At 40.3% G+C, this 72,089-nt stretch overlaps 2 protein-coding genes, 1 long non-coding RNA gene and 1 other non-coding gene across 5 annotated transcripts in view; 3 read left to right on the forward strand and 1 right to left on the reverse strand.

Moving 5' to 3' along the window:
• Positions 1-2,503: 2,503 nt before the first annotated feature.
• On the reverse strand, positions 2,504-18,133 carry LTA4H (leukotriene A4 hydrolase). 2 transcript variants are annotated; one of them, XM_017804528.1, is made up of 19 exons: positions 17,940-18,133; positions 16,858-16,988; positions 14,668-14,788; positions 14,128-14,196; positions 13,311-13,415; positions 10,980-11,032; positions 10,274-10,346; positions 9,833-9,973; positions 9,597-9,620; positions 8,658-8,728; positions 8,434-8,545; positions 7,403-7,547; positions 7,218-7,321; positions 6,756-6,826; positions 6,206-6,260; positions 5,269-5,364; positions 4,668-4,750; positions 3,322-3,426; positions 2,504-3,013 (listed from the first exon to the last, which is right to left on the reverse strand). In XM_017804528.1, exons 1-19 carry the CDS (start codon positions 18,084-18,086, stop codon positions 2,893-2,895), a joined length of 1,827 nt encoding a protein of 608 aa, XP_017660017.1. In that variant the 5' UTR covers positions 18,087-18,133; the 3' UTR covers positions 2,504-2,892. The 2 variants fall into 2 exon arrangements, with proteins under 2 accessions (XP_017660017.1, XP_017660018.1); XM_017804529.1 differs by lacking the exon at positions 17,940-18,133 and adding an exon at positions 17,422-17,904.
• A 19-nt stretch (positions 18,134-18,152) lies between these two features.
• On the forward strand, positions 18,153-35,747 carry LOC108492314. Its single transcript, XR_001873075.1, has 3 exons — positions 18,153-18,402; positions 23,336-23,423; positions 35,534-35,747. It is a non-coding gene; the product is annotated as an uncharacterized LOC108492314 (long non-coding RNA).
• Positions 18,386-18,457, forward strand: TRNAD-GUC. Its single transcript has one exon. It is a non-coding gene; the product is annotated as a tRNA-Asp (tRNA).
• Positions 35,748-60,246: 24,499 nt separating the features above from the next.
• Positions 60,247-72,089, forward strand: part of ELK3 (ELK3, ETS transcription factor) — a 38,259-nt gene continuing 26,416 nt past the window's right edge. The window contains exon 1 of the mRNA XM_017804537.1: positions 60,247-60,701. The gene's annotated coding sequence lies outside the window, so the exon portion shown is untranslated. The remainder of the gene's footprint in view (positions 60,702-72,089) is intronic.

Raw genomic sequence — 72,089 nt, forward strand, 5'->3', positions numbered from 1 at the left:
TTACATCTCTATCCAGAGCAGGATAAAAGCAGGCAGTAGAGGAAGCAAACCTGCTTTGCTTGGTTCCATGATCAAGTTTGAAAACAAATTTTTTAATGTAGGTGAGGAAAAGATCAATTAATTTCCATTGCCCTTTCCCTTATGCTCTGAAAGAAGTTACTAGAACAGGTAGCAACAAATACTAGGCCATAGCTGCACACTATCAAGCCCAGTGCTGCTATGTCATGCTTCCTTTGCAGGCAGATGCAAAGAGGAAAAGATGTGGAGGTACCTGTTATGATGGTGCCAAAATAAAGTTTAGCAATAACCATGTCCACACAGAAGCTGAAAATACCTTCGTCTTTAAAGCCAAAACAAGTAACACCACTCATAGTCCATGCTACATATACTAGTGTTCCCAGACAAAGGGACTACTTGGGGCTTAATTATTGTAGGGAATGTTAGCTTGGGACCCATGGGTGGGAGTCTCTATGTGGGAGACACTGCCCCAGCAGCGCAGGGTAATGAGAATAGTGAAAGCCATGCCTGACACAATTTTCTTTTTTCTGGTTCTGACAGCAAGAAACCAGGATTATCTGGCAGCATGAACTCCAGTTGCCAAAGCACTATATATGATACATAGGTTTTTATAACAAAATGTAAGTTACCCCAAAACTAGTGACATAAAGCTTTTATAAAACACAGGACAGTTTTCATTGCAATCTGATAACTCAAACCTGAGCCTGCTGACACCCAGATACCCCTGCCTCTGACCAAAGCTTTGCCCAAAAGAATCTCCATTCATTCACTAAGGTGATGCTGTAGCAGAAGCCTAATCAGATTTTGGGAGCAAATGAAAGGAACTGCACGAATTTCTAAGCTGAAATATAGAAAAATTCGTTTCAGTGAGGTTCTCCAGTAGAAGTTACCACTCATCAGGGGAGCAGCAAGAGAGTGAATGGTTCATTACATCCTTAACACAAGAAAGTCTGTAAGTTCTACACACATGAGGAAATTACATTATTTTTGTTCCCCAAGGCCAGTATTTTATCGTGTTTAATAAAAGTTGAGTGCCACAACATTCATAGAAAGATTTTAAGCTGATCTTTCAGCCTCAATAACCTAAGAGTTAAATTTTCTATAATTTTTATTTAAACTACTTAAACATATGTGGGATAAAGTTGAAGTGAAGCACTTAGCGTGCCTTAAATGAATAGAAGTCAGCAAGGTATGTTCACGTCTTAATTTATCTTAGAGCTGCCTCCACAAAACAACTAATCTCCTGATGAAGTACACTTCATCTATTTGCGTGCTGGTTTTGGCTCTGGTAAGAGTTAATTTTCTTTGGAGTAGCTGGTATGGAGCTATGTTTTGGATTTGTGCTGGAAACAGTGTTGATAACACAAGGATGATGTTGTTATTGTTGAGAAGTGCTCACACAGAGCCAAGGCCTCTTCCGCTTCTCACCCCACTCCACCAGTGAGGAGGCTGGAGGTGCACACGGAGCTGGGAGGGGACACAGATGGGACAGCTGACCCTACTGACCAAACGGACATTCCATACCCTATGGCATCATGCTCAGCATATAAAGCTGAGGAGGGAAGGAGCAGAAAGAGGGGAAAATGTTCAGAATGATGGTGTTTGTCTTCCCAAGTCACTGTAATGTGTGATGGAGCTCTGCTTTTCTGGAGATGGCTGAACACCTGCCTGCCCATGGGAAACAGTGAATGAATTCCTTGTTTGGTTTTGCTTGTGTGTGCAGCTTTTACTTTACCTATTAAACTGTATTTATCTCAACCCATGAGTTTTCTCATTTTTACTTTTCCAATCCTCTCCCCCATCCCACTGGGGGGAGCGAGTGAGCAGCTGCCTGGTGATTAGTTGCTGGGTAGGGTTAAACTATGACAACTTGAAAGCTTGTAAGGATCAAAACTCAGAACATAAATTAATCAATTGTCAGGTTCTCCCCTCCTCAGTGCTATTATTAAATCCAAGCCTTTTGTCACGACCTATATTTGCTATTCTTCTCCCCTAAATCAGCACTTTTTGGTTTTGTTTGTTGCTTCTTTGCACGGGGTTATCCCTATGTCAACAGATTTAATTTATACAAACATATAATCTCCAGGGAAAGCAGTCCTTACCAAACTCGCTGCAAAACCCAGCCTAGAGATGGCAGCATTCCCCACAGCATCACCTACGCCACCACCTTGAACTGCAGCGCTGTAACAAATCCAGGAAACACGGCTCTCCCATTGTTTTCAAACTTACCTCTAAGTTGTTATATTAGCACAAGGGGTAGAGCCCAGAACCAGTAAAAAATGAAAATATTAAAAATATCAAGCTGGGTAAGGAAAGACTTGGACTTTAGCTCCCCTGCAATAATAAGTTTTGAAAATATATAGTGAGTGGATTGAAAACCATCTTCATAGTCCTTTTGGACTCAAATATTTCTCCCACAACAAAACAATAAATAAAACAAAAGTATTAAATCAAAACTTTTTGCACAGATCAATACACAGGCAAGTAGGGAAACAAAAGATTTATTTTGTAGTCTTTAGATACTTGAAGTTTCAATCACCGTGCTATGGAAAAGAATGCTGTGCACAAAGAGTCATACCATCCACCAATTAATTTATCATGTTTTTGAATTCTATCACTGACAAATGACTGACATCTCAGAACAGTTTCTGCGTGTTCTAAAAATTGCCTGTAACAAAAACATTCTTCCAGTTCCAGAGATGTAGCAATTTTGCTACTTTACTTGGAAGTGCAAAATAGAAAGTACTGAATTTGATTTGGAAAATTAATTTTAAGCTACATCAGTACCAAAGCAGCAGAGCATTTAATGGCATAATCAAGCACGTGTATCAACAGTTTGGGCAATAAGTCTCTTCTTTCGGCAACAAGAAAATTTCACTGGTCCTGCTTCAAGTCTTTGCCCACAAGCATTGAAGTGACTGGGTGCATAGAGGGTCTATGCTCCAGAAATGTCTTGACAGCCAGATCTCGACTCTTGTCAAAACTGTAAAGGTCCCTGTAAAAGAAGGAGGAGGGAGGGGAAGCACCATTACAAAAATCTAGAAAAATAGTACACCAGGGATTTCCTCAAGGTTTTACTTTTCCCTTGAAAGCCTTGCCTTAAGGTGCATACTGGGATTAAGCTTTCTTCTATGAAAAAGTCAGCAAGTGGAAAGCGACTCAGAAGATAAGCGTGGTCACAGTATTCCGAGAATTCTCTCTTATATCACTTAAAGGTGTGCCATAAATGCATTTCTATTATACATTCCATTATACTAGAAATGCCAACAGCATGAGCTCCTACAACTTGGAGATTACTTTTACCTGAACAAGGGTCGAGTAAACTTCATCCTGCCCTGATCTGTTGCCATTTTTAGAGCCAGAGGAATAGCTTCTTCCCACTTGGACCTGATACAGAGACGCAGCCATCTGGAGATGGGGGGGCAAAGAAAAAATTCACACTTTTATTTTCATTTGTGGTGGTTGGTTATATTACGACTCTGTTCCCATAAACACTCTGGGCACTGCTCTGTCATCACGGGAGTGAGATTCTAGCTAAATTCAACATAAAATATTTAGTGTTTGACTAGCATAGTACAAAGGTGAAGTTTTCCATAAAACAGGAAAAAATTGCAGCCAAGTTTCTCCAAAATGGTCCGATTATTTTCTGAAGCTATGTAATTTTTTATATTACAATAGTGTCTAGTTGTATCACTCAGAATTAGAGCTGAACTATACAGCCCTTGTCATATTTGACCAAGTGATTATAGAAAACCCCGAAAAAAAAACAGCAAAAAATCCAAACAAAATATCACAAGCTACTGGCATGTGCTTGTTTTGTTTAAAAAAAGAGAAGAAATTCATCTTGTTACAGGAAGTTGGAACTATATGTTTAAAATACTTAGTTTTTTAAATAAGAAACCAAGAACTCCCCCCAGTTAAGGCAGAACAGTGGTAACTATTTTAAATGTATCCAAGTAGGTAACAGTAGCAAAATATGGAATACTTCAAGATACCTTTTGAGATTACTTATATTCCGATGGGGTACCTTTTTCCAACAAGTGACATGTGTAAACACAATTTGTAAATATAAAATAGAAGAAATTAGGGTGGCATGAGAATCAATTTAGCCAGAAGTACTTACTGCTTGTTTAGAAATTTCCCCTTTGACATTTACTTTTTTTAATGAGACAAATTTTTTATAATAGTAAGCAATAAAATGTGACAAAAAAAATTTCAAGTTGTGTTGAAAAAAAACATTGGTACATCAGCAGAAAAACTGACTAGGTTAAGTCCTGAAGACCAGGTGCTGACTAAATATTGGAAAGATTGTTCACTATTGTTTTATTCAAGACCACCCCCAAAATAAGTTACCAGGTTGTCAGGTTCCTTTGCTAGCATGACAGATTAAAATAAGGCACAGCTAATCCACTGTCCACTTTGAGTTCTTCTACCAGACTGTATTTGCCCAATTCACAGTAACAGAACACGACTCTGGTAAGCATGTTTGCACATGTACTTTTAAAAAAAAAGCCACAACAACAACAAAAAACCCAAATCCAAAGCCTGCACCAGTTCTGTACAAAGGATGTCTAAGACCATTTATGAAGCAGGACAATTCGTTTTATGAAAGCATTTAATATTAGAAAAGTGCCCACACTAGAACCAACCTGAATCTTATTTCAGAATTGTTTATAGCATTGAAGTCATATGCTTCCTGCATGCGTTTGACATGTGACAATGGAAGAGGTGCCTGAAAAAGAAATTGCACAGTCAGAATAAGCCATAGGAACACTTCAAGCCAGATACTTCAAAAATAAACAGGGTAATCAAGAAGACTGATGCTACAAAGAAACTGAAATCTTACAAATATTTTATTTGTTCCTTTCACCTTTCCACAGTATTAGGGAACAGGCAAGGAATAAATGTCAGCTAACTCCCACATCCAGTACTATCAAAACAATCAAAACAAAGTATTTGCATTCCATTTGATTTATAGCTTATTTGCTATAACATCAAATACAGACAAATTCAAGCATCATCTCATAGTTTTCTTTTTACCTTTCAATCCAAAATACTCTATATGTTGCTTGTTAACTGAAGAGCCAGACATAAATCAGGGAGGCAAGGTTGAAGGTTTTAATAACCATGTATGGTGAGAGCAGATTAAGTTAGCAAAACTTAAAAGAACAACTTAATTCCAAAGCACAGTAGGGTTTCTGTGTCTGCTTTTGTGATACCAGAATCAAGTCACCCCAGGTGCACATTTACCTCCAGAAGCAACAGTGCCAGGAACTCAATTAACTGATGAGATGACATTTCCTTCAGGTCTGCTGAGCTGAATGAGCCCAAATCACTGTCTTTTGCCTAAAAGAGAATAGTTACTTAATTTTTAATAGGTATTTAAAAAGTACAATAGGGTGTAATTTTCTGTTTTGGCATCCGCACTTACTGTTGAGGTATTTCACATAAAGAAGATATTGATTTGTATCTGTGCAGGATGTTACAATAAGGGGAAGGGAGGGATTTAAGCTGCTGTCTGATGTTTGTATTCTTCACTTATTTTCTCTCCACTGATCTTTTTATCTCCACTGTCTTTCTGTCAGTTAGGTGAAAAATCAAATACTTTTTTTTTTATAAAAAGTACCATTAAGAAGAAAGTTAAAAGATAACATACAAGTACAGTGAAAAGCCACAGAGCTAACAAAAGGAAGGTATGCTGAATTCTCTATTAGTTGTATGTTGTTTATGGTTAAAATTAGGAGAAAATTATGTGGTATTAGTTACTTATTACAACTTATGTATTTCAGCTTTTGATGGGAAATGCATAACTTCACTATAACGTAGTAGGACTATTGCTGATACAATATAATCAGTGATGCAGAGATATCTTGGCATTTGTTTTTAAATCAAGTCATAATATCAGGGTTTCAAAAAGAATATTCTCAGTTCAGTTACTACATATGTTTAACAAGAAGCTGGCTGTGTGCCTTGTTAAAATACGTACCACACTTCAGCAACATAAGTCATAGCTAATCCACAAACTTTGATGAAAAGCTAGTCTAGGAAATGCAGAATCCTTGGTAGCCCAACTATCACCATAAATACACGCTCTCTCAGCAAACAATAGATTTCAGAAAAGAAGGGCTCACTTTGTACAACAAAGTTTTACAAGATACAGACACCTCAGCATTCTTTAACTACTCACTTCAATCCATCTTTGGCTCAAGGCAACGCAAGCATTTGCTAGTGTCATATCATATCTGTCAAATATTAAAAACAAAGGATCACACTTCAGAAACAGAAAAAGCACCTGTAATATTTTTTACAAGAATAATTAGAAATTATTCTCAAGTGGCTCCACATTTGTTCATTGTATGCTCCAACTCAATACTGCAACACAATTTACAAAAGATATCACTCCCTTGATCCCACAGACTCCTAAAACGATTAATGCTCAGCATATATGCTCATACATATATTATAGCTTAAAGCTGAAAAGAGAAGACTGTTGTAACAATGTGCCAGAAAAAACAATCTTTCCTGGCAACTTTCAAAGCAAAATGAATTTCCACCGGAATAAAAGACTGAAAATGTTAACGGTGATGTTTTTTTCTCCTACATAGTAGTAGGGCATTCTCTAATAAAATGTTTGTAAGAAGACTTTAACCCTGTTTACAAACTGTTTCATGACTGTTTGGAAAAATCATATGCAATCTGAAGAAGGAAAAGATGAACTTCAGAAGAATGTAGCTTACGTAGGCTTCACTGGTGGCATTCCTGGAGCATGAAACCATGAGTTCCAATCAACTTTATCAAGAACATCTACCTACAAAGCAACACAAAATCTTATTAAGTTTTAAATGTGAATTAATGGTTTCGTTGTTCTTTTCTGTTTGGTTGCATTTGTTTTTTGAGAAAAGCATACCCTATGAAATCTAGTTTTAACCTTTTTTTCTTTTTATTAACATCGCTCCATTTACCCTGGAGAATCCTATACAGATTACTTCAAAACAAAATATTCCCTTCTATGGAAAGAAAAAAAAAAAAGGCATCATAATGCAAACCAATCTTTACAAAATGCCAGATTACATAATACTAAGATCTTGAAATAAAGAAAAGAAAAATAAAGAACTGGTCTTTAAAGATGATAAATCATGAGTTATACTGTAATTTCACATTAAAAGGTTTCAAGCAATTAGTTTTAAATACTACTCAACCTTATCCTTGAAGTAGGAGTACAAGAACTTCTTCCAATCCTCTGTTACTATGCTCTTATAAGCAAACTGCTGAACGTAAGCCTTCAAGAAGCCCATGAAGACATCTAACAGTTAAAAAACAAATTGTTTCAGTGTTTGAAATTAAAATGGAAAACAATAAAATATAAGGTCTGACTAACACTTACCTGGTCCTCCAAGAAGTTGTTCAAGGTAAAAAAGCAAAGCAAAGCCTTTCTCATACGGAACAGATGAATAGGCAACATCAGGATCTACTTCATCCAGATTAAGGACAAGGTTAGTTACAGGATTTTTATCTCCAAGAGTATTTATCTGTGTCAAAAATACAAGAAAAGATATTCATCTAGGAAAACTAGCACTCTTTCAAATCACTACTAATTCTCTCTATAAAGTATAAACCATCCAAAACTAAGACAGCCTCATTTCAAAGCATTCTTTTGCATTCTTTTTCCTGAAGTTCTGAATCTGCACAAAACATAGTTTACTAAAATTTTTCTCGTTTATCAGTGCCTGATCGTGTAACAAACAGAAAGATGTTATCATCAATCACCGTGTGCTCCAGCTGTCATAACCACAAGCACCTATTAAACTATCCATATTTATCCCTTTATTAATAAACTATTTAACCACCTGATTTAAATGGTTGATATGAAATAAAAAATATAAGGAGGAAATATTCATAGTAAACCAGGTACACTGCATCACCAAAGAGAATGAGAGGGTCGGAAATATCACAGACTGAAATCTGAAAACTAAGGTTTGACCATGCTACTTAAACACAAAACTAAACAACCCTTTTAGACACAGAAAAAAAAAATCAGTTACTTCCATGAGGCATTGGAAATTTGGATGGTCACGCATGCATATAATTTTGACAAGCTTTTAGCTGCCTACCAGTACGGCAACAGGTAACACTGCAATTTAGCCTTACCCAAAATAAGCAGGGGAGTCTCTAAAGATGTTAATCCTTACAGGACAGCTTAAAATAGTTTAAAAAGCTTTATCTAATCTGTGTATATTAAGCTATTACCTTGGGAAGCAATCATACACCTTGGAATCAAAGCTGTTCATCATCTAATAAGAAAGTATTAGGAAAGCTGACTCAATTAATTTTATTTGTGGGAAACACATGAAAACAGCTTTTTTAATTTAGATATAGGCTTAAGTATAAAGTTGTGATAACTTTAAAAATATTTACCGTATTCTGCAGTTCTCTCCAGCCTCCCAGGGCTTGAAAGTGCCTGAACTGCTCACCAAACAACCGACCACCAATCCTGCGTTCCAAATATACAGTATGACCCTCATTCAGCCTGGAAATACATTGATAAAGTCAGCACCATAGGATGGCAAAACGAATTTGGTTGGTCTCTTTACAGATTAAATTTAAAATATGATATGCATTGCACTGAACATCATACTTACCAAAAATGCTCCCATGTTTTGTTGGTTACCAAGTTTCCTGTCCAGCTATGAGAAATTTCATGAGCAATAACCTAAAACACAGAAAACAGATCTAAAATTTAGACTCCTCTGAAAAAGGAACATCAAATCCCAACAGAAAGAATAAAATCCTGATGGGATCTTATTTACTACATTACATTCCAAAAGTCAGCCACCATTCATAGTTCTGTAGACCTATCCATATAAATTTCAAGTAGAGGACTAACTCCCCTAACAAACCTTCTACAGAAATAACTTTGAATGCCCAGCCTGCAAGCCATAGAGCCACACTGATCAACAAAAATCCTCTGGTAGCTTGGTGTAGGTAACTCATTTATGAAATCACATTTCAGAATACAGAATACCAAGTGATGGGCTAGTACTACTTTCCCACCTAAGCAACTTCTGCAGTGCTGTGATTTTCCAAAATATCAAACAGGAAGTCACCCCTGGAAGGCTAATGATGCACAACACATTAAAAAGTATCCATATTTCTGTATTCTTGGTATAAGAAAATCTTTTTTTTTCTTTAGCAGTATATCAGTCTAGTAGAAAGACATATGAAATAAAAAAAATACTCAGAGCTCTCAACTTTCCAAAAAAAAAAAAATTACTCAAATTGTACTCATTACTTTCACTTTATAGTAAATTGTACATAATATGAGTTCTAGTTCATAGATACACGTATAGAGGAAGACGTTCCCTAGAAACAATTTCAATTAGGCCAATTCAGTTGTTGTTTTTAAACATATCTATACACAGGTGTTGTGGTTTAACAGGACAGGAAAAGAGCTACAGAGCAGCCAACCTCAGTCACCCCCTATACATACAGGCACCATCTGTTCATTATACAAAATACATACATCTCTGGTTTTCTAGAATTTACTTAGAATGAAAAACAAGAACCTATTTTGGACTTACATTTGACAGAGATCGATCACCTGCCTAGAAAAGAAAAGAAAAAGATAGGTTAGTTGTCAGTTCAAGTAAACCTCAAAATCGACCACTTAATGCAGTTTCTAGTACGATCCCTAACTCCAAAGGAGGTAGGAACAGGTCTGTCTAAGAAGATTAATCCAATTTGTACGTTACTATCCACCACTTGATGGGTAAAAGTCAACTTATCCTTAGGCCTTGCTTATCACTGTTATACTTACCAATAATGTTGGAGTTACAAAAGTGAGACAAGGATTCTCCATACCACCATAAGGAAAAGAAGGTGGCAAGACTAACAAATCATACTGTCCCCATACATAAGGTCCTGCTAAATCTTCTGCTGTTTTCAGCATAGCTTCAGCCTGAAACAAGAATCCACATTAGTTTCTAAGATGAATTCTGACTACAAACACTGAACAAACAATAAGCAATGGATCCCATATTTCATCCTCTGTCACCTTGGTGAGTCCCACATGCAAAAAGAGTACAAGACTGTATCAATATGTATTTGCAGTAATAATTTTGTGCTGCAAACATTTTTGGGAGTGGGAGGTAGAGAAAGAAGAGCTACAGATGAACAAAACAGTTAAACTCAGTTTGTTCCTTTTCCATACTATGTGAAATAGTTTACAAAACTTTTGTTGTTGTTTTTGATTACCCACCTCAGAAAACTCATAGGCTGATTTATCCACTAGCTCCTTTTCAGCCCACACCAGTGTCCTTGGGCCAATCTTTCTGTTGAAAGTAAAAATAAATGCCAATAAGACACTATGAACCAGAAATAATTCTATGGGAAACCAACATAGAAAGCATATGTTTAACTTTGCTCTTGAGTAACCCATGTTGCAGAAGAAACTTATTAGTCTTTATCTGTTATTCCTCTCCACTGCTAAAGTAAATCCTTAGAAAACAAAACAAACAACACACATCCACTGTTCAGCGCAAAAGAATAGGATTTTTACTTACAGATTTTTAAATGCTGAAAAGCCCTAATATAAATGCATTATTATGGCCCAGATTAACACAGCCTTGTGCAGATGAGAAATGAAGCTGAAGCTATACTTATCTGCCTTTTGTACATGACAAGGCTTATCTGTTACCCGAGAAAGATCTATTTCCTGTGCTAAATTGTAAACCCTTAAGAGCTTTTTCAGTTCCAAACACTTCAGGCGATTTCTCTACCTTACAGCAAAAGTAAAAGGATTATGCAAGAGCAAATCAATATACATGCAGTTTGATACAAACAGGCTAACTGAACCTTTAAGACCTTTCAAAACTAGAAAAAAGACCAAGAAACAATTTTTTAAAAAAGTTAACTCTGAAGATTTATTACAGTTATTAATATTTATACTGTGCAGATTCACTCACCTGCTTTCTAAAGCTCCAACCACTAAAGCAAACAAGTAGCAAGGTATGGGAACCTAGTGAAGAACATGAGAAAAAAAAAGAAATCTTATTTGTAATGTGAGTTACCAAGACCACTGATTCAGAGAAAAACAAAGATATGTAAATAAAGAAGTTTTCCTCTACAGCTTCCTGCCTTAAAGGCAGGCATTGTTTTTTTAAAGGCACTCTCCAAATGATATTCCATAGGATGTACTTGCTTCAAAGATGCTTCATGCAAAAGCCACAAAACTGTAAGTATGATCTCTGTTTGAAAAAATACGAATATAAAAATGCTGCTGGTTTGCTTCCTGTTCAAAAGAAAGTCAGTTTTCCATATTCATTTCAGTTAAATTAAATTTTGTAGAAGGAGAAGTTAAGAGACACTGTTCAGATAAAGGGCAGCTTTATCACACAGAAGGATGCAGGAAGAGTGTTAATGAAGTAAACAAGAATATTTATGGATATAAAAAATTCAGGAAAAATCAAAATGTATGTATTTGATTTCCATGTTTTTAATCAAAACAAACTCTGAGTATTTGTTATTTTTACGAAAAAACTTCAAACTGGAGTATCTTTATAGAGAAATGTTTTCTCTGAGTGCTCTGGAAAGAAAAGGGCATAATAGAGCCATCCCTGTAAGAGTTCCACTTTATCAGATTAACACTGTTAAATAAGTAAGTAATACTTTACATCATAATTAGTTGGAGACCACATTTCAGAAAATTTTATTCCACCATTATCTCCAAACTATTTAAATATCATTTATTAAAATACCCATATCATCATGTGTGTTTTAATTTTACCTATTAATCCATAGAACATATTCTTGAAAAGAACAAAGTCCACTGACTTATGTAATAGACAAGTTATTAAAAAATTGTCAATATATCCCTATATTTTGATGTCCAATTTGCTATTTCGACATTTTGAAATTCAAATGTCAATGGCTCTTGGGTGGTAAACTCATTTTTACAGAGGCTGGTCCGCACTACACTTCTTACCAGCCTGTCCACACAAGAGCAAAAAAAAAGCAGTTCTATGTAAGCTCAGCACACTTACATATCCAAAAGCTTGATGCATTTGCCTCTTTTATCTCATGAAACACATTTGTCTTTTTTCATTTATATATTTTGCGCTTAATGCAATTTTTTGGTAAAAGGAAAACATGTCTTTTCTAAACAATAATGGTTTTCTATATTAGAAAGCGTCACGCAATTTCAATTTGACTAAATTGTACGGGTTCACCAAACTTATCAACAATGTATTTCTAGATAACATACAGCTCTGGATAACACACAACATAGAAACCTTAAGTACTAGATTGTGAGCGGCAAATGTTTTGGCTCCACAGAGAAGGCAAAACACTGCATTTTGATGAGCTCTCAGATAAGGTAACTATTTTTTCCCTCTCTGCCCTCTTGCCTCCCTCAGGTTTCACAGAGCAACCAAATGAAACCCAAGAGCTGCTGCAGTTCAGAGTAGGCTCCCCTCCTCTCCTCCAGTCACACAATTCCATCCCTCCTTGCAGTCATTAAGTCTCTCAATAGCCCAGATCTTCTGTAAAAACAATTTATATTTCAAACTTATGTTAATTTTATCTGCTTGTTCAGCAAAACGAACTAGAATCACCAAGAGATCCCATAAGCATCAGAACTGTAATCCAAAAACCTGTGAGAAGAAAAATGCTAGAAGAGTAAATTGAGACTGCCGCTTTATGAGCAGTGGAATCATTAAACTAGCTGCACCACTTAATAGCATTTCATCCAGAGAACAGTAACATTTAATTCCCTGAAGATACTTTCCACAGAAGCCAAAGTTTTCACATTAAAAAAAATATACAGGATCTCTGCTGTCAGAATTTGCCTAACTTCAAGCTAAAAATTGGTTCCAATGCTGAGCTTCACTGCTAAGATCTTGGTGAGCTTAAAATTTGCTTAAAATTCGTTCTCTAAAACTTACTCTCATGTTATTTGCATCTGCATTATTTTCCAAGAAGCAGTGCAGACAGAAAGGATTTTGACAGGACTAGCTTTGAGTACACCAAATGTTTTCAATACTTGAATTTTGCTTTTCTGGGAATGCCAAAAAAAGACCAGTAAACACCACCAGCACTTACTGGCTGTCTTCTCAGAACAAAATCTGAGGTATCTGAAATAGGAGAAATCTGGAGATCCATAATACCTCCTGGTATATACCCACCATGAGTAGTCACATGATTTCCTGATGACATCAAAACCATCTCTGAAGTGATTGTGAACTGTATGAGTCAGGAATAAGACCGTGGGCATCCATTTACTCTCCTGGAGCACTTACATTCTGACTGAAACAGTATATCTTCCGACTGCTGTCCTCTGGGTCAGGCATCTCTCCATCACGATTAGCGCTCATGAGAGCCACCAGCTCTTTTGGAACGGATATCTGAAAGGTCACCCAACTATAAGCAATGCAGGCAGCACATAGGATTACACGACAGACTAGAAGCAGTGGTAACAAAGTGATAACAAAGAGTAGCCCAGATTGTTCTGTGGTTAAGTCATCTCCGTCAAGTAGAATATAATGTATGTGGAAAATTTTGTCTTGAAGATCGGTAATATTTAATTAAGCTGAAGGATTACCTCCACCAGAAGTTAAAAGTCTCACTTTCTTCAGACAACTGAATTATAATGTCATATTGCACATCTTGCTGTTTGATTCCTTAAAACAATCAAACTATCAAACTGCAAAGATCCCCTAACTACATAGCAAAAGATATACTTAAAGGAATACATAAGAGTAATTTCAAGAATTTTCATGCTACAGCACTCTTTGTTGTCTTACTTCTTGCCATTCTTAATTTTAGGACTTATTTCTTTCTAACTACTGTATTTCTTTCTTTTGGAAATAGATACGTGTGAATGAAAAGACTTGATATAATATATATATATCAGAAAACATAAAAGCTAGAGAAGTACCACAGGAAAGATAAAAAGTTCTTGACTCTTACATTAAGCTAAAAATCAACATTCTCTGTTTTTATTTTGGGCCACATGCTGGCAGCTACAAAAAAATCCCCCCAAAATGAGTGAATATAAATTCTCCCATTGTTGCAGTTGTCTTTAGTTAAGATACATATTAACTTAGGTTCATCTACCTCTGCATAGTAGGTTAGTTTCACGGCAGGTGTGTCTTGGCATGGAAAGATGGCTCTGCAGTGGGTAGCCTAGAGAGGGAGAAAAAAGTTATAACAGCCTTTCTAATGCAGAGGACTAGAAATAAATCAACTAATGTGTTATTGTGGAAATCCACACAGCTCTTCCAGAGAATTCATTATCCACAAACCAATACTTCTATCACTTACAGCTGACAGTAGTTTTCATAGTTAAGGCTTTTGTAAAAGAAATAATGGTAGGTAAGACTGATCAGCAGCCACATATATTGGTTACAAAGTAGTGTATGTTCTTCAACAACTGGAGAGCGTAAAGCACTTACAGAATTATTAAACTGCAAACATGTAAAAAATCTCATCAGTATCCTGGCATTAAGTGTTTCCCTTTAGGACCTTTGACATGCACAATTAGAAGTTATGGGCTACTGTACCTTCCCTTAGCAGACTTCCTCTCCAGCTCTGTAGAAACTGAGGAAAATAATAGTGGTATGTAAACAAGCTTAAAAAAAAAAAAAAGTACTCAACCTGACACTGGCTGAAGAGAAATGGGTGTTTCTTTCCAGAAGTTTGCTCTGGAGTAAACCACTGGAGAGCTGAAGACTTTGGAGAGCTTTCAAAAGAGATTTCAACAATTGCTTCTTGTCCCCTGTGTAATAAAGAACATAGACTGTTTTGACACAAATCCTGATCACACTGAAATACCTCTGCAAAGACTTCTGGAAAATAGGTCTGCAGCACTGTCTCAAAAGCATCAAAAATGAGAACAAGTAGCATACTAAGCACAACTTTTCCCTTCAAAGTATGATAGTAAAAATTAGATAGCTTATTTCAATTTTTATGTCAAAACACTTCTATTATTGTTTTTACTAACCATAAACTTTTCCTTTCCTCTCTTCAAGGAGAACATGGACTTTTTCTTTGAACTATTTGGGCCAACTACATATATATAGTTCTATCACAACTATCTAACACTGCACATATACATATAAAAAATGCCCAAACAAAAAAGTGCAAAACCTTACATAGGAAAACACAGAATGTGTATTCTGTAAATAAAAAAAATTTAGATTCTGTTACTGATGTTAATGTTCTGTAAGTATGATTCTTAAGCAGAAAAAAAAGTCTGCAAATTTTCAGTAATTACTGAAAATCCCTATTAACAGTAGGGTTAAGAAGAAAAATAAAAAAATGTTCAAATTTTTTTCAGGGTTTCAGAATTCGTGTAAAGTGGAAACTAACGGTTCTGTGAAAGACAGGCATCAACTTGCTCACAAGAGAACACACACAAACCTGACACATTCATACTCTTATTTATTAAAACCATATTTTAACCACACACCAAAAGCACACAGAAGTACTTGCTTCTATTCTCAGAAAGTTCCAGGTTACACATGCAACTTTCTGGAATAAACAATCCAACCATAAATCAGAACAAACTTCAGCTAATCAGAGGAGCTGGACATCAGATAAGCTGACCAGGTACACATATCTGGTTTATAACCAGCATTCCAAAGTACATATTCAAAAAGAAAAGAGAAAATACTTCACATTACCATAAAGACATATTGCTTTCTGAACAGTCAGACTGTCAGCTGTAACTCCTACCCTTTCTTATCGCTCTTTTATTGATACTTACATGGGGGACTATATCTCACACAAAATTATACATTCTTACGATCACAACTCATAACTCTAACTCCCCTTTTTTTCTTACAAGGAAATTTAGCACTAAAAAGAAAAAAAAAAGGCATCTGAAAGTCACACAAAAGAAACAGACCTATGTTTTTGTGTGGACTGTTTGCTCAAGTATGTAATTTGTACAGTTTCATATTAGATCGTAAGTGCTTCCCAGAAGGGACAGCTATTGTACAACATTCCTTTCTCTTTCACATTACATGTGTTTCTAAATTGCATTAATTCAAAGTATAACATGAATAAAAAAATTAGAGACCAGACAGTTTTTAGAGGTAGTAACTAGTTCTGAAGCCCAAAAAGTAAGAAGCAACTTAGTATGTAACTGTATTCAAACAAGGGAACTTTCTCATACAGTCACAGCTTTGGCACCATAGAGGGGTAAGATACTATGGAGTTACAATATATAAAGCAAACTACCAAAAAGCATCTTGTAATTTGGCAACAACCTTTAAATTCATGGAATTTAAGAGGTAGATTATGGTTAGTTAATTCTCGATCATGCTGAGAAAACTCAAGTACCAGTTTTCAGGGACTTAGTGCAGTCAACACATTAAAACTTTTATTATTTGAAAACATACTTCTATCTAATCATAGTGGTAACCCAAAGTTCTACAGAAATGCAGAGTCAACCCTTATGTAAAAGAATGGCAAACAGGGGCTGTAACTCCGTAGGCACTACACTGTAGCAATTCTGAAAAGACAGAATTCAGGTAGTTGAAGCAGAAATAATATTACTGATGAGAAGCACTGGAAAAATTTTGATACATTACACGTTATTTTGCTACTCAGTTTAGCAAGTAATTTTATACATGATATATGATCTGGGAGTAGGTAAAAAGACTCCCAAAGTTTTGGCTAACGAAAATCAAATATCAAATTAATCTACAAGATCATATCAAATGAATGCAACACCCTAATTTAAGTCCCTTTGCAAGCTTTACAGAACAACCCTACAGGCAGACAAGCAGCTTATACAGTGCATTTTGGAAACTACCTAAAGGAACAGACAAAAGTGTATACCTTCTTAGTTCCTTAGGAAATGTGATTTCCAGGGGGGTCCCCTTGAAACTGTGCTTTTCCCCAAAAGCAAATTGTGCGTCCTGTCCATTTACAGTCACTCTAAATACCTGTACATCTCTTGTATCCAAGACCTGCGATGAAGAAAACATTACATACCCGTTAAATAGTGTAATAATAAATGCAATATTTATGAAATCTTAAACACAAGTCTCTCCAAAGGAACAAGTATTTACTAAGTAAAACCAGAAAAACTGCCTAACTGTGTTGACCACTGGGAACAAGCATTTTAAGAGAGCAGCACTGAACTGGGAAAACTGGAGGGGAAAGAGGAAAAAAACCAACTTCTGATCATGGAAGCAGAAACAGGAGTTTACCAAGTGAACTACGAAGGTAGCGGGCTTCACAGTACTGCAATGAAGTGTAAAACGATATAAAAGCCTCTGCCAAGGCTTTCATCGTGGAACAAGCCACTGTAAATCCAGGCTTTCACTCAACAGAAGATGATCTAAATAGTGCAACACTCCCATTTGTAGCTCGAGTGAAGTGTTACTTTTTATTACTTACAGGATTAGGCTTTTTTCTTAAGAAAATAAGTGCCCGCCGCATAAGAATTTTACGGAGTCAGCATGAGAAGAAGGCCATAAACCTCAAACTTCACATACAGAGGAGCTAATGAAGTTCATACTCTTATTTGCAAAAATAACCGAGAAAGCAGCTGGCATAACGAAACACACAGGTGAAAAAGCCCTAATCGTAGTTTTCCACTGATTTATTCCCATCTTTTTGGCAACACCCTATTCGCCGTTTCAACGAGAAAAGACACATTTCTGCTCTTCCTTTGCCCACCGCGCCGGCTCTGGGGGCCAGGCGGGAACCGGGGGCTGCGAGGCGCTGTCAGCCGCCGAGCCCGGGGGTCCGGGGAGGGCCAAGCGGCGGGAGGGAAGGAAGGAAAGAGGGAAGGACCGGGACGCCGGCCGTGGGAGGGGAAGGACGTGGGAGACAGACGAGGGAAGGCGGCACCGGCGCGGGCTGCGCGGGGGTCTCCCCGCACCCCCTGAGCCCCCCCCGCCTCCCGCCGTTACCAGGCAGCGCAGCGCCTCGCGCTCGGCGCGCGCGGTGAGAGCGGCCGTGCCCCGCAGCGCCCGCGCGCCGAAGTCCGCGCGGCAGCGCAGGTGGAGGTGCCGCGTGAGGCAGCACGCGGGCGACGAGAACGAGCTCGGGTCCGCCATCGCTCGCGCGCCGTCTGCCCGCCCCGCGCGCCCGCGAGCAGCACCGCGGCCGCCCCACCCACCGCGGGGAGGGAGCGGGGGCGGCCAGCGCGGCGGCCCCTGGGAGGTGTAGTGCCGCTCTCTGGGCGCCGGGGGGGAGCATCGCGCCGAGAACTACAGCGACCGTGGTGCAGTGCGGAGGGGGTGGGGCGGGCTCGCCGAGCAGCGTGGTTGGCCCGAAAGGACGGCGTCAGCCGACTGCCGGGCTGCGAGCGACCAACACAATGTGGGCACTGCTGCGAAACAACAACTTGTACAGTTCCTCGTTAGTATAGTGGTGAGTATCCCCGCCTGTCACGCGGGAGACCGGGGTTCGATTCCCCGACGGGGAGGTACATCTCTCTTTTTCTCACTGCATATACCCCCCAGGCAGAAACAGATTTTTGGGAAATCAAAGATGTTCTCGCGCTGGTATTGGAAGAGCACCACATCTCTAAAACAGAAAGAACAGAGCAAAAGTTTTGGGGGCGTGGCTGCCCGCTGCCCCTGCACCAGGCTGGGGTGGCTGCAGGGTCCCGGAAGCTCAGGAAAAGTATTTCCATATTTAAATGGATCAAACAGCTGAACAGGAGGATCAAGCCTTTCAAAAACATTCACCCTTTTTCTTAAACCAAAATGGAAAAAAACGAAACCCAGCCTCACCTGACATAGAAACAACGGGAAGAGGGGCAGGTCAAATGGGCACAGCAGAAGAGGGAATGTGGAAGGCCAGAGGCGTTATGACTGCAGCCCATCATTTTAACTCTCGAAACGAGAACTTTGGTGACCAGAAAGCCCCGAGGCTGCACTGGACCCTGACCCAAGCCTGTACATCCAGCCAGCAGGCCAGTGCCATCTGCTGCACTAGCCAAGAGTACATTGCAGAACAGCTGTGAGGCTCCAGCATCCCTGCTTGCCTTTACTTAATATCACTGAAAATGCTTTCTTAGGCACCCTGTTTTTCATAATCTTTCTGCCAAAAGGTACTATTTATTTATTTATTTATTCACAGTTCAGCACAAGAATACTAAAAGAGACCCCCCTGTCTGTGGGAGGTCAGCAGATACCAAACAGTAAATGTGATCACTCAAAATTTCTCTTTTTCCAAGTCAGGAAAGAGCACTATGGCTGACTGCACATAAAAGAGGAGAGGAATTAGGACCTGAGAGAGGAGGCCAGGACACCCAGCTCCAAGGAGTGCAGCCTGGTGTTCAGAGCAGGAGGTTGGTGGGCCTTGCTCTGACCCTGGGTTTGTGCACTCAGACAGTTTTAATAATACGAATTTGATGCCCTGAGTCAGACACTGAAAGCAAATTGTTCTGTACCATGGGTGACCTTGCATCAGCCACACAAACAGAGCAGCAAGCACTCAAGTGAGGACATACACAAGAAAAATTTTCTCTGTGTAATAAGAGCCAAGAGCCAATTTGACAGCAAAGTCTGGCAACAAAGGGCAATTACTCTTGACAAAAACATTGCTGCAAACCATGGGCATGTAATGGCGAATGCAGAAGCTGACCTTTGCCATCCTTAGAAATTGGTTCCTGTGCACGCACAGCCATGGGAGTGGTGCACCAGGAGCTGTGGGTAGCTGCAGGCACGGGAGGGATGTAAGGCTTGAGGTATAGTGCAAGACCAAAGGTGCTTTCTGTGGGCTCACCAGCTGATGGTAAAGCCCATGGGCCTCTGGAGAGCATCCCACTGCTCTAGCTGTACCTGGATGTAAATCTGAGATGGGAGTGTAAGAAGCATATGAAAAAGAGGAGATGTGACATGGAGCATCATCTGCAGTGACACCCAAGAACTTTGCATAAACTGGCAAGACTAGAGCTACATGCAGACAAGCCCAGATAAACTAAGTCAGGAGGGGAAAGGTGTTTCAGTGGGTCTACTGCTGTGTGTATTAGAAAAAATAACCACCAGATATTTCCTTTCGTGATTTCTGAATTTACTGCCATGCCCACTTCCCTTTCTCAAAATCCACATATACATGTCATCAGAAAACCAAGGAAACTTATTTTGTTTAGTAGGCAGTTTATTTCAAAGCAGAGGTCAGATCATAAAATAAGATGCAAGAACCATTTAGTAGTTCATACGTGTTGGCATCCAGTCAAGCAATTTCAGCTGTCATAAAACAATTAGGGATTAGAAAAGCAATTAATTCAAAACAGAAATATGCTGACAGTGTTTTGTAGTCATAAAAAAAGAGTCTTGCAAGCAATTCCACACCTGCTTATTTGTGGTTCTTGTTTTCAGATTTAGCTTTCATAGTGCACAGGCAACTACCCAAGAGGCAAAGTTTTGCTATAGACATACAGTTTCTAAAGTCCTAGGAAGTCATTCTCATTTGTGCCTGGGCAAAGGTGAAAGGATGAGGAACAAGGAGCTCAGGGCATTGAGCAGGGTTTTACAAGGTCAGCCTTTCTCCACCTACACGGTACTTTGTTCTCATCTAAGTCTCATCCAGGTCAGCTCAACCCAACGTCTTTCCCCTCTCCCACAGTACCAAATCCTTCCCACACACCCCTACGGTGCTGTCACACCACACCTGGCAGTGTGGAGCCAGCACAGCTGGAATACCAGCAAGCCCAGACACAGCTGCCTGCACAACTTCAGACTTCCCTGAGAATTCTGGTGTGGTCCAGGATGGATTCCGCATGGATAAAGTCCACAGGAAGCACAAGGTGAGGGATCACTGTCAGCAGGCTTCCTGCAGTCTTTGCAGAAAGGAAGTTTGAATGAGGGCTAGCACTAATGAAATCTGGAGGAGCAAACACTTCTGTATTGATAGCAGAAATCTGACCCTGATTTCTTCTTCAAATGCCTGTAGAATTATTCGCACACAGCTTTAATCTGCATCTCTTTCGATGATTCTAGTCCTTCCACTTGGCTTGCCATCATGTGCGATTTGTTAACTTATCAAAATCTCAGGAACAGCCAGTATCATGGCCGGGAGAGAAAGCTGTGGCCAAACTAGCAAGATAAGATTAGGTTGGAAAGTAAATTGCCAGTTGCAACCTTGCTGAATGCATAGGGTGATATCAAAGCAATGCGGAGGGGAGGTGTGGGCTGGAGGGTCTGCCTGAGCATGTTAATGGCATTTTGCTAAAGCATCTGTTTTAAGCATGTTCAAGCCCTGGGGACTGTGTAACTCCATATATTCTGTCCTCTGTGTGTTGTATTCATAAGTGCATTTTATATGTGATTAACTCTGCCAAACATTTTAATTAACCTTTACAAAGATTTTTGGAAAGCAAAATATTGCTTGCAAATGTTACAATCTGCTTTATGTCATTAGTAATGATGAAACACAAACTTAGGAGAACTGAGTAGCTTGGAAGTTTTATATTTGTGGTTACTCTAAGGGCAAGGAAAAGAAGAGAGGCCCCCCTTCTCAAACTTAAAACTACAGCAATAAATTCGTGTTTTAAGGCTAGTTAAAAATAAGTTTTCAGCGATTTTTTTAGGCAGTTTCAATGGGGAACTAAAAAAGAGCCAGATACTGAAAATCTGCTAATTGTGGTCTCACTTGGAAGTAAACTAATCAATAAGTAGGGAGATCAGGTAGAGCAGATTAAAAAATGTCACTATAAATGCTCATCAATGGGTAATAGCAGGAATAGACAATGGCAAATTGTTCACAAGCTTTTTTGCAGGTCAAGACATCCAATGTAAGCATGATGAACTGACAATTTAGGAGGATACAAGCCCTTTGCTCCACCTTGATTATTCTATGGAGACTCCTAGCCATAAGACTTTTGGCTCATAAGAGAAGAGGGGAATGTGTTTGTCCCTCAGAAGGTGCTGAAGCAATTTACACCAATAGCTGCTGTATGCTGCTGATCCCTACACATGGTGAAACAGCTGATCATATAAATACAAAAAGCAACTTAAAAGAATTTAATCTTTATTTGAGAAGTTTTAGCTTGTCATCATTAGCATCCACTAACTGTTGGACCCAAGGACCCCAACGAGCTCTGCAGTCTTCTCTCTCCACTGGGGAGTCTGGTTGCCAGCAGCCCTGACCAGCTCTGTGATGGTGCCAGCCTTGGGTCAGCTCCTGGGAAAAGAGCTGCATGAGGATGACAGCTGGACCATGGCTGTCCCCAGTTGCTGCCACCATCCCTGCCTTGCTCTCCATGTGCAGGTGCTGTGGTGCTGTGCCCTTGTTGGTGGCAGCATGGCTCCACTGCCCCTGAGGAGCCCCAGTGCTGCAGCTCCCTGGCACACCAACAGTGGCAGAGAGGGATATGGGTCTGGAAACACGGCGTGCCATCGAGGAGCTGGCAAATGAATCCTTTCTTTGAAAATTTCCTATGTCTTTACACAGGTCTGAGTCTTCAGGTGCTGCACATTACTGCAGCTCCACTTGGGTCAGCGGAACAATACTAATATAAACCAGATGGGATGTGACCTACCCGCCAATTAGAAAATACTCAGGCCACCATCAGGCATTTGATCCCAATCCATGCTGTGGTTTTATGACTCCTCCAGACTAGCCTGGCATCTGTCCACATTAGCTTAAAATAAGGGTAAATTAGATGTCTAATTTTTCTCCAGTAGCTCTTAACATCTTAATACTTCAGCATAATGATTTACAAGGAACTGCTCAGTTTTGTACATGAATGACCATTAGTGGATCCAGTTTCATGGGACATACAGGGTGGAAAATATTTTAAAGCAATATATTATTGGTAGTTTATCCTGCATTTATTTTTTAGCAGCTTGAGAACGTCTATTTCTTTCTTTTCCTGAGCAAGACAGCTCCTCAGTCCCATCTTCCCTGTAAGACCCAACAACCACGTCATACAATTGTATTTCTATCTGTCAGATGGTCTGTTAAATATAATTTGCATCATCCTTCTTTACATCTGGAGGGAGCTTGCTTTGTATTTTTTTTCAGTTTCCCCTTTCTTCTGATTGTTAAAACACTTTTGCACAGGCAGTCTTCCTTTTTTTTAACTTCCATGTTGCTAGACATGCACACAGCTTGCACCACCAGAACAATTAGCCTCAGCTTTTAGGTTATGTTTTTTAGACTGTGTTTAAGGTACTATAGAGACCTGGTCTTCTGGGTCACTCATATTATTTCAAAAGTAAAGCAGACAGAAATCACAATACACATACGAAAATGTTAACTTGCAACTTAACTAACTTTAAAATTGCCACTTGAATGGGCCATATTTGTATTTCTACACAGATGAGACACAAGTCCTTTTTGTCATTTCTAGGTGTGCAGTGTGTTTTCTTCTCCAGAGGATGTTATTTAACTGTACTCAGTGATCTGGCAACATCAGGGTGTCATCATGACGGGCTCAGGTAAAAATAATTCCTGCCTCAAAACCAAAAACCTAGATGATGCACAGTTAAATCCTCTGTTAATCTGATGCTAAATATCTATTACACCCCTTACCCTAGTCAGCATTTTGCTTTTTCTCAGATTTTTTTCTTTGTAAATGTTTTGAAATCCCCTGGATGACAACACTTCCTCTTTTTGGTCCTGTTACTCACATTTAGCAGCAGTGTGTTACAGCATACTCCTCTATCTGAGAACCCTAGAGCACACAAAACTTACTATATAGACAGAATTGTTGTATATGCTTTCTATGTACGTATGGCTATTATTAGCTTCATAATCTTCTCAGTCATCGATTTTTAAAAACATCTGCTTCTGGGTGGTTGGGTCCTTTTTCCATGAGGTACCAAACAAACAAGTTCATACTAACCTTTAAGAATCCAAGAATTAACATTGAAACAAAAGAGATAGTATATATGTTTCACAGAAAGCATGTTTTTAAGCACTGCATTTGAATAGGGTGCAGATGCTCATCTTCTGGCAGAATAAAGAATAAACTCCATGATTACAAAAGGAATGTTTGTTTCCGTTGTTTAATATCTAAAGGTTTTCAAGATGAGATTTCATGTTTGTTTCCATAGGATTCAGCTTTGAGAGGTTTTTCACTGGAGGTCAATACAAATTTGCCCCTGGATAAACTCAGGGTATTGTTTTAGGGCTAGGAGTGTTGAGACATACCAGTTGTTGATAATTTTCTTAGTAATTTTACTAGTGGCTCGTTAAGTGCTGTGTTTTGTCTTTAGTATGAGAAGCATATTGATAACACCCTGATGTTTTGGTTATTGCTAAGTAATGTTTATCCTAAGTGTAGGGCTCTTTTGGTTTCCCATGCTCTACTAGTGAGCAGGTGCTCCAGAAGTGCAAAACAGCAGATAAGGAGGCTACAGCTGTCAGCAGAAGCTGCAACTTGACAGGATAAGAATGGTGAATGGCCTCCCTGCATGGACACAGAGAAAGAATCCAATAAGGTGTTAGAAGACCCTAGGCCAAAAATTGCCATTAGACCAAGAAGGGCGTGTGACAAGCTTGTGAGGAGTAGGTGTGTAAGTGATATGGATATAATTGCCCAGGGATTTATTTGCTCAGGGTCCCTCTCTGAAGTCATCCAGCTCAAACCTGGTGCTGTACCACCTTATTAAGTCATTTATTTTATAAATCGGATGGCTGAAACTCTTCTATGAGAAACCTGTGGTTGAGCCTGAAGGAGAAGGAAGTGCACAGGAGAGTGAGTGTGTGTGTGAGCAAGGAGTCAAAAGGGGCATTCATCGGCTGGCTCACTGTGAAGGGGCTCTGGTCCCACCAGTGGAAGTCTCGGGTGGTTGTGCAACTCCTTGAATGGTGCAAGAATGCTGGGGCAGCAACTCCTCATTTAACAGGGGTGCTATTAAATTGCACCTAGATCTGGTGGTGACTTTCACCAACAGATGCAGAGAAAGACATCCATCACCTTCTGCTTCCACACCAGGCCATGGCTTCTGGTCAGTTTAACACACAGTAATTGGGCTGCTTTTAAGCTCTTTGTCAGGCATACATCTGTAGATCAGTTGGTTGGATTTCTCTTAGCTAGCTTTGGGGTTTTTTGCACTTAGATTGGCTTCTTGGAGGGAGATGGTGCAGCGCTTTTGAATATTTGTCCCTCACATCCAAATTCAGAGCAGGAATGCAAACCAGAGCAAGAACACAGGTAGAAACAAAATAATTGTGCAGAAAAATACTATATTACACAAAGACTTCATCAAAAATCAGAAGTCTCATACATCTCAACTACAGATGTCTTTACTCAACAGCGGGAGCAGAGAAGAAATATTTACTAAACAGCAAAGGCTTCTATTACAATTTTGGAAGAAAAACTTAGTCATATGGTTTCCTCTTTTCAGTAAGCATGATAGTATCTATAGTTTTTGACATTGCGGAGGCAATACTTATTTCTTCTGCCTGGTGTACTACAGTCACATCATCTGCAGCATTCTGTGGTTAATGCAGCACCACCCAATGGAAATTTTTGCAAACCACTTGATATTACATTTCTACCCCCTCTTATGCGTAGACTTGGAGTGCCATCTGAAAACTACTCATTAGAGCAATGTTTATATTACTATGCATGCTTATGTAATGTTGCCAGTCTCTCCAAATTTCAAAGACTTTGTGTCTGGCACATAAGCATCTCATATTTTTAAGTCTGGGTTTGCCTCTGTGACTCTTCTGCTAAGTTATGCCTGGCAGCAGCATTGGCTTCAACTTGTAGAGGCTAAGCTGAAAAAATGAGTTATTCTATGCCACTACTTAACACACTCTGCTTTATCACAGTAAGCAATAAAAGAGGTTTACTCAAACAATATCATGGAAGAGAAGAAAAAAAAAAGAGAGAAAAGAAACAAAAGCATTATCAAAAGAATCAAAGAGAAATGATTTCTCCAAAATCACCAAATGATAATGTGAGTCTTCATCACTCCTCAGTGAAGGGCTGTAAGGGTGTGAAGAGGAACTGCTTGTTTGCACTTTGTTGTCCTTTTTATTTCACAAACCCAGGTGTGTCTTTCCTTATCCTCATTTAAGCTACCGGTCAACAGCTGCAACGGCTTGCAATGCTCTTTCTTTAGTTGTCTCTCTATTCCTTTGCCCCAGAGATCTTGGAGCCTTTGCAGGAATACCCACAAAGCCTGCAGTGTTCTGGCCATAAAGGGAAGACTCCCAAAATAGATGTACTAGCACACTTCCCCCTTTGTCTGTAATGGAGATGCCACAAGTCTGAGAACAACTGTAGACGCTTACCACAGGCATAGCCAGCTTTTCACAACACAGGCAGCGATTTCCATACTTCTTGCATAGCTGTTTTTTGTCATGGATATTTCATAAGGCAGAAGTGTCTTCCCATTTCCCCCCAACTTATTGGATAACATGCAGTCGGTTAAACATGCTATCCAGGTGGCAGTCTCTTCACAAAAAACCTATGGAATATCCCATCCATCCAGGTTTCCGCACATGTAGAGTTCTCGGCAGAGGCATCCATCTCCTCTTGGCCCACCATGCATAACCTCAGCCTGATGTTGCTACAGCCCATAGATCAGAGTTGAAAACTTCGGCTGAATGAGAATAACCTTGGGGTACAGGTTATTATTATTATTAACCTTGCTGTTAAGAAATACTGCTTGTAACTGTTGGGACTCCTCTGAGGAGCAGGATCCTCTTGTCCTGAGCATGCACCAGGACACTTGGGCAGATACTGCACAGCCTGGACTGAAGAAATAGCATAGGTGGCTCTCTTTAGCAAAAGCTGATGTCATTTTGGCTCAAATATTCTCACTAAGAGGAAATAATAAGTCTGAAAGACCTCTTTCAGAAAATATGCTCAAATACATTTATTTTGCAAGTGCCTGACCTCTGGCTGAAGTCCCGGGGAGCCCATTTAGCTGTCTGGGATCTGGTTTCAGGCACTTCAGGGTGGCCAAGGGGTCTGTATCCCCTTTGTAGCTCTGGGAATTGGTATGCACCAGGACCAGTGGCAAGACCTTCCTTCACCCATGCCCTCTGTGAGCCAGGAGAGCAGTCAGCAATGAATGATTTGTAGTTTTGCATGCACTCCAGCTCCCCAGACTGGCATCTTTTATCTGTTAGGTGCCTCATTAGCAACAGCTGGGCTGCAGGCAGCACCATGTGGGTCTGGCAGCCACCCTCCAAGGAGCTCACAGACCCACTGAGCATTGGCCATCCCCAACCGAGGTGATTCTCCGAAGCACTGCACAGACCACAGCTGGTCTTGTGCAGGTATAAGAGCTTAAATCTTTCCCAGTATCCCTTCTGTCCTGCTTTTTAGAAAGCAGCATAAAGCCTTCTCAATATCATTCCACCCCCAGAATATAGAAAGCACAATTTCTACTGGGAATAAACAGATTTCTCTTTTCAGTGGTGGGGTTTTTTGTTTGGTTGGTTTTGGTTTGTTCGTGTTTTTTTTTTCCCCGATTCCCCTCATTAACTTACCAGCACCCCCTGGCAGGGAAAATTTTACCAGTCTATGGGCTGCCAGAAGGAGGACAAAAGTCTGCCTAGCCCCTCACAGAAATGAACAAATGAGCAAGCACAGGGAGGGGAGGGGAGGGGAGGGGAGGGGAGGGGAGAGGAGAGGAGCTGGCAGCAAACCTCAAACATGCAAATCCCTGTGCACACAAAGAGATGCTGAAGGTTAAATCACCCACTGGGGACTCATGCCCACCAATGATTGGAAAATGTCACCTGTACCTGTTGGTACAGGTGACATTTTCCAGCCATCAGTCCAGCTCATAGGCAATGCAGTGCTTGCCCTTCTTCCACTGCCAATATCCAGCAGGATTCCCCCCACCTCCCCAGTTTTCCTCCAGTTAATCTCTGGAGTACCCTTGAGTGTCTGAGACAGTCCATTGAGGGAAGTCTTGCTTTTAAATAAATACTTCCCACAAAACCCTAAAAAGGAGGAAGCAATATTGCCAGAAAAATACACAAAGTGATGCAAGAGATTCAGCTGGGTGTATTTACTTCCATTGCTAAAATGTGTAGCTGGACAATAGCCATGGCAGGCTTCATCCCAAGTAATATAACAGGTTGTATATCTCTATGAAGACATTGAAGAAAGTCCAGGGAATGTATTTTTAAACATTTTTTAAAAGAAATTTCTATCAAATCACAAGTGGTCTGGAGAAGATGAACTGGGAATGGTTATTTATTGCTCCTCATAAAGGGAGAGCTAGGAGGCACAGATGAAATTTTTGACAAACAGGAATGAAAAAGAAAGGAGTTTTTCATGCAGATGAGTTAAATGCAGCCATTTAAGCTATGAAATTCATTGTCACAGGATATCATGGACACTGAGACTATAAACATATTCAAAAGAGTTAAACAATTGTGAAGACTAGATCTAACAGTGACTTTAAAACATTTTTAAGTGGATGCAGCTTCCAGCACCTGAAATCTACAAAGTCCAGATTTCCATAACCTAGGAGATTATACCAGGGGGAAAAAATTGCTCCTTACTTCATCTTTCACTGTTCCCTTAAACAGGGAGAAATAGTGAGTGAAGAGGGCCTTTGACTTGCCCTGCTTCTGGAGTCTCTTAATTGACTGTATTCCTAATTAGATATACTGGGTTTGTCCCTGTTTTTATCCCACAAGGTGCTCCTTCAGACTCAGAAGTGTAGTGTCTGGCTGGAAAAACACAGGTCTGCAAAGTGTGGATCTTATTGCAGACACTGACTGGGATTTCAGAGAACATCGTGCACATCTGGGCTCTGTCATGGGCTCTTTGTGTAACTCCTTTTGAAAGCTTTGCTAAATGAGAGTAATTTCCCCTATGTCTATCTTGTGATTTTGACTACAAAGCTTTGTGGGGAAGGCATATGGTCTATAGTCAGGACCTCTGCAACCTCTTTGGATATGACCAATTTGATAAGCAGGAGAACATGGAAAGGAAAGAAACCCCTCTAGCTTCCTCCCCTGATGGGAGGAGGCCATTACCCCCTATTACCATGGGGCCTTCACACTCTGCTACGTCAGCATTGCTCTCCCAACAGTACAGAAGAGGTTGTCACATCTGAGAAATAAGTCTGCGCACCATCAGACTAAAATGAGCTTGTCAGCAGCAGTTAGTATGACAGAGCACCCATCCCTCAGCAAAAATTACAAATATTTTTAATTCACATTGTGACTCACGTTCTCTTCTTCAGTCACTTGTTTATGTTGCTAAGTACATATGAGTTAGAGGAGGAAAACTGAACCTTGATTTTCCAAAGAATTCTTGGGTTTTTAAGCTATTGAATTAATTGGCAAGGCATTGCTGGTTGCAGTCTGACAATTCATGCCCCTGCCCTGGCCACTCTGCTTAGGGATCTAGACCTCTCCCAGTCTTCAGGGAGTGGGGTCAGGCAGTGACAGCAGAAACCAAAAACTTACTGGTTTTGCTTGAGATTTTGTTAGGAAGCCAAGCTTGCACAGACCTAAACTGGTTGATCTAGATATTTTAGCCATTGTTTCCAGTTTATGATGACAGCTTCTGTGTAAAGAGTTATTTAGCTCCATGAAAACTGCAATGAGGATTGCTGGCCAGTTCCATAATGGTGACCAGTTAACAAATCATGGCCATAATTCCCAAAATCTGTTTTGCCAAGCAGATGATACTTGTGTGTCCTAGGAGTAGTGTTGTTCCAGTGGTTAATCTGCTGTGTAGTAGTCTCTTCTCAGGGGGAAGCTGTTGAACATTATGGCACATGAGAGAGAAGAGGGAACACATTTCCAGCTGTGTTTTCCTCATGAAACAAAATCTGCCATGTTAACCCCATCACCATTTTGGGCCCCGCAAACCCAGAGACAGTGGTTTGTCGGACAAGCACGGATGGTATGAAGCAAAGCTGCACCACGTGCAGGTGCAGTGGCAAAGACATCGGCCCAGTTTGTCCCAGCCAAACAAGTCCTTGGCTCATTGTCCACTGACAACAGGCCAAGGAGCAAGGCAAGCAAGGCATTCTGAAGGCCATGTTGAAGCCTTGCTTTGCAGTGTTGAGGCTGAATCTACACAGAAGTTGAACCTCAATATTAAGAGCCTGAAACCAAAACATTCCAGCTATGCCAGGACTTTCGGGATCTGCTCAGTCTCATCCAGTGCCACTCTTGCTGTCTGCTGCAGTAGCTTAGCTTGCTACCCAGGAAAATCCTTTTGTAGGAGTAGACTGGGAACCCTCAAGAAAGAAAGACTGCATCTGCCTTATTAGACAAGAGTTTCTAGATTTACCTCCTCAAAAATCTACTGCTGTGGAGTGGTGACACCTAATGGTAGGGACACAATCCAGGACATGAACACACCAGGGGTGCAAATGAGATAAAAGAACTGTGTCACTCTTCACGAATAGGAAGTCAATGTCAGGATATTTTATCAATTTACACTCCCAACTGTGCATAATTTTGATGCAATATCTCCTTTTCAGCCTTGGCTACCTCAATATAGTGCATTTTTAAGATCTGCTCATGGAGATTGCATTTCAGGCTCTGATATTTTACTAGCCCTTTCCCCTCCTGTGTTATCCTCTGCTCTGCTAACTCTTTTCATTAAATCCTGCAATTTGTAGCTTGTCTCAGAGCAGCTTGTTCAGATTAGACTTGCCTAGGGGCTAGTTTGAATTGCTCACATGACTTCTCATAAGAAACATTACACACATGGTAAATTCATGAGCCAAAGGCGGCTTGTGTGGGGAACACTCTCCATTTCGCTTTGCCCTTTCCAGGTGCTTTTTTCCTTGTCTTTCCACACCTTTCCCACATTCTCCTTTGCCTTCCTCCACTGCCCTTCTATGCCTTTGTATGGAAACAAAGAGAATCTTGATACATCAGTCCAGTCTGAGTCCATAAATATTCAGGATTGGAATATAAAATCCATTTGCAGATAATTGTAATACAATATGCAAACATACCTGAAATGTGGGAAGAGAGCAGAGGGAACCATTCACATATCCACTGCCTTAATAAAAGAAGGATGCATTTTTGCCTCTGGTTCTGGAAAGCACAAAACAAGAATGGTTGTTCCCACTTAAAATTTTGCATTGCTGTCAGTGCAGAGAATAGCAGTTTCCTGCAGCCTTACTCTTAGTATGTGTCTTCCAGAGCTGAGAGTAGTACTTTGATTACTTGGGTACCTTTCCTGCAAAGAGCAGCCCTAGAGGGTCACAAACACCCACTTAGAGATCTGTTACTCTGCTGTGTCAGGAATACAGCCTTCTTCTAATTTGGACTTCTAGCTCTTTGCTGGAAGTTTAGCAGGTGGTCAGTATGCTGGTGCAGGCAGACAGGTTCGTTTGGTTTGGAGTGAGAGCCTATAAAATGAAACCACTCTCAGTGTGCCTGAGAATAGTCACAAGCTACTACACTTCCCATAGCTACTGTGAGATGAAGAAATGATGTTCAGTATAATTAAATGAAAATAAATAACTGGGAAGGCAAGAAAAATCCTACTAGTGCCTTTACTGAGGGGAAAAGTACCTTTATTAAAGGAGGGTAGCTTAAGTTTTTCAAGGAAGATAGTTCAATTTAAGGCTGATACAATTTTAATTAAAAACATACAAACCGTGTTCCCTTGAAATGAGATAAAATTTATTAGTGAATAAGAGTAAACAAAAATTTAATGCAGATAGGCCGGTAGAACACATGCTCTCCTGACATGCTTGGTTGTAAAAGCCAACTGGTACGTTGTGTTGCAATATACTCCAAAATTCCTTTATTATTTATTGTTTATTAGTTATTCTTTATTTGCTACTACACAAAACTATACAGAGAATACCAAATTCTATGCTAATATAAATCATGTTAGAACAAGATCATTTCCATCTCCTGACACCCTGACCAGTCCAGCCTCAACCAAGACTTCCTGATGATAGTCGAATGATGTAGATGTGGTACTTCCTGGCTGTATTTAGTGTTAGATAGTTGAATATTTCATAGAAAAAAGTGATTGAATTTGCAAAGTGGCAGAAAGAATGTTTTAAGAATTTAGGTTTCCAGATTATACACAAAAGCTGTCTGAGAATTCATGAATGCAGTTGGTATCTACGTGGAAAAATGACAGTATTCAATGAGCCATACATCCTGTTCTGAAATATAGGCAAAAATATTCTTAATATTTTTACAGTGCTATTATTAGATGCCCCTTTAATTCATGTTCATGAATATGTGCAAGTTATTTTACTTAGATTTTTATTTACTACATGACTATTGCATAGATTACAGACATACTCCCTGCCACACACACACACACACACACACACTTTCCTCATGGACATCTCTCTGGAGAGACACACAATTAAAATTTCCAATCCAGTACATATTGTTGTGTACATTCAAAAGATTTATGTTCTAGTTACATTTTTATTGATTGTACTGACTTATTTGATGCTGTGTTCTATGTAGAAAAAAAGTATTTTATATTTTGATGTCCTGATGGTGGCAGTAAGAGATTTTACAACAGAGTTTTCAGGAAAGAATGATCCAGAAGTAAACGGCCTCATTATGTCTTCAAGAGGAAAAGCTGTCCAACACATCATAATGTCACTTATTTTGTTCTCTCCATTCAAATGCAACTCAAGTGGTACATTCTCATTTACACAAATCGGATAAATAACCAGAAATCATGAGCTCTTCAAGAAGCACTGATAGAAGTGAGCAACTGCCTCAAACACATACATTTCTCTCCATAAAGTCTTCTTAAGAGGAGAAAGGAAGAAGTGTAAGGGAAGGGGAAAGCTGCAGACAGGGAACCTCTATCCATGCCCTTCAGATGGGACAACACGCCACAGACCAACCATCTCTATGAGCATTTCATTGCCCGTGGCAGAGCATCCATCCTCCTCCTCCTCCTCAGGGGATGGAAGGAGGTTGTATCCATGATGATCAGAGACTGTTGGCTACAGTGGGCAAGCTGTCACCACTCATGTGTAGGAGGCAGGAGCAAACCTACTGTGTTGTAGATAATGCTCTCCCAGTGTTGTCACCTGCTTCACACCTTGCTGCAGACAGGCAGGGTGAAGACAAGCCCTTTTTTACCCTCTCCTCTTGCTGTGTACTCTTGTGCTTGTCTCCTCTTGCTGTGTACTCTGTTCTCTGGCACTGTACCTAACTTTGCTCACTTGATCCCCTGTCCATCAGGGTCATGAGGTGGCTGGAACAACCAAAGCCTGGGCTGGGTCAGCCCCAATGCACAGACTAGGCATTCCCAGCATCACCAGTCCCACTCAGAGATGGAAGAGGAGACACACTGGGTCCTTCACCACCCAGAAGGGGCAGGGTAACTGAGCTGTGCTGATGACCATGGCAGTGTGAGGAGCATAGGTAGCAAGGGGCACCACAGCTGGCCTTGTTTGGGGGGGGAGGCACTGGGGTCTTGACATGCCACAAGCAGACTCAAATACTGTCTTGGTTCTGCAGACCTATGGTGCCAATGTGTCCATGACACAAGACAAAAGAGAAAAAAATTCAGGGAAGAACACAAGCATGCCACAAAGGAACAAATGGGTAGATGCACAGTCCCTGCCTCTGCTGCCCTCTTCTGCATTAGGCTTGCAACTGACACAAAACAGGCTAAACTTGGAGTGATTAATGAGAGACTTAAGCAGCTCAACAAGCCTCACAAATTTTTTGTCCTCAAAAATTAAACAACAGTAATTAAAAGTGGTGATAGGGCTTTAAGAGAGATTAAAGATAAAAGAAAAAAAATCTCTTTCCACTTAACTGCCTTAAAAATTATATTAAAGGAAATGAATGCCTGGCAGTGGAGCAGAATGGATATATTCACTACCCATGTCGAAGAGGTAGACTCTGATGCAGAGATCCTTGGGAAGAGAAGTTGTAAATGCTGATAGCCTGATCCTTATCTTGAACTGCCCTGGTGTAAAGGAGGAACCACTCCACAGGAAGCTCAGGAAGTTAAACCCTCTGAACTCTAAAACTGATTTGCACAAGACCTGAATCATCCTGTCTTGTGGCCAGTACAGAATACTGAGCTGAGTTTGATGAAAGTTGATGTGTCTCTTGTTAAAAAAGTGACCTCACACAAAACTGAGATGCTACTGAAAATTAAAAAAAAAAAAAAGTAAAACCTTAATAACTGGGAACATGCACCAGCTGTTGTTTCACGGACTGAAATCATAAACCTATATTAAGGCTATCAGAAAAAGAATTTGGAGCATTAAAAATTTATGAAACCTTTTGAGTCCCTAGAAAGATCATTACTAGGCAACATATTGCTGTAGTTCCCATCACAAGGCACTGAGACCGTACAAACCCAGCTTCATAGCAGCCCAGCTCTCTCCATTCTCACAGTGCGGAAGAGGGAGCCTTCTGAGCACTTCAGTGCCATAAAGTGCCTTTGTGCAAGAAGATCTTTGCCTCTGCAAGAAGCATCGAGTCAGCAGAGGCCTGCTGAGGCACACGGAGTGGGAGCACTGAGGTGTCCAGTTATCAGCGTTCCTCGGGTTGAACTGTAGGCAGCCTGGTTATTTCTCACACTTGCTAGTCAGTGTAGCTTTGACCTTTCCCTTAATGCGAGTTAGCACTTTCCCCCTCTATTTAGCAGGTTGAATCTGACTCAAAATGCCTCACAGAAATATTTCAAATTAACAGGTTTCATAAAAATTGTTTGACTCTAAAATGGTTTAGTATTTCAGAGCCTCAGCTACTGACTTCATTCAGTGTGACTATCCTCTTTATGATGCATGCAGCTTTCTCATTTACTGCTGGGTGGTTTTGTTGCAAAAACACTCAAGGGGCTCAAAGTGTCCTCAAGGCTTTGCCTTTCTCTTTCAGCCATAACACTGAATGTGACGCCTTCTCTGCAATAGCTTCTGTGGTTTTGAATAGGGAAAATAATACACTGACTCTCAGAGGTATTAAGGGGCTCTGATACTTCTATTTATTAATTGCTTTCAGTTTTCAAGAGAAGGTGCTGTAAATGCAAAATATTAATAGTTATTACTCAACGTAAATAAAAGAGAATTTTTATTTGTCAGGTCTCAGAATAAGTGGGTCAGTCATGTCAAATATGTGCTGTGTTAATAATAGCTGAGTGAAAGGAAAACCAAGACCTAAGCTGTTAGGATTGCTATCAAATCTATACACAAATGTATTGACAGAGGCCAGCATTAGGGCTAAGGCTCTCCTAAAAGTCAGGTGGGATTTACTAGGCTATTGCTCTCTCAACAAGATATATCACCAAAAGGCTGGTTTATTTCTATATCCTTATATCTATTGCCTAATGTTGTGTTGGTTGTTTAAACATTTGTGTGCATTCAGGAGCAGCAATTTCATCTCTCTAACAGAAAAACATTGCAGCTGGCAGTGGCTCTGGGCCAATAATACACAGGATGTTAGAGCAGCCCTGTGTTCAGTGTTTCTCTGCTCCAGCAATCTGGATTATGTTTTTGTGAATTTATTTGATCATAGTGCTCATGAAAATTACAAATTAATATCAGTAAGTAGAAGCTAACATGGTGTCAGTGTATCTTGAGTAGTCTTTGTCACAGCTCTTCTCAGCTCAGTCCTGACCTGCTGCACTCCTTCCTTTCTCCAGGTTACACTCCTTTCAAGTCTGATGCTGGTGGTGCACCACAGAAACTGCAGATGCTAAGACAACTGAAGAACTACACACTTTGTAATTTAAGGCTAGCAAACCCAGTCAAGTTCCTTATAATGAGAGGAATATGAAATAACAATACTTCAGCATTGTAGTAACTGGCCAACAACCAAGAATTTCATTAAAGCCTTGAGCATTTAAGAATACAATTAGCTACATACCTACTTTGCAATGCATTCCTGTGTTAGTTTAACTCTCTTCATTCACACAGCTCTGTTGATTGTTTATACTTCAGGCGAATAGGATTGTAAGAATTGGTTCTTAGATGAAGGGTGGGCTAGTGATTGAAGACTGATACAAGGTGGCAAAGTGACCCTGTTTAAGACTGCAGTACTAATTACACACACACACGCACGCACATATCATAGCAATCTTTAGTTTTCAACCACTTTAAAAAGTGACTCATTTCTGCACTGGGAAAAATATTAGTCCTCATCATGGATTTTGGCAATACTGAAAGAAAAAAAAAAACAACAAAAATTTAACGTCACACAGTATGCTATACACACTGTGCATTCACTAAGATGACATCCTAAATATGCCTCAGGAGGCATGCAGTGAAGCCATTTACACGAGCAAATCATTCCCTCACAGTGTTTAAGTCCAAATGACACTCATGTAACTATCCTAAGGAAAACAGTCATTTGTCTGCTGAAGAGCTGTCCAGTAGGTTAGAGCAAGAGAGATCAACAGAATCAGCTTTCTCCTGCGTTCTCATCATGAGAGCTTGCAGGAAATTAAGTGGAATTTGATGTAAACTGTAACATCATACTGCCATTTAATTGCATGGTAATATGACATATAAAGCACTCCCCCAAAGCTGAACCTGCTAGTTCATTTGATTAATTGAACGTTTAGCGCTTCCTCCCCTCTCTCCCTACCCTCTGTTCTCTCCTCTCCAAAGGAAAAATTGATCATTCATTATTGGCTCCTGCTACAGGATAATTCTCTCTCCTTTCCAATGCCAGTGTCCAAGTGTTCTTAGCTATTACAAAAAAAAAAAAAAAACCAAACCAAAAACATACAAAAAAAACCCCCCAAACGAACAAAAAGAGGATATTTTTATTGGAAATCACAAGCTGAAAAATGTAATGCTTGCAGAGACCAGTACACTACAAATTTTAACATTAGCTTCCATTCCTGTGACAAGCTAAACAAATCTATCATATCTGAGAACCCCAGAGTTGTAGCTCAGGCTCGCCTTCACTCAGCAGGTACAGTACCAGTGAGCTTAATGGACAGGACAGTTGGCTTAATCACATCCACCTTTCCAGCACTTGGGGAGGAAGGCAGTCTGCCAGCATGCTCCCAGTTTGGGGTTGTTGCTACCTTCTCTTGCCTCAGTGCAAGTCAACTCAGCAGTGTGCCTGGGCGGCAGTACTGTCCTGTTCCCTTCTGTGCACTCCTGCTGGCGTCCCTCCAGCCTGTTCTACCCTCCATCATGGGTGCCAAGCTTTGCTGCTTCATCAGGAACAGCTTTAAATGCTTCAACCCACTCCTGAGAAGTCAGCATCTAGATAGGTCTTCTACTAGGACTGGAAATTTGAAAATGAAAATTTTAGCAAAGTCTGGCTCACAATATTTTTTATTAGAAGATTAGACAAGCTAGGAAGAATGAGGATTCATACAGATAGATTTCTGCAGACACTTTCCTCTTAGAAATTATGCCCAAATAAATTTTAAGGTTTATCTCAGATTTCCAGATGTTTGATAGCTCTAATTGATTGTACACCAATATTTCAGAGCTGGGACTATTAGAAGATTTGACCATATTATTAGATTTTGACCTCACTATTAGAAGATCGCCCTTTAACTCTTGTAAGGGTGGTCATATGGGAATCAAGTGGAAAACAGAAAGCATTGCAAAAATTAATTCAGCACCATAATAGTTATCTGAAAATTGTTTAAGAACATAAGCCCTCTAAGCAATGTCTACCACTTTTGTAGCTCAAAATGCTCAGCTAGCAGTAGGCATCTGACCCTGGAGTTGCAAACAAAATATTTCTAAAGTATGATCTGGGATTTTTCCTCAAATTTCTGCCTGCATGGCATTAGAAGTCTCATAAAGTGGCAGAAAGTAGAGGACCCCATGCAGAGGAACCATGGAGTGCTTGTTCCAGGTGACAAGATGGGATAGTTGTGCAAGCTTCACAAAGCATGACACACAAGCTGTATGATTTCATGTGAGAGCACTGGTCCAGTTAGCAAGTAAAGACAGGCTGGTTTGTGAAAAAGACATTGCCATGTTGCTCCAGTGGCAGCTCAAAGTGTGAACAGCAGCATTGTTTCTTCTTTTCCTTGAAAGACCACAACATGTCCTTGCTGAAATGTAAAAATCTGTTGTAATTTAGTTTTGGCCTCTCTTGGGAGCCTTGAAGCAAGACAAATAAGACTACTCTGTCCACACAAGGCAGAGCAAAAACATGCAGATGACAAGTTGGAAGCTTTTCTTCTTGACCTTGGGGAGGAAGCACCAAGCTCCTTTTAGCTTTGCACTGGTTTTCAGTTTTCACAATAGATCATTCACATCACAAAGTCCTCCTGTGGGAACCCCATCAAGCAGCGCCTCATTCCCTGTGGCTCTGGAGATGGGAGAGGAAGCTGTCACCAGTGTCATTGCAGAGGCTGCTGATGGGAGAGCCTGTGACACCAGGTCCAGGAAAGCCTCCCCATGATATGGCAAGAGGAATAGCAGCCTCAGGAAAAAAAGACTGTCTGTCCTCCTCCTTCCCTCACTCATAGGACTAAGCTTTGGAATATGTAATGAGAAATTATGGTATATGCCCAAATGCTAGTAAAGGAATGCTGAGTTGAATAAATTAAATTTGCCTTTGGTTTCCACCTGCAAACCCTGCAGTTGTTCCTGCCTCTTATGTAGCAAGGAGGATGATTTAGTCTAGTCCTGGAGATTTCCTCCTACTGGTAATAACATTGCTGCTCCAAGAGGATGCAAATGTTAAAGCCAGGTGCTGTCACGGACAGAAAGGAATGGCCTGTTCAAGAAGGACTTTCCTATCTGGATACCTGGAGTTGGACTTTGCATATGTTGGTGACTGGTTTGGTGTGGCTGTACTCAGCAATGAGAGAACTGAGCAAGTCAACTTTGTGCTGAAGGAAGTTTTTTCCCAGCGTACAAGTACACCTACAACAAATTGCAGCTACTGGATGAATTGTTAATGCTAAAGATGTTCTGACACTGTGTCCAGAAGTCCAGCTTGCAGATTATTACAGGGTTGCAATTTTCTCAGCAGCTACAAAATGAAGATGAAATTTTAGCTGTCTTGAACATGGGATTATTCAGAAGCATCTGGGAGTCTAAATCAAGATGGCATCAAGTGATGACAGGTATTAGACAGGTATCAAGAATTGGGAGATGAGGCTGAATTTTTATGCTGCATATTCCAGAAAGATTCGGTGATTGCCACCACTCATGCATTGCGTTCAGTCTAAGGTAGCCAAATCCTGCCATTTGTCCTCACCCTAGAGCCTCTTGAAGAAGACCTGTACACCCTGGAGACTTCCTGCAGGGTGGGGCTGGATGGAGGTGACCTGGAAGAGGCCATTGACCAGCATTACAAGTGCTGCATCTGCACCATGCTCTGGCTCACAGAAATCCAGCAGTGAGCAAGATGTGCTGGAGCCTGGATTTGGCTACTGGTAGGCCTCTTGATGGCAAAGCCCTTTCACAGGTAATTGCAAATCAGAAAAGCGAGAGAATTTAGTTGTCTCTGAAGGAGACAGCATTCAATGCTGTCATTCTGTCTAGGTCCCTTTTTCTGTGCAAATTGTGCATTTTTTTTCCAATGGGCAGAGATGATATCTAATTTTGAGTGGCCTATTGCCATCTTTGTTAGCTTGTTGGAATAAAATTTAGACTTCTAGAAGGTAATAGGTAATAAATATCATTATCTTTTTCACAGGAATAAAGTACTTAAAAGTAAGAGGAAGATATACAGAGATTAAACCAAAGGAATGAATGACTGGAAGCAAAAAAATATTAAAAAAACAGTATGTACCAATGCTCAGATGTGTTGGCTCATTTGTCAGAACCAGTGGTTCTCTGATATGAAAATGTCACATTGAAGGGTTTGTAAATCACTTTTTAAAGGGTCTGTTTCTTCCCTGTTATGGTGAACAGAACACAATGTAAACATCACCTCATGTCAAAAGATTAAAATACATGGTCACTTGAAGAGCTCATCATTTCTTTGTATCGTCATCATAGGAGCAATAAAAAGAAGAGAGATACGAGTACAGGTGGATAGAAAAGAAAATGGTTTACACATGTCAAAAAAAGACTGACAAACAATGGGCAAATGCTGAGAAGTGATCAGACCGACAGCTGAGGAGAACTGTCTTCCCACCTGAGATGAAGATCCCACCACAGAGCCAGTGGAGATGCCAACATGGCTGCTACCCTTGACAAATTACCTTAGTGACTCCAGAAATAAAGTTTCAGCTTCCTTCAGCTGACTCACCTACCAGGAGACCACACTGCTGCAGGCACTCACACACACAATTATGATGTGTGTAACAGGAAAAAATGCTTGTTGAAAAGAGCTCTTGCTGAATTTGACACTTCAGCTGGGGCATTTCTTCTGCTGCTGTAAGGAGATGAATTCCTTGTATGCTAGGTTATTATTTTTAATGTTCTTCGGGAGGTGAATTATTCAATATTAGGAAATATAAACTACTGATCAGGTTTGCAGGTTTGAGTCCTCTTCATAGTGATAATATTCTTTGAAATATGCTGTAGGGAGGTGCTCACCCATCGAATGCTGTGTCTAATCTAAAATGGTCTATGCTAACACTTCCTGTAGCTTGAAAACAAAATGAGGAGGGGAAAAAAAACAAGACCAAGGGGAGAAACAAGAAAGAAGGAGAAAACCATAGGAGAGATTTGGTTGTATCGCTAATGAACATTTGAATTGCTATTTTTCCTGATCACTTTTTGAGAAAAAAAAAAAATCTTGCTTATTTTTAATATGTCTTCTTGTCTCAGAAACCTATGCTGAGGATTCAGATAGCTGTTCTGCAGGGCAAATGTTCTATAAAATACAAATGATGATGTCCATGTGGCAGCAGAAGTTAAGCCCAAACCTATTAAAATCAATAAAAAACTCCTGGTGTTTTCGATGGGCTTTGAATCAGCACAAAGTGATGCAGAACTATGGGGCCTCTGCTCCTGGTCCAGGTCTACCACAGGATTCCAAAGTGACCTCACCAACTAATTCACGCTTTATGCCTCAGTTTCCCTGCTTTCTTGAGTGTGCTAAAGTTGCTGCCCAAAGGTATAATCAGGCTTAATGGCTCATAAGGTGATTGAAAGATATTAGAAAGTGCTATGGGACTGAAGGTTTTCCTGCTACCCAGCAAACATTTCCTTTTATGAGTGTTTAAGATATGAGGAGCTGGTGAACACAAGTGTTAATTACAGGTTCCCATGGATTAGGTTTTCTCTTGTGGGTCTACTTTGAACTTCATTCCCATGTTTATTTAGCTGTGAGTATGTGTGTGCATGGCCCTGCATGTAGCAAAGGGCCAGAAGGGCCAAGCCCCTCCCTGAGGAAGCTCTGACAGAGGATCTGTGCAAATGTGCTTCCTCTTCCTTTCACTCCCCAACCTTAAGGTCAGAGGATCTGGAAAATCCTCCTCCACCCTGTGACTTGATCTGATGATTGTAAGAGAACTGCGGTTCCCTGTGCCTTCCGCTCCCCACCCTTCCCTCTCACAGCCCAGTAACCCTTTAAAGCCTTCTCCAGATTGATGCCTAGTGATCCTGAGCACTGGAGAGGGATGTGGGGGAGTTGGCTGCTTGTGTTTTCACTGGCTGAGTGGCTCTGGGTTATCCAGGTGGAAGGCTGTTTCTGTGACCCTCATGGGCCGAGGGCAACATGTGAAAATTATGTCTTAAAGTTTTTCAAGGGCATTGCTTCCTGTTCTCAGTCAGATGAGACAAGCCTGGAAAATGCATCCATTATTAACTCAATTGGGAAGAGTTAACTGCTTTTTTATTTACTTCTTTTTTTCATTCTAAATCTCAGATTTTTGGATTCAGGTTTGCCAAGTCAGGAATTCCTGCCTTTGGCTTCCAGCTCCTCTGTGGCATGAGGGACTCCCACAGTGGCTAGTGTTGGTGGCTGGCACAGACAGGAGCATCAGGGCTGCAAGTTTCAGGCCTCCTATTTTGGGTGGAACACTCCCATCAAGGTACTTTCCCACAGTTGCTGGCACTGCCCTTAAGCAGCTGCTTTGAGGACTATTAGAAAAGCCTTCAGGGGCCCCTGGGTGGAAATCACAGGAAAAGGAACAGCTGGCTGGAGCTGTGACTCCATGCCCACAACATTTGCCCAAGATGGATGCCACACAAAACCATGAGCAACCTCTTCCGAGCACCCCTCAGCTCCAACAAAGCAGCACACTTTTACACCATCTGCCTCTCTGCCAGCAGCATTTCAGCCCAGGGAAGGTGAAAGCCATGGTGCCCCATGCTATACCACCCCTACTTTTGGGAAACCTTGTGCCTTCTTTGGGATGGAGACTTCTTACAAAAAAAAAGCCAAAATAACAATGGCAATTGGAGTTGTTTTCATAAGTCTTCTGGCTCCTGAGCCTCTTAGTCATGGTGGGCTTCTCTCTAGCCGTGTCAAAGCCAGAAAGTGACTTTTTGCGTCCAGTGGAAGGTACCATTTGCACCAAGAAGAGCTGAGGTGCTGAGGCAGGCACGCCAGCTGCACGCAGACAGTGAAAGGGTGAGACCGGGCCACCCGCCACCTGCACTGCATTTCAAGGTGGAGACTGTCTCCCTCAAGGAGTAGCCATAGGCTTGCTGAGGAGAGCAAGACTGACCCACAGCCCAGTGTGCCCCTTCCTGCCACCCAAAGCCGAGTGCTCTTGGGTGCCATGAGGGCTTTGGATGGCAAATACCCCAGCACTTGGCCTTGCCTGACGTTTTTAATGTAGCACCCAGATTCCCAACAGCTGGAAGGCAGTAGCCACAGCAGACCCAGTCCACCACAACCCATTTGGGCCTTCTCACCCTCTTCTCTGGATGAGTGGGCTCACGTCCCTGCCTGTCTGCAGGAAGCGGCCTCGTGGCAGTGGTGATCACAGGCTGCCAGTTTAGGTCACAGGTTCACCTCTGTCGGGCAGCCAGCTGGGGTGGCTCTTCTTGCATGCCTGCCCTTCTGGGAGCTGGGGATGCTGGAAGGGACACTGGAGATGGGATGGCTTGGCGTGTCTCTGATGACAGCCTTTGCAGCTCCTTGGTTCATTTCAGCAAGTGAAGGACCTGTCCCCTCTAGGATGGGACAAGGAAGGTGGTGGTGTCTCACCTGCTGCTCCTACTTGTGGGTGGACAGTCTAACCTGCACCTTCCAGAGATGCTAAATGCACTCCCAAACTCTAACAATACACACACAAACCTAATTATTTTGTATTATTGTAAATGATTTTTAGGGAATCATTTGTTAGCATTTGTGGCTTTTGTACACAGTCTGACATTTCTGGTGCCTTGCATAGACTTCATCTCCTTAAAAAGAGCCAAAGGTGCTCCCCAAAGGGCAAATTCAGTGTGTTTCTCCATTTCTCTGTTCAGTCTAGACCAAGCAAACATTTTAGGTTCTATCAGTGTTTGTGGTCTGCAATTAAAAAAGCTGAGATGGATACAGGTTAGTCTAGTTCTTCTGTAGAGTGATTTATTACGGACAGGCAGGCCAGGGGCAACTGATTAAGTACTTTCTAATATTAGCAATGACCCAGGTGAATTACAGAGATGCCCATGTAGTTATGCCTCTTTGAAAGGGCTTTTAGTAAACATATACATGAATAAAGCATCTTTAGTTTAAAGAATGCAAAGTGTCTTGGGTCTTATTCCTCTCCATTTACTCTTCTATAGTGAAGTGAAAGGTGAAACTATACTGGGCTTCAGCTTGGGGAAAACCACAGGTGCTTATGTCCTGCAACTAACATTTCTGGGTGCCTACATTTGTAGAGGTAATCACAAAATGAGTTATGTGATGGCCACAGACCTGACTATAAATATATTCACAAATATCACCTTTCCTGAAGCGCCTGTCACAATGTAGTTGTGACCTGGTTAGGGTTCCTGTGATGTCTTGAAGTGAAATGGTAAATAAAATAGTGATAATGATGTTTTCTCCTTTCCTTTTACACAGTGTTATTGCTGGGGTGTTTTGGTTTAGTGGGTCTAATCAGCAAACTTCCAGAGTTGCTACTGAATGAAAAGGATTTGGAAGAGAGCATGGTTTGTCATTTGTGAATCCCATCTACTTTAAAACAGGGCATGGGTTTCTTGAAATTTTGTAAGAAACATAACTGTGTTTTTTACAATAGTAATGAATTCTGTGCAGTGCAAAAGGTCATATAAAAAGCAGTAGGAGGACAGGATGCTGGGATAAAACACTGAGCAGATTTACTTCCTAAATTAACATATTTTCTCTTTTTATTTTTTTTTCTACTCTCCCTGGGACTTTGTGGAATAACAGCATTTTGTGCTAGACAAAGGAAATGAAAGAGCATTAAGTGCAGGTATACTGCAAATGTGGTAGGCAAAATACTGGGACATTTCTGAAGAAAAAGAACAAATGAACCCAACAAGGAATGCGGATTGAAGTGGAAACATGCAATTCAGCTTATCAGGAACTTTACATTTTATCTATTGGTAGATGCATTGGGAAGATATTAAGGTATATGTAAAAGTTGTCAAATATGGTTAATAACAATGAAGTAATTTAATTTATGAGAAACTCATGCATCTATCCATGCAAATACAAAGTAGGGTTAGTATGCCTGGTTATAGCTTTCCTGATTCTGAAGAGACTGGACCAAATTCTTCTCTACCACAGTTTCATCACAGTCTTCAGACATTTATTAAGCTCATATTTGCCTGGTATATGTGCCTGAAAATGTGAGCTCCAATAGCACTTCAATCCAACAGAGTATGAAAGTTTGGTTTAGTAAATGGAAGGGTTATAAATTCAAATGTCCAAAATGCGTGCAAGAAGTTTTAAAGACTAGTTTTGCGCACTGCAGCAGCTAATGGTTTGCTTGTACAAGGTGTTTGACATCTATCTATGGCAAGGCATAAATTATGACATAGACTTTGGAAATCTTGCAAAGTTCACGAGAAATGTCCATGCACATTTGTCACTTTGCTTTACTAGCTAGGCCCTTCTGCCTGATCCAAGGTCTCAGGAGGACTCTGCATTCAGCTGCCCCAGGCCCAGAGGATCACTGGGACAGGCTGGCAGTAAGACATCTGCTTGGTTGTAGGAGTAACTTATCTCACCATCCAGCAGTACTTTTAGGCTGATGCAAGAGGGTTAGTGCCATTCCTTGCCTTTCTCTGTCCTTCCACATGCCAAGAAGATGCAAAGAGTGCAGTCCTGGCATCCCTGCCCACTCATCTCTTTGTCTCCTTCTCCATGGGAGTGTTTCTAATTTCTTGCTTTGCTGACACACTTGCTGGGTACACCCATTCACCCTCAGGTTCCTGAGGGATAAAAGGAAGATCAAGTTACCTGTTTTCTATTTCTGGCAAGAGTTTCAGAGCCCTTTCCTGTCCTGAGTCCCCAGGATCCTGAAGGACTCTCCAAGGATAAGCTCTTGCAGAAAAGAGGAAGTAAAGATTCCCATAACAGCAGCATTCCTTCCTCTATCTCTCTGAATCTCTCTGCATGCAAGCTCTGGATTTTCATCTGCAAAATGGAAAAAGATAAGCTTTTCCCCATTTTTGTTTCCCACAGGCACTGAAAGAAGTGGGCTAGGAGGTATAAAGAGGATAAATATAAATATTTAAGGAAATAAAGATTAAAAAAAAAATAAAATAAAAAGCTGCAAGCCACAGAAGACTACAGGGAAAAAAAGGGAAAAAAGTATTAAATGACAAAGAGTAAAGATGAGGAAGGTATGAAAAATTAATCATAAGCCCAAGTATTTGCATAGCTGAGGCTTCCACTTCCACAGTAATGTGTACTTCCTAGACTGACAAAACTGTGCAGGAGCATTTTGTCTTCAGAAAAACTAATTTCACACATAACCTGTTGAAAGGATCACAGAAACTCAGTCTTCTACTAAATGTGCTGGAAAAGCTATAACCAAGTTACAGTTCTAGGGGACAAGGAGAAAAAGCCAATACAGCATGGTGCACTACAGCATGCTTCCACATTCTGCCTGAGATTGCCCCCCAAATACCTCCTACAGGGATAATTTAGAACTTTTGAGGTCTATGACCAGTGCATACAAATTGTATCCTCCTTTGCTTTTTCTTTATCACCTTCCTCCCAACCTTCCTCTTAGTTCTTTGGGTCAAAAGGGCATCACTTCCTGTCTGCTTCCTAAAACCTTCGTCTTTTTTATTTTGAAACAAGAATGAGCTGAAAACTAATTTTATTTTGCAGACAACTGGGTATGAAAACATTTAAAATAAATAGGAACAGAATCTGAGGGCTTTTATAAAGAAAAAAAAATTCAAGCAAAGTGGTTCTCTCAGAACACTTGCAAAAAAAGACACAGATGTAAAAAAATCTGTATGAGAATATAAAATAAAATCCAGACCTATAAATCCTATTTTTTTTGTAAAGCCAGATATTTTGATATATCCTCAAAATATGGAAACAATAGACTTGGAAAAGTGAAAAATAAAGTGCAAATACAGCATCGTAGTCCTGAAAAAACCCAATGGAAAGAACAAAGTGAATGAGGATTTGCAGAAGCCAAAAAAGTGCTGACAGGACTTGAAGAGAGCAAATAAAATGATCCTACCTAGGAAAAGGTAGTCTCTGCATCGTAACTGGAAAAAAAAATTAGAGAAATAACACTTTGAAAGATGATCTGTTATCTTTATCAAGAATTTCCTTGCTAAATTCTGACCCTAAAGCCACAATAAATGTAAAGAGTAAATAATAGTAAATAATTTCTGCGGCCGGTCATCAAGCTACATAAAAGGATGTTTGTTTATTTTCTATAAATCAGCGAGTAAGGCCACTTTGAAGTTTCCAGACAGTAACACTACATACACTCCCTTGCAGTGTGTGTGTTGTGAAAGATTTAAAAAAACGTAAAAGTGAACTGCTAAACATAAAATTCATCCCAATGAATTATTTAAGTTAATCAATTTAACATAAACAGCATAAACTGGGGGTTTTTTCTCACTATTTTGAGGAAGAACAATTCTTATTCTCTCTAGCAAATTAATCCTCATTCTTGGTGAATTTTGATGTTCAAAATACAGGTTCTCTCAAAAATCCCAAGTATGTATGTGAGAGAATACAGGGGTTTGGTTGTTACTTGATTTTCTTCTTCATCATTTTAAGACAGGTAAGATGTTATGCATGCAGGTACGGACTTTAATTCTTCAATGCGTTTGGTTTGCAATACGTAAAATGTCAACTGTCAAAATATCAGAAAGAAAATGTGACAACAGTTTTCATTTTATTTGCAGAAATTTCATCAGTGCCATTGACCAAAAATTAAAAAAAAAAAAAAGTGTTTTAATTAGGAATCAAAGCAAGGTCTTCATGAAACTTCTTAAGCAATCATGACAGCCAAACCCAAACACTTCTAAACTTTTTTCAGTTCATATCTTACAGACCAATAATTTTTAGCAACGCCTAATGTTGCTAAGGTTGGACCAAGTAATGCACTGTAATCTCATATAGTTGCACAATCAGTACAGAGCAACCCTGTACATAAGCATCAGCTAGTGAACACATAGAATATCCGTTGGGTGTATAAGCCCAGAAACTGCTACATTTGAGGGTATAACTCCTGATTTAGGGTATTTGTATATATAGTGTTAAATATAGCTGAACACAGTTTCAATCCTCTCCTCTCCTCGAATGTGCCATTTGCTTTACAGCTCTTCAGAGCAGATATTTTTCATGCTGCATTCAAGGAAGCTGGAGATACTTAATGAAATGTCTTTTATTTCCTTTTCGTCTTTGATATTTTTCTCTTCTAAATCCTGGAAGAATTCCATCCTCAGCTCACAGACAGATGACTCCTTGTCATCTCAAGATGGATGAATCGGTGTAAGACTTGCTTGAAGTCACTTAAATAGCAAATACCTGTTACAGAGTGACAGTGTGATTGATACCTTACCCGCAGAGTTTGCCTACCCCTTTCAAGGCAATTTCATTGAAAAAAACAGATAATGCCAGAAGCCCTAGCTTAAACAACCAGGGCTCTACCTTCTCAAATATATATTTTCCAGACAGATGACCTCCATTTTTCTCCAGATCCAAGAAGACTGACAATGCAAATCGCTGCACGATAATATTCCCCAAAAGATATATAAAACGTGTGCACTGTTCAGCAAAGATCTTAAAACAGCTAAGTTCTCCATTCCTGAAGCAAAGGAGCATTATCAATAGCTGGTCATCACTTCCCAGAACCCTTGCCATGAGACCCAGAACATCTCAGTTCCCTGTTTCTTGCCACTCAACAGTTATGCAGAACTTTGAAGAGAGGTGATAAAACAACAAGCATCTTGGAAAAAAGACACTATCTCTATTTCCTTATAGTTCATGGAAATTAAACAATTTTGTGAGAAGAAAAACTCATTGAAAAGGACCAAAATGGAATAATTCCAGATTTGCCTTGTGCCCAGATGTCTCTAAACTGGCAGACCTACCTTAAAAGACACTGGCAAAGCTGCAGTGAGGAAAGACAGAGGTGATTCTTGCTGGGAGAAAGACAGGCATCATAGAAGTTGCTGTTTCCTCTACTATACTACACATCCTTGAGGGCATCTGTTTTTAGATGATTAAATTAATCTTCTGCCTGTGACTCATTTTTGTTTCTTCAGAAACATAAACTCCCTTTACAGCTGCTCTGCTCAACTAGGGAAAATATTAGGCCCCAAAGGAAGGTTTTTGCTATGGGAGAGAAATGGAGACTGTGGAACTTGAAGAGGCAGATGCAGCCCTGCACTAAATATGACTTAGACCCTTGATATAATGATGTAGCAGTTGAGTGTATGGGGGTCTTGCAGACCCATGCTAATTGGGGAAGCACAGGGAAGAGGAAGGAAACCCTATCAGCATCATGGTAAATGCCCAGCTTGGTTACCTCCCACAGGAGACAAAAGCCATGATTCTGACTTCACTGTTTTCAGAATTATACAGAGCACTCATCTTTTTTATGTATTTTTACTTCAATAAAATCCTCATAGAAACACATACATTATCTTTTTTTAATTTAATCAAATTATGAAACAGTTTTTCTGGGGTGAAGAAATAATTGTTTGGAATCACTTATAATCAGGTTTAAACAAACAAACAAATCTGTAAATGCAGGCTCTGAAATAGCTGTTAAACATTCAAGGGCTGTTCTTTACCTTCAGTAAAAAGTCTTTCACTAGAGCTGTCCACTTCCACAGAGCCCAGGTTCCCCTGTGACACTACCAAGCAATAACTTTGTGATAAAAATCTGCTAACACAAATCACTTAAAACCAACCACTTATGCATCTCATAAGTACCCTTTTACTAATTCTAGTTTGCATACACAAAGGTTTCCACTTGTCCTAAAGGAAGCAATGAGTTTACAGCCTTATGCATACAGGTAAGTGGGGAAATTAGTTCAGAAAAACTGGTTCACCATTTCTGCCTGGCTGCGCAACAGGAAAACCCTCTGGAGACTGAAACAAGCTGTTCACTGAGCTACTTGTTTATATTTTTTTTTCCCCCTCTATAGAACTCAGCTGAAACTGTCTTATCTAATATAGTTGATCCGAAGTGTAACTAATAAATTAGGGTAAAATACACATTTCTATGAGTCTTCACCTTGTATTTAGTAAAAGTTTTTCTTGTTAAGATCTCATGTGTAATTTTACAGTGATGCCCTCAAGGAAAGAAGACTCCTGCAGCCTCTAGGGGAAGGTATTGAACAGTTTGCACTGCATTTGAGGTTAATCCAGAGAGCAGAACAGAGTTATCTGAACTTTCTGAAATGTGGTTTCATGAGGCTCTGATAGGTAAACCAAGATTATCAAAACAACCAGAAGGACCAAAGGAGAAAGATACAATGAGGGAGAAGCAGATTAAAGACTGTAGAGTGATCTATGTTTAACTGGCATAACACTGGTCCCCAAGACAGTTCAGTCTTTCTTAATAGCCTCTTGTGTGGGTTGGACAAGAAGAGAGGAATTTGTACCTCTGTGGAGTTGTGCAAAACCCCAAATTGTTCCAGAAATCAAGAGACAGCGAAGTCTGGCTTCATATGGCTTTACCTATTTTGACTGGTTTTTTTGGTGTCTAATAAGTGCAAAATCCAATTGACTCTAATCACATGATATAGCTTATCATCATGTGGACTCACTGGTATCTGTGACTTGTTGAGTTCAGTTATACTTCCTCCTGATTGTAGCATTAACAGGGTCTTCTTCCTAAGAGCTAATTTTCACGGGATTTTTATGGAGCTTAAAGTAATGTTATTCTCCACCCACCCTGTAGGTGTGTCTGGGCAATTCCAGACCCGCCTACGGGCTGGGCAGAGAAGTGGTTGAGAACAGTCCTGCGGAGAAGGACTTGGGGGTGATGGCTGATGAAAAACTCACCATGAGCCGTCAGGGTGTGCTCGCAGCCCAGAAGGCCAACCAAATCCTGGGCTGCATCCAAAGGAACATGGACAGCAGGTCGAGGGAGGTGAATCTCCCCCTCTACTCTGCTCTTGTGAGACCCTGCCTGGAGTACTGCATCCAGCTCTGGTGCCCCTAACATAAGGACATGGAATTGTTGGAGTAAGTCCAGAGGAGGTCCGTGAAGTTGATAAGGGGACTGGAGCATCACCCCTATGAAGACAGGCTGAGAAAGTTGGGGCTGTTCAGTCTGGAAAAGAGAAGGTTGCATAGCAACCTTCCAGTATCTGAAGGAGGCTCACAGGGAAGCCAGAGAGGGACTCTTTGTGAGGAACTGTAGTGGTAGGACAAGGGGGAATGGCTTCAAACTGAAAGAGTGTAAGTTTAGATTAGATGTTAGGAAAAAATTCTTTACTGTGAGAATGGTGAGGCACTGGAACAGGTTGCCCAGAGAGACTGTCAATGCCACATTGCTAGAAGTGTCCAAGACCAGGTTAGATGGGGCTTTAGGCATCCTGGTCTAGTGGGATGTGTCCCTCTCCATGGCAGGGGGTCTGGAAATACCTAATCTTTAAGGTCCCTTCCAAACCAAATCATTTTGTGATTCTATGATTCTAATGTTGGTTGGACGACTGAGACCATTTGTCAGCTTGGCTGAAATGGGAAGCCTGGGTTACCTGCTATCAGGGACAACTGACAGATATCATGAAAACACATCAAAATGTGCAAATCTACAGTCACAGGTTCTCTCACTTGCGCTTGCAGTGCGTGATCTCAAAAGAGTCATGTTTCTAAAAAATGTATTCAAGCTATTTCTGTCTCTTTGGGATTAGAAAGCCAATATTTATTTCTGAAACACCAACAAGGCTCTGAAATTGTTCATAATTATCCTAATGAAAATTCAAAGTAACACCAATGATTTCAGTAGTGTTCTGTTAATTTAGACATGAGGGAGCCTGAGTAGAACAGGAATTGGAATCAAATCCATTAACCACAAAAGCAGGATGTTCTAACACAATCATAAATGTTTGCTATATGCAAAACTATAGTTCCCACTGCTAACTGTAATCTTGTGAATTGCTTAGAAAAAAACCCCACTTGCTAATCTACAGTGTCATTGTACCAATTTTAAACACGGGGTTTTTTTAGGGACCATTCCTTGCTACATGTTAGCCTTGTGCTAATTACTTATTATCAAAGATATAATTTTTATAGAAATAAAATCCAGGCAAGAACATTATAATACAAATAAGTATGATAAATAAAATAAATGTTAAATTGATGTATACTTCAGTTTGGTAATCAGCGAGGGCACAAATTTTGAATCATGAATTTTGCTGGCTACATCCTTATTTTGTTCTTCATGCTAATTATTTCCTACAAGTCAAATTTATTCTGTTTGATTTTTCTATTTAACACAGAAAAAAAGGTAACTAAGACAACAAAATATATACATTACCAGAAAAGGTGGAGAGAAAATAAAAGACTGATAACTGTAGGAAACTTAACTCAGCAGATCTCATCCATGCAGAAGTAGGAGTTTTGTTCTATATTATTTTAAAGGTAAATTTTAAAACATCTACTTACTCTTTGCTATGTATTTCAACAAATTGTCTGAAACCTTTCCATATTTTTAAAAGTTTCTGCCTTTTTGCATTATTTTTAGCTTGGCAGCCCTGTGGATCATTTATAATTTTACGTACATGAACTTCAGTTACAATGAATAATCAGTTTGTTTTCAGATCTTCCCCGTCTACTAGACCACAGAAAATTCTCTTCCATTGTAAGCACCATCATGCCTTTTTGTTATTGCTAGGCAAGCACCTCTAAATGATCCAAACAAGAAACATACATATGTACACCTGCATTTATATGTATGGAGGGTTATAAAACAGGCTTCCAACATACAGAGGAACAGTACAATGGTAAAAGCCTACGCTGATTGCTCAAGAACACAGTCCATTAACATTAAGAAGATTTTAAAGTCCTGTTCCTTTATTTTATTGTAAGTATTGACTTTTAGAATTAATTAAGACTGGAACTCAGATCAAAGGCCTTTACTAATTTCCTTATTTATTACTTGGAGTTAAGAAATTCCCTGTACAATTCCCACAAGGATGCAGACAGAGTCTGGACAGACAGACAAGTGAAAAGTGGGAGCTAATGAATATTGCTCCAGTGTCAGACAGGTAAAGCACTCCCCCCTTCCTGTTAATTCAGTCAAAACAATGAAGAGAAAAACCCAACCCAGTCTTGTCTTGTTTGGCTTAGACATGAACCCTTGATAAGACTCTGGAAAACAAGAAACTTTGTAATAGGTTTTAGCTACCTTTGGCTGACAAAATCATATGTCATAAAAATGTAAAAATAACGGTACACTTATGCAACCAATGTACATTCAACTTGATATGAACACTGAGATAAAGAATAATATAACATTTTTACTTGAATATTACATACTTTACATTTCTCTACAGAAAGGATATCCCAGCAGGAAGGAGAAAGGTGGAGCACAATCCCTGTAGCATTTCTTGTTCTGCATTGTACAAAACTTTGTAGGGACACAGGAAGAGGATACGGAAGTTTCTACAGGAAAACAGAGAAAAGTTCAAACATAAACAGCATCCAAAAATTTACCAACACTTTATAACATTTCCTTTTTCTCTTTAAATGTTTAAAGCAAGTTACATTACAACATAGTTTACTACATATTTCTATGTGTATGTATTTTTACAATTACTCTTGCAATAATATCTCAAAGTAATTTTTAACATGAATTGTGCAAGCTATATTAAAGCAATGTATGCAATAATCTATTTGGTACAGCATCCTCCTTTTAACAGAATTAGCAAGTGTTGGACTAACAAGTTTATACTACTCTTTATATAGGACTTTGAAGAAACTTGGTATTTAACCGAAGTCCCCCTGAAGACCATTTCCACAACAGACCCTTGACTGGAACCCACCAAAAAGAAACTTGACATAACCTCAACCCCTTTTATACAAGGATGTAAGATCTTGCTTCAGCAAAGCTTAAGAATGTGCTTGAATCTGGTGTTGCAGGCAGCTGAAACAAGCATGAGAGGGTTATATCTGAAGACCTGTCCTCTCACCTGGAGCAGCCACGCTCCACTGGATGGTGCCAATGGTGGGATACATCTGTGTTAGCTGTTACCATAGATTTGTCTGTAAAGGAAACTTCCCTATCCAACCATCCAGGAGTCGTTCTGGCAGTCACACTCGCACCATCTGAGCTGAAACCAAGGCACCTTCGGAACTACACACCCCACACTCACACAGTCAGACCAGGTTTCCTTACCAGCTCGACCAGGTTTCCCATAGACGTCCCAATACCTAAAATAATTTAATCGAGGATCAATAACTAAATAAGAAAATAACAGCTTGAGCTCTTGCCTCCAAGGAAGGACTCCAAAAAAAGGAACCCCATGGCTTTTATTCCCTTACAGTCTAAATGCGGGAAAATCCGGGGGTCATTGGCTCCTGCCGTATCTCTGAGTGTCTGGTCCCCTGGCTGGCGCCACAGATCCCCAGGCCCTTTGTCATTCAAAGGGTCGGCAGTCCTTGCCACCCAGAGCTCAGTCTGCAGCTCCCACTGCAGCTAGCAACTCCCACAGAGCTACCTGCATTAAATGCATTCCTTGACACGTAATTGCTTGAATATATTTTGTGTTAAGCACAACATAAAAGCCCATGGTTAGCTCTTAAGAATTTGTTTAGTAAGTATGGACTTGGGCTTGTGTTATGGCCTTTTGCTAAGTCTGGCTGTAAAGGAGCCTACAGTTTGTATCAAAAACACTTTCCGTGTAAATGTGGCATCTCTTTATAAAATCAGTCAGGAACATGAAACAGCCAAGGCAATATTCATACAACCGTAGTTTTGGCTGCGCCTCATCAATTCTCTTATAACTGCAACTACTACTAGTATGTGATGAAAGGGTATCAGATGGGCTAATGGGTATCAGCTTTTCAACGTGATATTTGAGGTACAGGCAGGACAACAGTCATGATCTAATATATAGCAAGCCAGTAAATGAAAGATGTATGAACTGGGAATTTTTGGAGGAACAAGATGAAGTTTGCATTGCAAGCCTACATTACTTGAGTTTGTAGAAGGACCAAAATGTTGTCATTTTTAAATTACTTAGACATGAGCATGTCTACACTGAAAACCTGCCATACTTGCAATTCAAATGTATAGTAAATAAAATCTGAATAAAATCTCCTTATAGACATCTGAAAAGTGATTCCACATTTCAGCTGTACAGAAGGCAGAATATGAATCAAAGATGTCTTCCAACTCTAAGCATCTAATTAGGGGGACTGGGTTAGCTGGAGACACTTCCCAGAATCCCTGTGTAGTCAGCAGGGAGAAGGGAGCACCTCCAGATCATTTATAACAAGGTCTTAACTTGCATGCCTTGAGTTGTTTTCTGAAATCTCTTTTCATTAAAATTCAAGCAAAATGATTGCACATGCACATGTAAGATAAAGGTATTAAGATACATTCATTTTTAAACTTTTTTGTGTAATGTGACTTAAAAAAAGGATTTTCTAGCAAGCAGAAGGCAGGTACAATTATGCTAATAGCAGTCATTTCCAATAAGAAACACATAATCTGTGTACTCTATGGTTTGCACCAATGACGGGTTAAGAGCTTAGTTTTGACTTCAGAAAACCAAAGATATTTTGAAGATTTGCTTTTCCAAAGTGTCTTTTATATGACATTTATAATTATGGCTATGAAGTATAAGAACAGGAGGGGCTTTAAGAAAACATCTATTATTTTATTAGAAAATGCACATCACCAAGAACATGCATAATTAACTTTGAAATACAAACACAAAAATACAATAATTGGAACATCCTAATCAAATACACAGTAATTAGAAGAGAAAAAATATTGTCATTTGCACCTATCTGAAAATTGCTAAGTAGAGCTGTGTCCCAAAGTGTATGTCATACTGGGAAACATAAAAACTATAAGGTCACATGTTGAAGATAAAATCTGTGCTATTTCATTCATCATTTAAAAATCTTAGAATTAGTGTAGGCTGAAGAGAAGTGGCAGTGAGTTGTGCTCCATTTGACCAAAAGCATTTGAGAAGAGTAAAAACAGTTTAAGAGTGTTCAGATGCTATGGTGATATTTGGCAGTAGAATTACCCTGGATCCATTCTATTTAGAGATTAGATTAGGCTAAAATAGACAGATGGGAGACACGGGCAAAAAAAAAAAAAAAAGACCAATAAAATATAACTTAAGTTCTAGCTCAGGCCTTTAAGTAATTAGCCTGGAAAAGAAATTGCAGTAGAACAGATTGGAAGATTTAAGAGAAGCCTGGTGACCTCTGAAATAGTTAATCTTTGCAGTTAGATTAGACCTCATGATTATTCAATGGTTCTTGGAATCCTCTTTCCCTGTTTTCACGGCTTGCTGGTTTAGGTGCTCTAGACTCCTTCAACCCACAGTGACACAACATTCCTTAAATGACAAAAAATCATAGGCAATCACACTGCACACAGGATGTAATTCCTTATAAATCTTTCACTAAGAAGGCAAACCTAATGAAAGTGTACGCGCAATGATGCTTTTACTTGAAACATGTTGGGTCATGTGCTTTCTTCCACAACACACAGGGAAAGCAAAACATTCAGGAAAGCAAAATGTGCCAGAGGAAGAGGAGTGTAAAAGCAGTCATTTCCCCCAAACACTCCTTCCTGATAAAGCACCACAGCCTTCCGGGGGTGCATAGGGGAGAAAAGGAAAACCTTGGGGTCTCTGAAACATCATTCTCTTAAGACTGAGGGCAGATTTTTAACTGCAACCCAGCAGTAATCCTCATCACAGACTGTCACGAGGGACTAGAACATGTTCCCCGAGGGGAAAAAAAGGTCCCAGGAAAAATAGAAGAGCCTGCCTCTTCCTTGCCAGTGTCCTACCATCTGCACACTATACATGTTTCATGGTGTGAAGAAACACTTAGCCCTTCTGACTGTAACAGGAAACATTTTAGGTTAAAATTTGCAGAATTTCTTTGTTCTAGAAAATGTGGCATGACGTTTTGAACCTTTTGATGATGACATGCAACTGTTTTCCCCACTAATCTGAACCAACTTTGACCAAGAGGTTTCTCAAGAGCAAACACAGTTCTGTTGATGTCTTGCCATCACCTCTTCTAAACCTCACAATTTTACTCTAGATAGCTCAGCAAAAAGCTCAGGAAGAAATCTTGCTTGTGGGAAACACTGTGCAGTGTGGTCCCTTGAGGTTTAGAGTCAGTGTTACATCCTGAAGGTAGTGCTGTACAGTATTGTACACTGCACTTTTCTTGCCAGTGAAGCTGCCTGTGTGATGAGATACTGAGTACCTGACCACTTTTTGAGTGGTATGGATCCCCAAGGACTTTTTGCAATAATTAGGTTGCTTGGCTCTAAAGCCCGTGCTTCTCCAGCAACAGGAAAGTGTGAAAGAGAAAAGCCAAACCTGCTAGAGGAACATTCATCAGTATTGATGCAACATTTGCGAGATATTTAAATAACATGTCAGGAAGGGCAGCCAAGAATCCTACACAAATTAGGCTGTCATTCCAACTCAGGTAATTATTTTCTATTTACCCAGTTTCCAATATTCCCTAGAAATCCTACTGTAACCTGTTAGGTGGTTATTCAAGGTAAAATTTCTAGAAAGTAAGAGAGAAGAATGGTTACAAGTGATTCTTCCACAGAACCTACTGTGTTAGTTGTCATAAAGGCAGACACAAATCTGAAGCCTCTTCGCTGCAGAGACCGTAATTTAGAAACAAATAAAAAATGTTTAGAGAGGAGGAAACAATGTATACGTTCATTAAATATATTCACAATTAAAATGTTAAATGAAACAAGTTATTTCCAACTGCTTTCAACTTTGTTCTTGATAATTACACATGATTATAAGCATCTATGTGCATTTAAGGAAAATTGTATACTGCAAAGTGACAGTGCAATTATATAATTTAATTTAATAATTTAATTACAGAGGGTCTCAAGGCTCAGAGTGAAATTACACTAAAACCTAGACCAACATTGATATGAGTCTCAGCCTGAAGAGCTTTAAACAGAGATCTGGAGGAGAGCAAATCTACCTTTATTTCTCTGTTTCCTCCTTTTAGATTGTTAAATTACAGCAGCACATGAGATTTATGAACAGTTTAAAAATGCAGTAGAAACAATCTGAAGAGACAGACAAAGCCTGGTTTCTTAATTGATGTAATCTAATAAAAATGAGGCAGAATTATAGTCACTATTCTTAGGAATGCTTTGGGGCAATTTTTTCAGCAAAAGGAGAGGTTTATAAATACAGGCTCTTCTACAAACTGCACTGTCCATAGGTAAACAGGACACAGAGACATCCTGGGTGAGTGTTTGTTGAAGGATTGCCTGAACCCACCAGATGATAACTTCCAGCAGCAGTAACCTGATTTACTGGTCGAAGGGGAGCTGTCTTAGTTACATTTAGTCCTTTATGAGTGCAACAGCTGTTGTCTGGACCAACTCTGAGCAAGGAACAACAATTTCCAAAGCTAAACCCTCAGATCTTCACAGCTTGAAGACAGAACTAAGGCTTTACAGTTAACAGTTGCAATTATTATATGTGCTGACGAATCGATGTGAATTGAGACAGAGAAGTTGACTACTGACTCTACTAAAAACATAACTACCATTTTTATGACCATGTCAACAAAGAGGTTTTTCTGAGTGGAATTGTTTTTGCAGAAGAAAAAAGCTCCTACACAATAAAAAAATGCAATTTTCCTCATTCACTGTCTTGTATTTTTGCATCAGATAATTCTTAGGGATAACTATAAGTGTAGATTAATTCAGCCAGGCAGATATCGTAGATGAGAGAGTTTCAGCAATCATTCCATAAAGAACAGTGTTTTTATCAAGACAGTTTCCAAAAATAGTTTCCCAATGACATCCATATTGCTAGGATCAGTAGCCCTGGTCGAAAGTTCCCATTTTCTTCCAGTTCCTGCAGAGCTTTCTGAATTGTTTGTGTTTCCAACACATCCTGGTGGCTTCATTCCATTAAACAAGTTCTGCACTTTTTAATCCAGCTTTCATAGGGTAATATGAAGACACCTCATCCAGTGGTCATCCAACTTCCAGCATGGCAGTTTTATTTAGGTTTTTATCTCACTGTAACAAAAAAAGGGCTGCTGCTGTAAAAACAAAACAAAACAAAAAAGTAAAAAAAAAAAATCTAGTGCTGTAAACCAAGATACAGCACAGGAAATTAAAGAAAAATTTTGTTAATATTTTTAAAGGCATAATGTTATTCACTTTTTTGTAGAAGAAAATAAGTTGTACTGGTTTTGAAAGTTTGTTCTCTCAGATCTCCACATCAATAACTGGTCAAGGCAACTCTGGATTATCTCTGCTTTGCCTCTTGGTCAAGTGAAAGATAAATATAGAAGATGAATGCCCAATTGTCAGTCCAACATTGCATTTTGGTACTGTAAAAGCTTCTCTGACTGTTTTGCTTTTACAAAACTGGGTCTTCAGTTGTAGTTCCCAACCAAAGATTGATTCCTGCATCCCACTGACTTACAGCAAAGACTTCATCCACCGTGCATTTTAATCTAGGAAATGTACTATCTCACATTCAACATTTTATTGCTTCTTTATTTCGGAAACACAAAAAGAGGATTTAGCAGACCTCAGATCTGCATTCTGAAATTCAGAATGACTTCTAAAAGGGAATGATTTAAGAAAAATAACAAAATGACATTATTTGATGTGCTGATAACGTTATTCTCGCTCCCCCATGGCATGTTGGAAGACAAGAAGGAAGAAACTTGAAGGACTTCCACAAGAGACTGAATTTGCTCGTATTCAGCTGTTCAGATGCTATTGACTGCTGCTTAGTGGTCAACTGTGACAATCTCTTTAGCTTCATCAAAACATACTTTTGTTCCCAATGACATTGCAAGCAACAACCCAATAGTGATAAAAAATTATCATCGTTTCTGTGTCATTGCATGTCAAGAACATTCTTAACTGCGGTTATTGTGCTGGGATGATAAATCTCATGACTATTAAAAGAAAAAGTATTGATTTTGAAGTATTATTCATTGAACGTCAGTGATGTACTACGCAGACAGAAGATAATGTCACTCATTCTGAGGATTTCCAAATAAAGTTAGAGAAATAGCACAATGTAGACATATGAGACACAAGAAAAGACAAAACTGATGTAAACTACAAATACTGGAAATGTGTCCCTTTTAGTAAATCCAAACTAACAGTTTAGATCTGTGGTCTGCAGCTTGAGGGTCAAAACCTAAATCCCAATCAGCAAACTACCACTGGTCTGTCTCTTGAGCTATGACGTGGAGCTGGAAGATACAGCTTGGATTTTACTGTATGTGATAGGACAAGGGGTAATGGTTTTAAACTAAAACAGGACAGTTTCAGATTAGATACAAGGAGGATAGTTTTTACAGTGCCAGTGGTGAGGCACTGGCACAGGTTGCCCAGAGTGGTGATAGATGCTCATCCCTGCAAACACTGAAGTTCAGGTTGGACAGGGCTCTGAGCAACCAAATCTAGTTGAAGATGTCTGTGCTTATTGCAAGGGGGTGGGACAGGATGACCTTAAAAGTCCCTTCCAACCCCAACCATTCTATGATTCTATGATTTGAGTGCCTTGTGACTTTTAATGTTATTTCCCTCAATTTAAGGTGTTGGCCATATTGCACTGCTCATGTACTTTGCTATCTATGTGAGGTCCAGCTCGGAAAACGGTCAGTGCATCCAGTGAGCTACTGCACTCCCCCAACCCCTCAGACCCCAATGACTCCAACTAGATGCTCCCCTCCACCGTGACCTCAGCTCCAGCACGGTGGGAAAAGGTGACTGTCTCTCCAGGGGCCAGTGCCTCGTAAGGGGTTCCGAAGCATCCCTCCGGTGTCCACCGGGGAAATGCGGGTCCGTTTTGTCCCAAGCAGCTGGGGCGGCCGGCGGGAAGCTCCTCCCAGGGGTGTAGCACAGGAAGAGGTGGCGGTCGGGGGAGCCGTGGAGCTCCCTGCGAGCCGGCGGAGTTACCGCTGCCCGTGTTACTATGCGTGTGTCTTGTGTTACAGCCATGCTGCACATCGACGGCCAGAGCGAGGGGCGCGGGGAGGAAAAGGCTGTTTACACAGACTGCAAACCGCCCGGGGAATAGTGCGGGAGAGGAAGTGAGCCGGGCCGCTGTCTGACTGCCCCGGCTTCCTGCTCGCTCCCTCACACGGGCAGGCGCTCACACACACACACACACACACACACACACGCACCGGCCCAAGGGACAAAAAAAAGAGAGAGAGAAAAAAGGGGAAAAAAATCAGGATCTCATTACTAGAACAACAGAGCGTCTGCAGAAGACTGTCAGCATGGAGAACCGGGGGATTTTACCCAGCTCCCTCTAAACTACCAGGAGAGAGCGGAAAAGTCCCTCAGCCGCTGGGTAGGTACAAGTGCTGCTGCGCCCGCCCCGGCTCCCGCAAAGTTTCGGGGGGCTGCGGGGAGGGGAAGGGGGAGCCGGCGGCTGCTGCGGGGGCCGGCGCCCCGCTCGCTGGTGGGAGCGCGGCGGGGACACCGCGGGGCACACCGCGGGCTGGAGGTGAGCAGCGCCGGGAGCAGCGCGGGGAGGGGGCTCGGAGCCCCGCTCGGAGCCGGGGAGCCCAGGGGTCCTGCCCCGGGGTCGGGCCCGGCCACAGCGGCGGTAACGGGGCAGGGGGCGGCGGTCGGCGGGGCGGGACGCCGGAGGAGGCTCCCGCCGCCTCGGGGGCCCCCCGCCCCAGTGGAAAGTTGCCCCGGGGGCCCTGCCGCCCCCCGGGAGCTGCGGGTGAAGGTGAGAGGACGGAGCGTATGGGGGGCGGGGAGGGGGGGCGCGGGAGAAGGGCCCGGGGTGTGAGGAGGGGCAGGGCCGGGAGGGGGGCGCCGCGGGTCTGGGGGAGCCCCGGGAGTCCGCGCCGCCCCGCAGCCCCTCGGCGGTGCCGGGTCATACCGTGCCCCCCTCCCCGGCCGTGCCCGGCCGGCGGTGCCGCGGGACTGCCCCGTCCCGGCAGCTCCCCGGTAACGGCGCTGGGGCGGCGGGGGCCGCCAGGGTGCCTGTCACGGCGGCGGGGGCGCCGCGGGGTCCCCGGCGGCGCTGCGAGGCCGAGCGGGGCCGGGGAGGGCGTGGGGGGAGGGAAGGGAAGGCCCCTGCAGAAACTGCAGAAGGGGCTTTAAAAAGGGAAAAAAAAAAAAAGTGTCGGGAGAGTTTCTGGCTTGTCTGGAAACAGCAAGACTAATTGCCATGCGCTTCCGGTTTGAAACTGGCAGCAGACAACATCTTGAAAATGAGTCACTGCAGCTCACAAAGAAACTCTGTGGTTTTCTCCCTCTCAGGTTTATGTATTTGCTCCTTTTTACAGTTTCCTTTGTAGTCTTCTGCCTTCTCCCCGGCCCTTCCCCCCTCGGCTTTCCTTAGCCACCTCCTGCCCCTAGACCCCCTTGGCCGACGTGGATAGTTTCCACGACCAACTGAAAAGAAAAAAAAAAAAAAACAAAAAAATGTTTGTGAGGGAAGGAAAAAATAGAGACAGAGAGAAAGGGAGAGAAAGTGGAGAGTTGTTGTTGGATCTGGCTTTACTGAAGGTTAGAGGGACTCTGATGCTGCAGGGGGAAAAAGTTCCCTGAATTTTCCACTGGCTGCAGGAAGAGAGCCCATTTAGTCATGGCTAAGTAATGTCTGCACACACACCAACTAATCTCATTAGGAGTTTCCGTTCCCTAACACAGGAGGGTTTTGTGAAGCCCTGTCAGCCTTTCTAACGTTGCAGTTGAAAGGGAGACAAGTTACATCTTTATTTACTTACGTTTGTAGTGCTAAGACAATTTTATACAATGCAGCATCTTTTCGGTCATGAGGACTCCAACTTCAAAAGTCAATGGTTACATTTAATTTCTAGCAGAAAGTCGTGGTTTATCTCGTATTTTGTTCATATAGACTTTTCAATTATTTTGGATTAATGTAATTTATCCATAAATATTTCCATGGGGTGAAGCACATAAATGGGGTATGCAGAAGGCTGTGTTATGAGAAACATGTTCTATCCATCTGTGACAGTTGTATGTAACTGCAAGATTAAAAGACTTTTGAGCCAAGATACTGAGGTGATGGGCATATTTGAAAAGCGTATTCACTCACATAGCCTTCCTGTGTTGGTGCTTTACATGTCTAATTTTCAAGTGATTTTGTACGTACCACTTTTAATTTAGTGGTTTGTGTAATTATTTCATGATGATTTATTTTCACAGCCGTCATGAAAGAAGTCCATGTTCAGAATTAGAAAGATTTTTGCCATGCCCCACCAAACTTTTTGCAGAAAAAAAAAAAGCCTGGAGCAAACAAAGAAAATGGATTCTTGCTTGCAAGTGGGTTTTAGCTAAAGGAAATGTCAATAAATGTGAATAAAATGGCATGTAACAGGAAATAACACTTAGCTACTTAATTGAATTATCATGTGATAGCATTAAACTAGCAAATATTATGCAAAGAAGTAGTACTTGCAGTATACCAGGTGTTTACTTTTGAGGATCTTCAGTGTTTCCTGTACTTCCTATGTCCAAGTGGCACAGAAAAGTTCTTCATTAACATCACTTTACAGAGGACTTTTATTAGTGGATTAGTGACACAATCTCCAGACACACATGCCTCTTGATTTTCTAGCCAGGCAGTGAAGAATTTTTAGAATAGTGTACAAACCAGAAAATGCCTGATCTGTTTCAATCAAATGCAGTTATCATGAAGCAAGAGAATTTTTTCAGTTTTGTAGGTTTATTTCTTTTGTAAAATTCTAAATTTTAGAGAAAGAGGTGCATTACTGGGCATAATGATCAAAAGTCTTTTGAATATATTATAGAACAATTAGTGTGATGTACAATAATAAACCTCTTACTGAAGAGTGTTTCCTAGCTCTTATTATCTCTCTTCGAAATATCAATATTTAATTGTCCACTTACTGCATTAAATATTGCTGGAATTTCAGTGTGCCATCTACATGAAGCACACACACACATACATACGTACATATATATATATGTAGTCTATCCACACAAGTTTCATATTTTATGTTCACTCAATTTAAGTCTAAAACATCTTGATGTCCTATAGAAAAACAAATGTAGTAATAGTATTATGGTTGTGTGTTCTGTAAATTTGAAAGACTGAATGAGAAGTAATCTGTAGATGTGTTAAAAAAAACAACAACGGTTCTGTTTGAAATAGAAAAAAAAATCCAAATATCATATAATGCATAATAGTTTCCACTCAAATAATAAAAAAGTATTAAAGGTGTTTTTACTGTAAGTATGATTTTATTCTTTACTTCTTTTAATTTACAAAGCATAAAAGTGTATGAGAAGAATATATATTGTCTGTTAAGTGTTCAGATACTATCATCTTTGCTTACATCTTGATTTTTCAAATCACCTCTGCGAGTTGTCCTAAAAAGAAAAAAATCTTCAGGTTTATATCCTTTCTGATATCGCTGACTCTACCTGGATGCAACATCTGAAATAAGCAACACGGTCTCAGGGAAGAAACTCAGCTACAGCTTTCCTTGTAACTGTTTATAATACTATGCACATGGACACTTTAATATGTAGAAACAAAAATGTATTTTGTTTTATTCATTAGCAGTTCTCACTGCTTACTGATTCACAGTGGTTCTTTGCTCCTGTTACTTAATGTTACTTTATTAAACTTCAATCATGAAAAGAAATCAAATGTTTCACTCCAAAGACTGAGGTATTCCCTCTTTGCTGTGCAGAAAGTCCAATTATGTAAATTTTATCTACTCGTTGTAATGCCCTTCTTGGGTTGAAGGCATTCTTATGACAGAGGTATCCTTAGAGGCAGGTGTTATTAATCAAGTGATCACAAATACTGACCAAAAACTGGTTCTGAAGGACTCAGCACAGAATGAAAGTCAATTTGCAGGTTCACCAAGGTGCCTGGAGCTTGTTGCTTGCTCTGAGGCTCATATGTTTAAGTGTGGGAAGGTTGGTATACATAAAATGGACAGAGAGGTCCATCAGCTGTATAGAAAATACAAATCTTAGCCTTGGAAATGCAATGACATGACAACATGTTACTTCAGAAGAAAGAAATAGGTGCCAAAATAAACAGACGTTGGGCTACTAAGGATAAAGGAGCACAGGATAAGAGTGGAAGCACCAACACACGGTTATTTGTGATGCATGTGTTTATGAAAAAGTATTTTAGCTAATGTGTCTTGGTGACACCATGTAAACTTTGTAAGCTCACGTAGTTACCATTATCTCCGTGAGTGGTTCTCTGTCACAGTGCTAAATAATCTAAGAGAGCGAAGAACTGATAAATTAGCTACTACTTCTCATAAAGGCATGGCAGGTTGGACTCACTTGTGCAGTTGAGGTGATTTATCAGTCCCTGGTTTTCTTCTGGTGGAGGTGGGTCCAATGCGCAGCATGCTGTTGCTGGAGTCAATTTTGGAGCTGTGACACTGATTATAGGACAGTTAGCCTGGGCCAGTTTCAAAGAGTACTGTTGGTTTTGAGCTGCTGTCTATCTCTAGTAGCCCCACCCAATGGTTCATGCCACAGGCTGTCACTGACGGGCCTGTGAAAGTCCTGTTGCGCTGTATATCCCGGGATTGATTCACCGTGGCTTTCTCAGTGTTTCCCACAATAGGGAATCTCATAGTCTTGAATCATTAGGCAGATGTTTACTTTGTCTGTGGCTTGTTAAATGAATCAACGAGTATCTGGAGGCTGTTGAGAGCTCTTGAAAGACAGAATATGTCTGTTCTCATGTTGAAGTATTTTGTTGAATAATGAATGATTAAAGATTTAGTCACGATTTTGAGGGGAATGTCAAGGTGTAGGCACAGGAAGTCCAGCTCATCACACCACAAAATACAAGGCTGCATGGATGGAAACAAAGCAGATGAAGCACAAAGTAGCTCTCATCTGTGCACTTCACAAGAAGAAATTCATCTTTGTCCTTAAAACTTACTTTAAGTCATTGTGGTTTTATATGTCAGTAATTTTATCAGAATTCAGGTTCTTAAGGGTTTGCTGTTAAGAGTGGATTTTAATTCAAAAGCTCTTTGAAGGACACATGCTGCTTTTATAAATGCAAGAACTAAAGAAAACACCTGCCATAAGCATTAATATGAAAATATTACAGAGGCACTACCTGCCACTTAATAAGTGTATAGTCTTTCTGCATTTCTAATATTGTATGAATACTGTGGCAGTTTTTTGCAGTACTAAAAAAATACACTGGAGCTGTTGATCTACTTAGTCAATGTAATTCATGGGCAGTGTCTCATATTGTGCTGAACAACTAAATATTTAAGTAATATTTTATATTGCAGTTAAGAACATCAGAGGCCAAATTTTGCCATGGCCTAGGCAGGTAATGAAATGATACATTTTTTACTCTTATGGAGTTACAGTTTCCAGCACCTTGATTTTGGGCTGCTTAAGTGGCATTGCTGTGTTTACCAAGAGTAGCAGGGTTTGTCCTTTTTGTATCTGTGGATCCATAATTATTTCTGAGCAGTTGTGCCTACTGTTGTAGTGCTGTGGTGCTTCTGCCTTGCCTTCAGGAGAAAGGTCCATTGACCCCTGTGGGCATGGACATGTGTTGAAAACTGCTCACCTGTGTGATGACACCGATAAACTTTTTTTAAGATAAATACCAATCAAAATCAATGTAAAGAAAGGTTTCTGAAGACTATAACATGATCTGTCTACATCTGAGCAGTTAGATACAGCTCAGGATCTTCAGGAGAAGAATTTCTGTAGGAAGCTACACACTTTGTTTTGATCTTTTAAAGCACTTAGGCATGTATTTACTTTTGAGTGTGTCAGCACTTCTGTTAATGCACTGAGACCAACTGCATGCTCAATGTAACTAAGGCATTGGAGTAGCTTTTGCTTGCTCTTGCAAGGGTCCTCCTAGTCTTCCATAGCTTTACTTTACATTTTGCAGTATCAGGATATACTGTCTGAACAATACTACCAATTCTGTGGCTTCTCCCAGACCCATTTCAGGAGTCATTTCACACATCTGTGTCTCTGCTTGCCAATTTACTACTCATTATATGAAGACTCAGAATATAACTTGAATGATCTTTGCAAATACTAGTTTACTACATATTAATGTTTTTTGGCTCTCATGCAAAAACCCTGTCTTAGTTTTTTGAGCTTTAAAGTATACAATTTTCTTACCTTTTGAATCCTAACTTGAAGATCATTTGAACTACTGTGAGAGGAAAACTTGCGTCTTACACACTGTCTTTTAGTTTTAGCTGTCATTAAATTATGTAATGAATCATTTGTAATTTTTATGATTCTTAACAATCATTCTAAATAAGTAAAAACTTTCTAGGCACTAACCTAAGAATTAAGTCCCATTAATACAATTTTACAAGATGGGTCTTTTTCTGAAAACATTAATGAACCAGCAAAGATGTTGTGTAAGACACGCTTCCACAGTTGTACAAAAGAGAGTAGACTGGGATTATATACTTCATCTAAAGAATCTAAATGTTTTTAATCAAATGTCCTCCTGTAAGTTTCCCATCCTCATTTTGCAACACAGCTGATAGTTCATCTGGAAAACAGATTTCTATTCTGCAGCCATTTATCTCTAATGTGGTGACAGCACCTCTTTACTGTATATCTGTATATTTCTTCTTTTTGTTGTTGTTGTTGTTTGTTTTTTTGGATGAAAATTGATCAAACGGATTTCAGTTTAAGCTTTTTGAAAAGGATGCTAATGACTGCTTTTGTTTTTAAATGTTTATATTGTGGTAATGTTTGAGAGGCCCTTGCTGTATCAAGTCACAATACAGCACAAAAAGTTTATAGACTAAAGTACCACCATTATCTCTTCCCAGCAATTAACAGTAATTCATGAGAAGAAACAATCTTTAAAAAGCATTTAGAAAGTTAGAACAAATTCCTATTGCAGCTCAGTTAGCGAAATCTGGAGAAAGTTGACTACCTTCAGAGAATTTCTTCCATGCTACACTAACATAGCTGAGATGGGAATGTATGTTCAGATTTTAGATAGAGACCTCTGTGAAGTCCAGTGACTCAGAGCAGACTCAGAGCAACTGGCATGTGTGGTTAGTTTGGCAAACTGTGAGTGTAGAATAGGGCTGGTATAGAAAGGATGTTTAGGAAGGACACTGGGGAGTATCCAAAGCAAGGCAATGCTGGTGAAGGGACTCGAGCACAGGCCCTATGAGGAGAGGCTGAGGGAGCTGGGGCTGTTTAGCCTGGAGAAGAGGAGGCTCAGGGGAGACCTCATCACTCTCTACAACTACCTGAAAGGAGGTTGTAGCCAGATGGGGGTTGGTCTCTTCTCCCAGGCAACCAGCAGTAGGACAAGAGGGCACCATCTTAAGCTCTGCCAGGGGAGGTTTAGGTTAGACATTAGAAAGAAATTCTTTACAGAGTGATCAGACATTGGAATGGGCTGCCCAGGGAGGTGGTGGAATCACAGTCCCTGGAGGTATTTAAGAAGAGACTGCATGTGGCACTTAATGCCATGGTCTAGTTGACAGGTGGCCTTGGGTCATGGGCTGGACTTGATGATCTTAGAGGTCTTTTCCAACCTGATTGATTCTGTGATTCTGTAATCAGAATGACTGCAGCACTCCTTCAGTACTGCTGCTTCAGTGCTGAAATTCTGTGATGAAAACTATTCCAAACAGAGCAGTATCAAGGCTAGATTGATTCCCTGGAAGTAGGGTGCAATAATACTGACTGTGCAGTCTCATCCAAGTTGAGGAGAGGGAGCATTTTGTATACAGCAAAGTTTTCTGTAATCTTTGAAATAGTGTCCCATTTGTCTCTCATCCATAGTTTGCAGCAGCATATTTAAGCACACAGGACACAGACAGTACAGGAGAGTAGCAGCCAGATCTTCTGTTGGCTGAAATCTCATGTATTCTATGGTACATTTTGTTGGATATTCCCATATTTAATGAACGATGTTAGGGGAAATGTGTAGGTGTGACCTGCAGGTTCTTGCTGGTGTAGTAGGCAAGTGAATAATGTCTGAAGGTAAGAATCTTTTAATTGGATTTTCGTTTAGCCAGTGCATGATAAACACACATATCAGAACTTTGATTAGCGCTGAGAAAGAAGAATAGCAGACCTTTGAGATTTTTACATGTAACAGTGATTCTTAATTTAGGTTTTTACTATGAGATAATAGCAGCATTTAAAGTGAAAAATACAGACCTTGACTAGTGCTGTGATTAGTTGCTCATTTTTTAGGACTAAAGAACTTACACTCTGGCTCGTGCTCCAAGAACTACTGCAATAGCACTAATGTTTTGTGAACAAACTGTCCAGGTAAAATGACTCTATATATGTAGGTTACCATCCGCTGAACTGTGTTACACCATTTTCGGTGTAATGCTATGACTGACTCCTTGCAACATGGCAATATACAGGTAAGCCGGTATGTTATTTAGTAGTTTAATGGCTCATTTTGCTAATCCAGCAAATTCCGAAAATTCAGCAATGTACATCGTAAGGAAAGCTCTGACTGCCAGTCTAAGCTGTGATGATCTTGCTGTGCTTCAGGTCTCATGAAAATTGCCAGCCCCCTTGGTTTGTCTGAACAGAACTCCGAAGACTCTTTCCTGTCCTTTTGGCCAGGTTCCTTTCTGCTCACAGTATAAAAAAGGGCCTTTGTGTTTATCTGAGTTTTGGTCTAGGAAAAATCAGTGGCAAGGGGAAGATTAGTTTAAACATTTGAATATGAAATTCAAATTTCATATTAAAGCAACATTTGAGACAGCAGATAGTATTAATACACCATTTAAAATATTAGGGCCACTAGCATAAGTTACAAAGCATTCAGTCTGCTGTCACAAAATTGAAAATTTTAATATTTCAATTAAAGAAGGGAGTTCATATAAGGAAAAAGCATTTACATTTGAGAGTAATCATCACTTGATATGTCAAGTAAACTTTCAGAATGGCCACTGTTCCTGGAGGTTGTAACCTCTGCCCTCTTTAGCTCTGGGACCGTCAGAAATTTTATACAAGACAGTCAAGTAGTCATGACCTGTGTCCTATTGATGCCGACAAAAATGTAAGAGAAAGTCATATGGGAAAAATAAACATATAAGGCTGGCTTTGAAAGCAGGAGTCCCTTGGATTGCAGCATAGCGTGTTGCCAGCATGCCACAGATGTGCGCCACATGAGCAGACAGAAAGCAGTGCGAAGAGTCTGCATTCATTTTATGTCTGTCCCAAGGTGAACAGTTGGAGCCATTACGGATTTCTGTAGTTTTGTTTACAGCTCACTTTAGAAATAATTGAGCAGGTTATTTTTAAGCCTTTCACAGGGAAGCAAGTAGCCATATTCCCTCCTGCTAAGGGCTGTCACTCCAGTGGGATTAAAACTGTTTCTTGAAGTGCATCCTTACAGAGAATGTGAGTATACTCGTGTTTTAAAGGCAGTGATCACACCTCTGCTTGGCAGGCAACCAGTCCTTTGTTGTATTAATTTAAAGGTTGCAGAACTTTCTTCCTTTGGACATCTGCCTCCTGCTTTCTTTGACTTAATTAAAACAATTAAAAACTGCAGACATTTTATTACCAAATGTACCTACTGAAAGCATTACTGGACATGTGTGTGAAGGCTTTCTTTTCTGCAGTGGAACTTGATGTAATTCCTTAATATTTTGCTAGATCTTGCTGCTGTCTCTTTTATGTTGCTCTTAACCATGGGAGGCTGTTTATTTTTTTAAATGTGCTGGGCCATAACAGTGGGTATTCTTGCTTGAGAAGGAGACCTTGTAGATTTTTACTGTAAATAATCTTTTAAATTAGAATTTAAAGTTAAGAGAAGACTAATATGCAGGAGTGGCAGAGTAGGCATACCTCACGTGGCTCTTTTAAGTACATTGGCTGGCAAAATCCTCTCTGCTTTTTTGGCACATCCTTAAACCAGTCCAGCTTTGTGTGGCAATATTACTGTAATTTTGCAGTAAATTGGAACTTTTTTGCTGGGGCACCCCTGTAGCTTTTTCTAATGTTTCCACTGGGTGGTGCTGCAGGAATTCCTTTTTTTTTTTTTTTTCCACTTGAATCTGCATTTCCCAGAAAGACGCCTCTAAAATATAATAGGAGGAAGTCCTGATTTAGAAAGTTTTTGCAGTTTCAACACAATGGAAGGACTTGGAGGATGCTCTGACAGGAAATGTCCTGGTTGCTGGATGTGGAAAAATTACCGGCATTCTGTATCATACATATAGTCGGTTCTCTGAAGTGTCCTGGGTATGGGTTACACCACTAGTTTGATTTACTACCTTTACCAGAGAAAGTTCTGCATCAAATGAAATGAGGTATATTTACACATTTAGTTGTGAGCTTATTTTTTCAACCTCAATTAAATTAGCAGTAAGATCTCCTTTGATGCGTATTTGAAAACTTTGAGTAAACAAATGGATATTTGTTTTTCCTCCTTTCTGGCAGAATCACTAAGTCTTCACCAACCACATCCTATTTATCACCCTTGAAGCATCTCTGTTGAGAAATAAAGTGTTAGGACTGACTCAGCCTTTTGCCTTGTTCATTCAAATGTTTCTGAGCAAACACTTGGGCAGATTTGGCAATTGTCTTTAACCTCTCATGATATATTCACTGTTATACGGATGAATTTTCAGTGAAAAATGTTATGGCTGACAGATTTTTTGATTATTTTAGGAAAGTTTCTTTTCTTGATTGCTACTCTTTTGCTTCTGTAATTAAATGCAAAACCAACGTGCTTCAATTTTTTATGGAAAGAAAAATTGTCCTAGAGGATTTATAAGCTGTTCAACTTTTCATACAGACTGTAGAACTATGTTTAGAATGTATATAGAGACTACCTTATTCCATATAAACTGTTTGATATTTGTTATTATGGAACGGAATTGTTTTGGTGATTTCCAACATGAGTTTTTTAAAAAACTCACATAACTGTTTATTTTCTAAGTATTAATATAATTTTACGTGCATTTAGTTAAGCAAAAATCTCTATTTCTAGTACTGAGAAATGATGGTTAAAAAAAATAATGTCAGAACAGTCACATTCTTGCACATGTTATTGCAGTAGTCCTCTCAAGGGTTAAAATGAACCTGAGACACTTAGAAAAATAAAACCAGAGCTGCTATTACAAACTGGGACAGATGTAGGAGGCCAGGTTTCCTGTGGCCCATTTTCCAGTTTCCTGGCTGCAACCTGCAGAAATAAAGGAAGCTGAATGCTAACGTGAATGAGAAATTTAACAATGCCGCGCGTCACGCTGCCCAGAGAAACGTGCTGGACAGAATTAGGATACAAAACCAGTACATGGACTTTCAAAAAGTATACACACGTTTTCCAGAGTAGTTGAAGTGGTAAAAAGAGGTGTCTGTTACTGAGAAATGCTGTGTGCTTGCAAAAGCACACGTGCTTGTAAAGGAAATGTACGTGAAGGTGTGTGCCTGCTGTGATGGGGCATACAAAAAGGAGCTGAGTCTTTTGCAGCTGCTTTGGCTACAGAAGGAATCAGCAGTTTCTTCATATGCTAAGGGAAATAAATTTCCCTGCCCTGACTCAGCCTCTTAATCCCTTTCATGTACGTGTCTGATCACCATCTCTCTGTGACTACCTATAGGGCATAATGCTGGCTAACACCTTTTATGTCTTCTTGATTTAATTGATCTCCAGCGGGTTTTTTTTTTCAGCTGCTGAGTTCCTCAGACAGTTTGTCCCACTCAGCTGTCCCTCCTCTGCTCCAAGTCCCATGACGTGGTTTGTAGC

Source organism: Lepidothrix coronata, unplaced genomic scaffold, assembly GCF_001604755.1.
Source record: "Lepidothrix coronata isolate B3197 unplaced genomic scaffold, Lepidothrix_coronata-1.0 Scaffold9, whole genome shotgun sequence".
NCBI classification, from domain to species: domain Eukaryota; kingdom Metazoa; phylum Chordata; class Aves; order Passeriformes; family Pipridae; genus Lepidothrix; species Lepidothrix coronata.

Coding starts and splice junctions, on each gene's coding strand:
- LTA4H (XM_017804528.1), bottom strand. CDS start 18,086: ATGGCGGACCCGAGCTCGTTCTCGTCGCCCGCGTGCTGCCTCACGCGG. Junction 13,416..14,127: donor AACTAACCTACTATGCAGAG/GTAGATGAACCT, acceptor GTGACCTTTCAG/ATATCCGTTCCAAAAGAGCT. Junction 11,033..13,310: donor TATACTGTTTCAGTCAGAAT/GTAAGTGCTCCA, acceptor GTTCTTCACTAG/GTTCCCATACCTTGCTACTT.